This window comes from Odontesthes bonariensis, chromosome 17 (genome assembly GCF_027942865.1).
Source record: "Odontesthes bonariensis isolate fOdoBon6 chromosome 17, fOdoBon6.hap1, whole genome shotgun sequence".
NCBI lineage: Eukaryota > Metazoa > Chordata > Actinopteri > Atheriniformes > Atherinopsidae > Odontesthes > Odontesthes bonariensis.
The window spans coordinates 31,060,070-31,132,158 of NC_134522.1; the positions used below are offsets into that span (position 1 = coordinate 31,060,070).

General features: G+C 42.7%; 4 non-coding genes and 1 pseudogene across 4 annotated transcripts; all 5 read left to right on the forward strand.

The window, feature by feature from the left end:
- Positions 1-23,465: 23,465 nt before the first annotated feature.
- On the forward strand, positions 23,466-23,672 carry LOC142366991 (small nucleolar RNA U3). Its single transcript, XR_012766967.1, has one exon. It is a non-coding gene; the product is annotated as a small nucleolar RNA U3 (small nucleolar RNA).
- Positions 23,673-25,053: 1,381 nt separating this feature from the next.
- Positions 25,054-25,260, forward strand: LOC142366992 (small nucleolar RNA U3). Its single transcript, XR_012766968.1, has one exon. It is a non-coding gene; the product is annotated as a small nucleolar RNA U3 (small nucleolar RNA).
- Positions 25,261-29,078: 3,818 nt separating this feature from the next.
- Positions 29,079-29,285, forward strand: LOC142366983 (small nucleolar RNA U3). Its single transcript, XR_012766961.1, has one exon. It is a non-coding gene; the product is annotated as a small nucleolar RNA U3 (small nucleolar RNA).
- A 7,544-nt stretch (positions 29,286-36,829) lies between these two features.
- Positions 36,830-36,941, forward strand: trnal-caa (transfer RNA leucine (anticodon CAA)). The gene is made up of 2 exons: positions 36,830-36,867; positions 36,895-36,941. It is a non-coding gene; the product is annotated as a tRNA-Leu (tRNA).
- Positions 36,942-70,812: 33,871 nt separating this feature from the next.
- On the forward strand, positions 70,813-70,964 carry LOC142366976 (U2 spliceosomal RNA; annotated as a pseudogene).
- Positions 70,965-72,089: the final 1,125 nt, after the last annotated feature.

A 72,089-nucleotide genomic window follows, 5' to 3' on the forward strand; every position in this document is an offset into this window, starting at 1 on the left:
AAGAGACACAAAAAAAAAAGAAAGGGACACAAAACAACATCAAAGAGACACAAAACAACATCAAAGGGACACAATACAACATCAAATGGACAAAAAACAACATCAAAGAGACACAAAAAAAAAAGAAAGGGACACAAAACAACATCAAAGAGACAAAAAACAAAATAAAAGAGACAAAACAAAATCAAAGGGACACAGAACAACTTTAAAAAGGCGCAAAGCAACATCAAAGAGACGCAAAGAGACACAACACAACATCAAAGGTACACAAAACAAAATCAAAGGGACACAAAAAAAACATCAAAGGTACACAAAACAAAATCAAAGGGACACAAAAAAAACATCAAAGAGACACAAAACAACATCAAAGGGACACAAAACAACATGAAAGGGACACAAAACAACATCAACGAGACGCAAAAGAACACAAAACAACATCAAACAGATGCAAAACAACATCAAAGGGACCCAAAACAACATCAAAGAGACGCAAAGCAACATCAAAGAGATGCAAAGCAACATCAAAGAGATGCAGAGAGACACAAAACAACATCAAAGAGACACAAAAAAACATTAAAGAGACGCAAAGCAACATCAAATAGATGCAGAGAGACACAAAACAACATCAAAGAGACACAAAACAACATCAAGGGGACACCTAACAACATCAAAGTGACGCAAAGAGACACAAAAAACATCAAAGGGACACAAAACAACTTCAAAGAGACTCAAACAACATCAAAGGGACACAAAACAACATCAAAGAGACGAAAAGAGACACAAAACAACATCAAAGAGACACAAAACAACATCAAAGAGACGCAAAACAACATCAAAAAAATGCATAGGGACACAAAAAAACATCAAAGAGACACAAAACAACATCAAAGGGACACAAAAATCATCAAAGAGACGCAAAGCAACATCAGAGACGCTAAGAGACACAAAACAACATCAAAGAGAGACAAAACAACATCAAAGGGACACAAAACAACATCAAAGGGACACAAAACAATTTCAAAGAGACACTAAAAACATGAAAGGGACACAAAACAACATCAAAGAGACGCAAAGAGACTTAAAACAACATCAAAGAGACACAAAACAACATCAAAGAGACAAAAAACAACATCAAAGGGACACAAAAAAACATCAAAGAGACAAAAAACAACATTAAAGAGACGCAAAGTAACATCAAGTAGATGCAGAGACACACAAAACAACATCAAAGAGACGCAAAGAGACACAAAACAACATCAAAGAGACACAAAACAACATCAAAGGGACACAGAACAACTTCAAAGAGACAAAAAACAACATCAAAGAGACGCAAAGCAACATCAAAGGGACACAAAACAACTTCAAAGAGACAAAAAACAAAATCAAAGAGACGCAAAGAGACACAAAACAACATCAAAGAGACACAAAACAACATCAAAGGGACACAAAAAAACATCAAAGAGACTCAAAGCAACATCAAAGAGACGCAAAGAGACACAAAACAACATCAAAGGGACACAAAACAATTTCAAAGAGACACTAAAAACATGAAAGGGACACAAAACAACATCAAAGAGACGCAAAGAGACTTAAAACAACATCAAAGAGACACAAAACAACATCAAAGAGAAACAAAACAACATTAAAGGGACACAAAAAAACATCAAAGAGACACAAAAAAACATTAAAGAGACGCAAAGCAATATCAAGTAGATGCAGAGAGACACAAAACAACATCAAAGAGACACAAAACAACATCAATGGGACACCTAACAACATCAAAGGGATGCAAAGAGACAAAAAAAACATCAAAGGGACACAAAACAACTTAAAAGAGACACAAAACAACATCAAAGAGACACAAAACAACATCAAAGGGACACAATACAACATCAAATGGACAAAAAACAACATCAAAGAGACACACAAAAAAAAGAAAGGGACACAAAACAACATCAAAGAGACGAAAAACAAAATAAAAGAGACAAAACAAAATCAAAGGGACACAGAACAACTTTAAAAAGGCGCAACGCAACATCAAAGAGACGCAAAGAGACACAACACAACATCAAAGGTACACAAAACAAAATCAAAGGGACACAAAAAAAACATCAAAGGTACACAAAACAAAATCAAAGGGACACAAAAAAAACATCAAAGAGACACAAAACAACATCAAAGGGACACAAAACAACATGAAAGGGACACAAAACAACATCAACGAGACGCAAAAGAACACAAAACAACATCAAACAGATGCAAAACAACATCAAAGGGACCCAAAACAACATCAAAGAGACGCAAATCAACATCAAAGAGATGCAAAGCAACATCAAAGAGATGCAGAGAGACACAAAACAACATCAAAGAGACACAAAAAAACATTAAAGAGACGCAAAGCAACATCAAATAGATGCAGAGAGACACAAAACAACATCAAAGAGACACAAAACAACATCAAGAGGACACCTAACAACATCAAAGTGACGCAAAGAGACACAAAAAACATCAAAGGGACACAAAACAACTTCAAAGAGACACAAACAACATCAAAGGGACACAAAACAACATCAAAGAGACGAAAAGAGAAACAAAACAACATCAAAGAGACACAAAACAACATCAAAGAGACGCAAAACAACATCAAAGAAATGCATAGGGACACAAAAAAACATCAAAGAGACACAAAACAACATCAAAGGGACACAAAAAAACATCAAAGAGAAGCAAAGCAACATCAGAGACGCTAAGAGACACAAAACAACATCAAAGAGAGACAAAACAACATCAAAGGGACACAAAACAACATCAAAGGGACAAAAAACAATTTCAAAGAGACACTAAAAACATGAAAGGGACAAAAAACAACATCAAAGAGACGCAAAGAGACGCAAAACAACATCAAAGAGACACAAAACAACATCAAAGGGACACAAAAAAACATCAAAGAGACACAAAACAACATTAAAGAGACGCAAAGTAACATCAAGTAGATGCAGAGAGACACAAAACAACATCAAAGAGACACAAAACAACATCAAAGGGACACAGAACAACTTCAAAGAGACAAAAAACAACATCAAAGAGACGCAAAGCAACATCAAACAGATGCAAAACAACATCAAAGGGACCCAAAACAACATCAAAGAGACGCAAAGCAACATCAAAGAGATGCAGAGAGACACAAAACAACATCAAAGAGACACAAAAAAACATTAAAGAGACGCAAAGCAACATCAAATAGATGCAGAGAGACACAAAACAACATCAAAGAGACACAAAACAACATCAAGAGGACACCTAACAACATCAAAGTGACGCAAAGAGACACAAAAAACATCAAAGGGACACAAAACAACTTCAAAGAGACACAAACAACATCAAAGGGACACAAAACCACATCAAAGAGACGAAAAGAGACACAAAAAAACATCAAAGAGACACAAAACAACATCAAAGAGACGCAAAACAACATCAAAGAAATGCATAGGGACACAAAAAAACATCAAAGAGACACAAAACAACATCAAAGGGACACAAAAAACATCAAAGAGACGCAAAGCAACATCAGAGACGCTAAGAGACACAAAACAACATCAAAGAGAGACAAAACAACATCAAAGGGACACAAAACAACATCAAAGGGACACAAAACAATTTCAAAGAGACACTAAAAACATGAAAGGGACACAAAACAACATCAAAGAGACGCAAAGAGACGCAAAACAACATCAATGAGACACAAAACAACATCAAAGAGACACAAAACAACATCAAAGGGACACAAAAAAACATCAAAGAGACACAAAACAACATTAAAGAGACGCAAAGTAACATCAAGTAGATGCAGAGAGACACAAAACAACATCAAAGAGACACAAAACAACATCAAAGAGACACAAAACAACATCAAAGGGACACAGAACAACTTCAAAGAGACAAAAAACAACATCAAAGAGACGCAAAGCAACATCAAAGGGACACAAAACAACTTCAAAGAGACAAAAAACAAAATCAAAGAGACGCAAAGAGACACAAAACAACATCAAAGAGACACAAAACAACATCAAAGGGACGCAAAGAGACACAAAACAACATCAAAGAGACGCAAAGCAAGATCAAAGAGACGCAAAGAGACACACAACAACATCAAAGGAACAAAAAACAACATCAAAGAGACGCAAAGCAACATCAAAGAGATGCAGAGAGACACAAAACAACATCAGAGACACAAAACAACATTAAAGAGACGCAAAGCAACATCAAATAGATGCAGAGAGACACAAAACAACATCAAAGAGACACAAAACAACATCAAGGGGACACCTAACAACATCAAAGGGACTCAAAGAGACACAAAAAAACATCAAAGGGACACAAAACAACATCAAAGAGATTCAAAGAGACACAAAACAACATCAAAGGGACACAAAACAACATCAAAGAGACGCAAAGAGACACAAAACAACATGAAAGGGACACAAAACAACATCAAAGAGACGCAAAGAGAAGCAAAACAACATCAAAGGGACACAAGACAACATCAAAGACACACAAAACAACATCAAAGGGACACAAAACAACTTCGAAGAGACACAAAACAACATCAAAGGGACACAAAACAACTTCAAAGAGACACAAAACAACATCAAAGGGACGCAAAGAGACACAAAAAAACATCAAAGGGACACAAAAAAACATCAAAGAGACGCAAAGAGACACAAAACAACATCAAAGAGACACAAAACAACATCAAAGAGACACAAAACAACATCAAAGGGACACAAAAAAACATCAAAGAGACGCAAAGCAACATCAAAGAGACGCAAAGAGGCACAAAAAACTGCTGATGGTTTACAAATCCCTGAACGGTTTAGTCCCAAAATACATCTGTGATATGTTCAGAGAATATAAACCCAGCAGAGCTCTTAGATCCAAGGACTCAGGTCAGCTGGTCCAGTCCAGAGTCCAGACTAAACATGGAGAAGCAGCATTTAGCTGTTATGATGCCATCAAGTGGAACAAACTGCCAGTGGAGATTAAACTTTCACCAAATGTAGACATTTTTAAATCCAGGTTAAAGACATTTCTTTTCTCATTTGTCTATGCATGAAATATCTTTTAACTTATCTAGACTGTTGCCTGTTTTTAAATTCATTAAAATTATTTTATTTGTATCTGTTTATATTCTTTTATGTATTTTTAATGCTTCTTGCACTCCCTGCTGCAATGCTTTTATTTTATGTAAAGCACTTTGAACTATTTGTACATGAAATGTGCTATATAAATACATTTTATTTTATTTGATTTGATTTGATTTACAACCAACTGCTCGATGCTATAAATTGTTTCTTTGGGTATTAAAATTCTTTTGGGTCGGCATTGATGACAGATAAGCCACAGAAATGTATCACTGCAGTAACTGTCAGGCCCGGTTAAAGTACATTACAATAATTTGTCTGAAATAACTAAATTCATGACATTTACCATTTATCATTATCTAAAATGTTCTATTGTCTTTCTGTTTCCAGCTGTTAGTCTGGGTCTTGAGGTCCGTCAGTCTCCCTCTGATCTCATCAGAAATCCTGGGGATGTTGTGGAGATAAGGAGTCGAATCCGCATTGGTCAGCCTTTCATTGGGGAAGTTTATTTGAACAAGCCGTAACAGCAAATGTTCATACAGAATTGTCCGAAAATCTACACCGACCTCATTTTGTGACAACCCTTTATACTGCTCCTGGATCATAACAAGCGTACGTGGCCCGAGCCCCAATCTTCCTCAGGCGCCTGGCTTTTGCCATTATCATAAACAAGCTCATTCTAACTATCAACAATATTCATATGAACCAGTCAACAAAGCACACGATGTAATTAGGCCATGTCATGACATTTCTCTCCCACATAATCCCCCCTGAAATCACTTATCAGTGATTTAATAAAGAAATAGTCTAAAAGGAAAGAAAATCATCCCACATAATTAATTAACAAATTAATTAATAATTAATTAACATAATCAACACTAAATTATTGTAATAATTCTACATTCTAAGTCAAAGGGAATATATTGAATAAATGAAAAGGAATATATATGTACCTGAATCACATTAAATGATACTGAATTCAACAATAATACAACTTTTTAACATTGCCATCACACTTGTCCACTGTTCGCAGTGCATAGGAGCGAAAAACCCACTGGCTGCTACTTTCATAACTCATGTTCTTATTTTTGGGGAAAACTCTCCTACGGCCCCACCCCACTTGGCGACCGACCACTTTACCAAAGGTCGCACTCCAAACAGTTGACTGACACAACTGGCAATGGACATATTAGTGATTAGTTCTGATTGATAATAAACATAGAGTGAATACACTACCATCATCAAATTAATTAATCACAGTTTTGTACCAAGTACAATACATAAAATTATGGATTATCACACAACAATAGTAATAAAATGCAATGTAAAGCAGCTCTTCCAGTCCCGTCCCATCTCCCGTACTCTGGCGTCGTCTGCTTCTGGCCGAACATCCGTCCGGCTGGGTCTGGAACTGCTACGTTAACTCTGGGAGGAGAGGTCGCCAGTACGTCACTCCCAATCAAAGAGATCTTCATCATCTCTTCTCCCTGTCAGGCTATACTTGGTTCCACACCCGAGGAAAGAATCTTGTGAACCGTCCGTTGATAACCTTCATTCGTTGACCCGTTCTTCCATGCGTTGGTCCTCAGACCCGGTCTCGCATGGTCAGCTGCCTCCTGGCTTCTTCCACTCTTTGTTTGAACATCACTCGCAGCAACCACCTTCTCAGAATGGGTATAATGCAACACACCAATAGGGAGACCATTATCAATATCAACAATATAGCTATTCCCACTTTAACTGTCATCGCTCCCCCTTCTCCTAAAATCCCAAACAGACCAGTCCACCACCATTCACTCCCACCAGCATTACTCTTCATCTCCTCTTTTCGTTCTCTGATCTTCTTCATGGCCGTTGTAAACGTCCCATCAGCTTCAAACCACACAGGTGTCCTGATAAATATTGGTTTCATATTTGCGTGTGGAAACCAAGATAAAACCCATGTGACATTGCATTTAACAGTAGTATTACCTACGTGAGTTCCACTAACATTATTAAATCCATCACTTGTAAAGTATTCAAACTCACTATCATAGTCTACTCTATAATCAGTGGGAGGCCCATCCTGTGTTGTACTTAGATTAAATTCAGCACCAGAAGACTCCAATTTGTGGCCCTTCCCTATTTTGAACACAATTATATAATTTATTTGGCCCAAACATCAACCTGCACTCAATACCACAAATAGGAAGCTTAAACAATAACCATTTATCCTCTTCCGATGTGAACCTACCTTCTCTGCATTCCCGCTGCTGGACCACTGCACAGTCCCTAAAGGTGTGTGGTTCTGGAACAACAACAGACAATGCTTCTGGAGCGTCTGCGCATATGAGACACTCCGTCGCTGTCAGTTCTCTAGTAGTGTACCATGCCCATCTATACCACATATCCTGTACTGCCTTAAACCCTTTTCCACAGTTCGCTGTTTTCCTGTCTCTACCTGTGCATGTACACTCCGTCTGTTCTTGGATTAACATGATTATTCCGTCCTGTAGTTCTAATGGTATCAAGTCCCCCTGGACTTTCACGAGAAATCTTTCTATTCTTACAACCATTGTGAACAACTTCTTTCTGACCCGAGGACCATGGCCGTAGCGACATTAGAGGACAGCGAGGTCTGGACCTCCCTTATTTCATCCAAGGTTTTTTGTTTTTTTTGTTTGTTTTTTTGGAGGAGTCCTTGGGGAAGACCCAGGACACGTTGGAGAGACTATGTTTCTCGGCTGGCCTGGGAACGCCTCGGGGTCCCCCCAGAAGAGCTGGAGGAAGTGGCCGGGGACAGGGACATCTGGGTCTCTCTGCTCAAGCTGCTGCCCCCGCGACCCGATCCCCGTACCAGCGGAGATAATGGATGGATGGATGGATGTTTGTTTTTTTTGGACCGCCAAAAATGCCCAACTGAATCAAACATAAAAAAACTCAAAACCTCTGTGAAACGTGCTTTGCAGATTGTGGTTAAAATCCATGGGCTTTGTTTTCGTTTTTTGCCTGTGTGAGTGAAAAAGACTGTGCGAGTGGAGTGGTGCGACTCGTGGAAGAGAACGCAATTCAGCAGACATCGCAAGTGATTAAGCCTGCGCAGTGCAGCACTTAGGCGCAACAAAGCCAACAGTTTTAAAACAGTAGCCTATGCATAATGAGTTATGAGTAGGCTATGATGTCTTCTTTGACAACTTTGTGAAGCAATTTGATAAGTCACTGTTTTTAAGAAGCCGTCATTTGGTTAGTGGAGAAAAAAAAAGACCGACTGACACCATCAGCTGCATAAAATATGAACATTAAAAACATAGGCTCATGTGAAAGCATAGACTTATCAGCTTGCATTTGATGAAAAAGTTGATTGTTGAGATTTTAGGTGATGCCATTTGTACTTTTAGGGGCTGTAATATGCAATGATTTATTTCTACTTGAATATTATTTTTATTTTGGAATATCACTACCATTCATCATTCAGTTCAACAAGTTCAAAGTTACCCCATATATTCTTTAAAAACATGGTGGTGTACTATAAAACATTTTTAAATTTAGTACAGTACATTTAAAAAAATAAATGCTGGTTTATACAATTAAAAGACATTTAAACAATACAACTCTTGTGTGACCTGTAATTTAATAAATACATTAAAAAATATAAATATATATTGTACATATACATAAATGTAGGCTATATATTAAAAACTATATAATTTAAAAAAAAAAATATATATATATATATATATATATATATATATATATATATATTGTAAAAATTTCGGCGCGCGCTGCACAGGCGCATATCATGGACCTCGCCTATTCCAAAATCCTGGCTACGGCCCTGCCGAGGACAACATGATCTTACCAGATTGCCCCTTTGTCGTGGCGTCCAGAGGCGGTGATTTGGTCGTCTCCTCCACCGGACCCATGATCCACACTTCTTCACCATCCTTTATTCCCACATACTTAAATTCACGCTTAACCGATACCTCTTCAGGACTAGCTCTAGTGTGTGTATTGCTGGCAAAGTTTGGGGCGTGGCATGGTCTGAGTGGGTGTGTATTGTTGCATCATACTCATCTGACCCAGGCTGGCTACTTCCCCTGCGGGGTGGGTTCTTCACGGGACCCTTCCAGCCTCTCCTGCTTGCAGGATCCCGTCCAACATCTCCAGGCTTCGTTCTCCTGAGCCCATGTTGTCGGCCAACACCCACACCTGGATGCTCATTAGTGTCAGAAATCTTAACATCTTCCTTTTGTTCATCCTTTCCCTCGGACTTAACCTAAGTCTCTGGTCTCCTCCTGTAGATAGATTGTTCTGTGGATTGCAGTTAGTTGCTTCATGTAAGCTCTCCACTCTGTTTGCAACTGCTCAAGTGGGGGCCCTTTAAAGGGACCTCTCAACTGAGGTGCCGGCATGGGTCGACCCGTTAGTGCGTGACTCTATGAGTCTGCATACGATAGCTCATTAGTGCAATCGGCAAAGCATCCAGTTTAGTTTAGTTGAAGCACAGATTCAATTCAATTTCACTTTCCAGGTTCCATTGATCCTCTCAACCATCCCTTGACCTTGTGGATGATAAACGGCCCCACAGCACTGCTTGATTCGCAGCTGCTGCAGAATGCCCTTTTGCAACTTTCTAAACAAACACTGAACCATTATTTGAGCTAATCTCTGATGGAATGACAAACCGAGGAATCCCTTCTCTTACCAAAAATTTTACGACTGTCTATCCAATATGTATGACCAATATCCTTGTGGTGGCGTGACATCTGGCTCCAGTGACACCATTGGTGCCAAAACAGCAAGCTGGCCTATTGATGCTACTTTCGCTGCTTCATCAGCCGCGTTATTACCTTTACTGACCATTTCATTACCTTTACGATTATATGACACTTTATCACTGCCAGCTTCGTGAGGAGCATCATGGCTGCAATCAGTTCCTTCATTTGGACCTCATGTCGCACTGGACTCCCGTTTGCCCTTCTGAACCCTCTCTGCTTCCAAACTGCTTCAAACAAATATCAAATATCATGAGCATATGCAGAATCTGTGTACACATTTGTAACCTTACCTTTCGCCAGTAGACATGCTTCCGTTAATGCTTTCAGTTCAGCCAACTGTGCCGAACATGGCTGTTTACACTTCTCAGCTTTCACCGTCACAAAGTTTTCCACCTTCCTGTTTCACAACTGCCAAACCTGCATGATTACCCAAATGATCCCAAACATGATCCATACACAACATAAGTGACGTCAGCCTGCACAAGTGGAGTTGCTTCTAAGTCAGGTCTCAGTTTAATGTATCTCACCGCTTCTGCTACACGCTCATGTGGTTCTCCTTCAAACTCACGTGGAATGACAACTGCAGGATCCGATGTAGTACACTTCTGTATTCTCACATCTGGATGTGTCAAAAGATGCATAACTTGCAAACATCCTGTCCGAGTCACAACATACCTTCTCTGATTTATTATTTCTAAAATCTTATGGTGTCTATTGGAGACATATAAGAAAAAATGGCTTCTCCTCGTCTAGTGTAGCCCGTTTTGGATGACTTTTGCAAATTTTGTTTAAAACTTTCAACTTTTGGATTTTTCATGATTCCTTTCAGAGGAAGCAAATTTTATTGCATAATCCTCCCCAAAAAGATCATAATTGTTTTATTTTTAATTTGATTTATTTATACATTTATTTATTTATTCATTTATTTATTTTGGACATGGCGCTTTACTTACTCCCTCCAAGTGGGATGGAGAGATATCAGTAGTTCCCTATGGGATGAATAGATACTCTAATTTAGGCTAACCATGCTAAAATTTAAATTAGAAACTTTGTTTTGTTTAAATTTTAGAAATTTTGTAATAGTGACACATTTAATTTTACATTTAGAAGCTTTGTTTTGTTTTGTAATAGTAATAGTGACACATTTAAATTTAAATTTAGAAACTTTGTTTTGTTATGTAATAGTAATAGTGACATATTTAAATTTAGAAACTTTGTTTTGTTTCGTAATAATAATAGTGACATATTTAAATTTAAATTTTGAAACTTTGTTTTGTTATGTAATAGTAATAGTGACATATTTGAATTTAAATTTAGAAACTTCGTTTTGTTTTGTAATAGTAATAGTGACACACCTGAGGGCGGTTTTTAAACCCTTGAGTACGTCTGGTGTAAGTGTACTTCTTACCTCTATATGTCAATGCAAACAAATACTGGGATTCCTCTGCCAGAGGAACGCCATGGACCTGCCGGGCCACTTGCTCCGCCCCGCAGGGACTGGCCACGGTCCTGCTGAACATTCGGGTTTCCTGGTGCTCTCGGACAGATGTAAACAAAGTGTCCCCTCTCGCCACCGGCCCAACATGCTCCCGAGGACCTTCGTCCTCCAGGTGCACCTCTTCTTAACCTTCGACAGGGTCGACGATGGACTTGCCCCTGTGAACGTTGTGCGTGTGATGGCTGTTCAGCGGCCCCCGCTGTCATGGCCTCATTTTGTACTTCTCGCTTCACTTGCAGTTCTTCTAACTGCAACCGTGCATGTTCCCTTTGAATATCCTTCTCCTGCTCCTTCCGTTTCAGTTCTTTTCTGTATTTGTTTACTGCATGCACCACGTGGTCTCAGAATTGCCCATGTGACATTGAATTCAACCCCACCACATCCTCCAGCCTCCCCTGAACTGGGGCAGGCAGAGCTTCTTTGATGGAAACTCTGAACAATGTCACCCAAGCTGGGCTCTTTTCAATTTCTTCCTCAGTCTCTTGTCTCCAATTCTTCAATTGTTGTGCAATATACACAGCCAGACTCTCTGTTTCTGACAGTGGCTCCCCCTTTAATGCTTCGAGGTCCACTCCTACAGGAAACTCAGCTCGTAATGCTCTCCAGAGTGCAGCTCGATATGCATTAAAATCAGTTCCATCAGCTCGGTGGCTTAACATCCAGTCTTTCTCACTGTGTCTCAAAATGCCCTCCATGGTAGAAGTTCCAAAACACAGTGCCCACACTGCCTTAATGTGTCCCACAGTCAACAGTTTATCCACAGTTTCTTGTTCAAAAGCTCTTATCCATTTGCTTGCACCTATGTGAACATCCGGCAATCGAGCAACCAGCCCCGCTTGGTCGAGCATCTGACACGGCACATACTGTCCCTGCGTCATTTCTATCAAACTCGGTGCTGACGCTGTTGGACTCTTATGTTCTTCAGAAGATGCCTTTTGAACTGGTGGTGCCAGTTCTGGTGATTTTTGATATTGTGGGAGCTGTCCCCTTGCCTGATCTGAATTACAGACGGCGTCTCGCTCAGGAGCTCCATGACTGCTTGATGTAGCTATTTGTGGTTCTGGACGTTCATGAGATATTTTGTGATTTTTCATTTCAGAATCTCCTTGTATGTTTACTGCTCCTGGCAGTGTTGGATATAGCTCTGCATTTTCAAAGAAATGTAAAACTTTTAATTCAAGCTCTCTCTTTTCCTGTCTCTTTTTGCTTTTGTCCTTTGGTTTGTAACCTTTAATCCTTTGTTCCATAATCTTACAGGCAGGTCCATTGAAAGTGTCACCTTTTGGCCAGGGTGAGAAATAATTTTTTGTTCGTTTTTCCCATTTTTGAGATATCTTTTTAATATCTTTGGAATGTTCAGGATGCTTGGCGCTGATGGTTATTGTTGGTGTTACATCCATTGTTTCACCTAGTTAGTTCCCTTCTTTTGACTTTTTTATTTACTTATTTATTTTTCCTAATTTTATTTTATTATTATTATTATTATTTTTCCCTTTTTTATTTAACAACTCTTGAACGTCAATTTAAATTAAACTAACTCTAAATAATGCTAATTTAATGCTCGGCTAAATTTAGCTCAGATGCTGCTAATTATGCTAATTGTTGGCTTGGATATTGTCAATGCTAATGTTAATGTTAGCCTATGTTAGCTTTGAAAGCTTATGCTCTCGGCTGGTTTCAAAATTAAACCAATGTTAATTCAATGTTAGGCTAATTTAGCTTGTTGCTATTTTGATTTCTAGTTTGGAGTTAGGGTACTGTTAGCTTATTGCTAATGCTAATGTTTGCTAACCAATGCCAATTGATGTTAGCTTCCTAGCTGTTGCTAATAAATGCTAACTTATTGCTAATTAAGAATTAACCCAATATTTGCCTTATTGCCAGGCCTGGAATTTCGTCATTTTAGGGGCAAGGCCACTTGGCCTTTTGAGTTGTCAATTTTTTAAGGGCACAAAGGCCAAAAGCCAGGGCACCAAGGCCATAAATTAAAACAATGATTTAACATATGATATGAAGTGACTACGATTGTATATGCATTTACAATACTTTTATATATACTTATTAAGCATTTAATGGACACCAAATTGCAATTAAACAATTTTTTCATTAAAACTACACTGGATTCTTATAGCACAGACATGTTTGGCTCACTGTGAGACTGTAGTAGTGGGCCTACATTGAAAGGACGTCACTTACAATGTAAGTGAATGGCAGTTGCTATGCTAAGCTAACTAAGCTAGTTCTGGCCAGTGGGTGTAATGTATTTTTTTTGTGGACAGTTTAGGCATGCCACAAGACATGTGAATGGGTATTTTGATTGCGTTTTGAAAATGGGGCGATATCATTTATATCCACTAGCCACAGACAGATGAGACCCACTGAATTCATTTGATCAATTTATTAACTAAAGCTTTAAATTCATTTTACAGTGAAATTGGGAATGTACATCCAATTAAAATAATTACAATAATTAAACTTATGTACATACAAAACTTATTCTAACATTTCATTACTCCTCAACCCTCACAGACTATTCAGGGTCACATTTTTTGTACATAAAAAAAATAACTTTAAAACTGACCTATATTCATGTGAACCCTGAATCTACAAAAATGGAAATATTTAACAACTTTCTAACCATGTTTTAGTGCAGATAATGCACACAATTAAACACAAAACTATGTGCAGAGACTAATTATGGAATTATGGATACTGTGAAATGCTTAAACATCGTCCGAGCTCTCTGAACTGTCTTAGGATCAATCTAAATCAGTTCCATTTTTCCCTTTTCTCACAAAGTGTGGCCGGCGTGTGCGCAAACTGTCACCATGCCAGATTCAATATATTCAAAATATCATCCTCCTCCCCTCCTTTGGCAGGCATATCTTTTCTCTTCACGGCCGGCTGTCCCAACCATCGCCACATTTTGTTAGTGTTTGCGTCTGTATTTGTACCAATGACGCAATGCATTCATTTACAATGATGGAGCAGAGTCACCTAAATAAAGACAGAAGTGTCCCAAATACAAAAATCAATTGGTGAATGACACCCCATTTGTGCATGATAAGCTAACTGCAAGTTAGCTAACTGCAACTGATAAGTGTTTTATTACTTTGCATGTCTTCCAAAAGAGAAAATAATCAGACGCAGGGTAGCAAAACATTATGGGCGTGAAAACGAAACTTAGAAAATCGGCTTGGCGCATGCACAAAGTAGTAATTCTCGACAAGTAGGAGAAATCGGCTGAACACCGGAGTCTATCGTATTTCCAAACCAAGAGTGACCCACTCCCCTAGTACGGCAGCCTCGGCAGATGCGTTCCCATAGACACTGCGCTCGCGCGTCCCGCGAAATAGATGGTAAAGTTCCTCATTTATCATCGGCCAAGCTGGCTAGTGAGTTTTTTTTTAATACACGCCAAAAATAACTTTCACCCGCATTTGGCGGGTTGGCGGGTGTTAATTTAGAGTTTATATCATATAAACGAGCAGCAAACAAACCTAGTCTGCACAGAGGTCTTTGACAGCTAACAACACAGCGCTAACTGCCTAGTTGTTAGCTAACTGCCTAGCACTAGATAAAAATAAAAGAACACAACTGCAATGTAACTTATCCAAGTAGTAACAAAAGCACTTCAAAATATTGTAATTATGTATTACCATACGAGCAAGAAATAGTAATGTTATCCATAAAATTACACTTAAAGCTGGACAAATGAAAAACTCAAGGCAAACAGGATCATCACAAAACCTTACCTCACCTCAGCCTTTTCTTGAGCGGAGAATCAGCTGGCTACGCACACGGACGCGTGAGGGGGTGGGCGGAGATACACTGATGTCAACTGTCATCATAGACCGTCCGAGCGGTGTAAACTTAGTCAGAGAGGGCATCAAGGCCACTGTGGCCTTATGGCAGATATAATTTTCAAGGGCACAAGGCCAAAGTGGGAGGGCACGAGGGCCATGGCATGAAATTCCTGCCTTGCTTATTGCTATTGCTAATCAATGCTAATTGTATTTCTGATCAATGCTAATTATTACTAACTATGCTAACCAATGCTAACTATTGCTAATCAATGCTACTTATTGCTAATCGATACTAGCTTCCTTGTTAACCAATGCTAATTTATGCTAGCTATTGCTAATCAATGCTAGTTATTGCTAATCAATACTAGCTGTATTACTAATGCTAAACAATGTTAATTTATTGCTCATCAAAACCTCTGTTAATGATTACTCTGTTTGAAGTGACTCAGGCTAAAGGCGTTGCCCCAACTTTTGCTCTACCCAGATGCTTCCGATCAGATCCATACACAATGGCCCTCATTTATCAAACTTGCGTAAGACGAAAAACTTGCATAGGTCGTGTGTACGTTCTTTTCTGCGCAAAGGTTGGCATTTATCAAATCCATCGTGAACACAGGAAAGATGAAATCGCCACGACAGGTCTGAGGCCGGTGTACGCACTTTTCCATTTTGACTTGCGGTGACTGCAATACAGCAGCGTCACTAGTGCGTGCTCAGGAGTCGCAACAAATCCCTATAGGTTAAAATTACAGACTTATCACTTTAAAGAAGGCCCATGTTTTATTTGACTTCAACATAAATATAAACATAAACGCAAATTAAATAAATTAAACAAGTACAACTCCGTAATTGGAAGAGTGATGGCTCATTATTCAACCGCGCACCCTCACACCGAACAGGAGAGGCGCTTTAACACTGCGCATACGCGCACGCGTGCCACTGTGGAGAGGTGTATAGGGCTCCTAAAGCTGGATCTGTCTCTCGGCTGCGGGGGGAACCCTATACGCCCGAAAAGGTATGCAATATTATTATTGCATGCGGGGATCTCCATAACATTGCCCAAAAAAATGGAGTGCCATTTCCAGATGTACATCCAGAGGACCCCGCACCCAGAGATCCCTACCACCAGCCTGCACAGCCAAGAGCGCTCAAGAGGAGAGAGGAACGTATTCAGCTATTCTGACTTTTGGTAAGCATTCTGTTATTCAAGGAAAAAAGAAAGGAGAACAAGGATTTCTTTCAGCATTTATTCTGTGACTTCAGTGTTTCATTTATGTCTTTCAATGTACTGTCGATAGATTGCATTGTGTGTGTTAAAGCCATCATCCACTTCACGATCTCTGTTTGTCTTTCTAGGACCTCTGTGGTTAACACGGCTGGCCGGTGTGATGCTGCAGACCGGGGGGCAGAGGCAGAGGCAGAGGCAGAGGCAGAGGCAGAGGCAGAGGCAGAGGCAGAGGCAGAGGCAGAGGCAGAGGCAGAGGCAGAGGCAGAGGCAGAGGCAGAGGCAGAGGCAGAGGCTTCGGATGTTGACGGGGCCGCGTATTCGTCGCGCGGGTCAGGTTGCCCGGATGCCACTTCGGATTCATCTGTGAATGAAAAATATTAGTTTGATTAGGAACCTCATTTGTGTTGAATATTAAAGCAACTGTTTTATTTAAACGTCTTGGGTGTGCAGTCATTCTTACCATTCTCGAGCTCTAGCATGGGCGCATCAGTGTCAAGTCCCCCTGGCACGCCCGATGAGGACGTAGCTCCGATCACGCCAGCCACCCTCTCCTCCAAGGCACTCAAATCCAAACCTGGATCGGACCCCCCGTTTGTGACATGCTGCGTCGGAGAGCTGCGACCTTCTTTTTTTGGCCAATTTCATATCGGACCACTTCTTCCTGATCTTATTGGAGAAAAAGTAAAACATCGTTCAATTTTAGATTTCATTTAATCTGGAGTTTATCACATTTTATTGACCATCACAGTAGGGGAAAATACATAATTCGTCCGGTCTGCGATTTACATCACCAACGCTGTTGACAGCGTTTCTTTGCCGCCTTTCGTCTATCCATGTCGCAAATTCTAGAGGTGCGGCCTTTCAACCCCCTTTTGTAGAAGGCGTGGTTAGGATCATTACGATGGATTTCGGCCACCGGATTTATCAACAGTTTACGATGGGATTGGTGTGGTACGCATGTTCTGTAAATCTCACTTGAGCCTCTGCGTACGACGAGTTCTCCGCTCATATATACGATGCTTTCTACGACGGCTTGATAAATGAGGGCCAGTGTCTCTCCACCAATCCAGATGATACAATGCCCGTCACAGCTACGTAAATTCTGACCAATGACATATGAAAATTTTGATCAATGAAATCTGAACACACCTCTAAACCTACCTCCAATGAAACACGTGTGAAGTTGGCACCCCATATGTTGAAACTATGAATAAAAGCATTTTGGTTCGTTTGTGCATCGTTTGTGCACAAACCGTCTTGAAGATATTTAACTTTTAAGAGGTTGGTGACCTTAGGTCATTCAGCACCCCATCAACCTCCAAATGACTCGAAAATGGTTGGAATCGTTTGTGCACGTTTGTACAGGCAAAATTAATGTTTGTGCACAAATAGTTTTTTTATAATTTAACTTTTAATTTTTTGAAAGTAGGTCACTTAGCACCCCATCAACATGTCTTGGCAGTCATTATTTACCAGAGGTGTAAAAATGTTGAATATTGTAGCACACTGTTGTGATTATATACCCCTATTTTGCACTATTGTGGCCATCAACATAAGTTAGCATTGGTCAACAGATCAAACATTAGTATTTATGCAATCACAAGGGTTGTCTTCATATTTGCAGAGTGGTAAAGCATGATTAAGTTTAATTTTGGTAAATAGTACCACTCCCTATTTTAAATGTCTAGCTGTATATCACCATGCATATACACCAATGTTCATTCTCCTTGTCTGCAAAGTAATAGCGTAAACTACAACACAAATAAAATGCAACATGCATGCACTTCATACTTACATGGCACAATGAAAGAAAAATGCAACATGCATGCACTTCATACTTTACTGGCACAATGAAAGAAGTGCTTCCTGTGTACTGTGCAAAAAATGATGGCCTGGGAAAATGGTGAAATGTATCAATTTGCTACAGGGTGGGAGGGCCTTGGGCAATAAGACTCAGTTTACCTTAAATACAAAAAACATTTCTGCAGCACCAGCCACGCATACAGTCATCTGGCCAAGGTAACTAATTTATATCTATACACTGTTAGATACTGCTATGTTAAATGCCTTATATCTCTACATATTGATGATTGATTTAAAGACAACTACAAATCCAATTCCTAAAAGTTCGGGACACTTAGGCCTAAGATGTAAATATAATTTTGTGCAAAGATTTGTGTGAAAGACACATATCAGTGTTAAAACCAAAATTACAGTTTTGAGGGAAATACAGGGATGACAAGGAGTTTTATTTTAGTATTGCCAAGGAAAATCACAGAAAGTCATCATTGGCTCTCTGAAAAGTCCCTAGATGATGTCATGACGGTCAAGGCAGTATGGGAATTCGCAGGCTACATGTTTTCTGTGTCCATTTCAAACCTCTGCATTATGTGCATATAGTATTAACCATAGTTTGGTCATACATGAACCAAGTGTTCATTGTTGTCACAGTACCACAGTATTATAAACATTTCTCTATGGACATGCTGCCATTTCATAAACCCATACAAAGATTTTCATCACAGAAAGAGGTCTTATATACCTGTGACATTATAAAGTCAATATTATTATGTAATAATTAAGTAATACACAATATTGCCAAAAGTATTCACTAACCTGCATAGACTCACATGTGAACTTACGTGCTATCCCATTCCTAAACCCAGGTGTCAAGTAACGAAGTACAAATACAAGTACAAATACTTTGTTACTGTACTTAAGTAGAAAGTCGTTACTTTGTACTTAAATGGAGTAATTATTTTTCGTCATACTTTTTACTTCTTACTTTTTACATGGCCAATCATAATTTGAAAGGGTGGGATGTCCAGCACTGACAGGGATGCATGCATGTGTTTTGTGTCTTAGCTTAAGCTTTTACTTACAAGCTATTGTATGCAAACTGCCAAAGGAATTGGACCAACAATCTATTTCAGCTCTTTCAGCAGTTTGATTTATGCTCAACTCCGTCAGAAGTTATAGTGTTCTTTCAGGAGTATTCATGTAAGCCTTTCTCACTCACACGGAAGGCTCACTGGTCTCAAGTCATAAACACACATTAAAAAATTGATGGCACATGTTATCAATACAGTACTACTGTACAATGTTAAATTGTAAAAAAACTATTTGTGGACAAACATTAATTTTGCCTGCACAAACAATGCACAAATGATTCCAACCATTTTCGAGTCATTTGGATGTTAATGGGGTGCTGAGTGACCTAAGGTCACCAACCTCTTAAAAGTTAAATATCTTCAAGACGGTTTGTGCACAAACGCTGATTTTGCCTGCACAATCGTGCACAAACGATGCACAAACGAACCAAAATGCTTTTATTCATATTTTCAACATATGGGGTGCCAACTTCACACAGGTGTCGGGGACACGTAAATTCTAACCAATAAAATATGAACACACCTCTAAACCTGCCTCCCAGGCTCTTATTAACTCCTCCCAATCTGTAATCTTATGAACAAGACATAACAATTGAAACACACCCTAACTCAAAATGGTGTTTGTCACACTTTTGTAACAACTTAAGAAAGAGAAAGAAATTCAATTTGTCCATTTGGACAGGGAGAAATACAAACCAAACAATACAGAAATAACAATTACACTATTCTTCAACCCAAAATGGCGTTTGTCACACTTCTGTATTTAATAAAGAAAGATAAAGAAATACAATTTAACATGCTGTGGACAGGGAGAAATACAGACCAATAGATACAGAAACGATGCATAAGCGAAAAACTTTCTTTATCAGGAATGTCAAAAATCACGTCGAAAGGCGTGACAAACAATGGCTTAGAGACAGCACCTCTCCTCTAAGTTTGCGAAACCCTCATTTACTCGACTGATAACAACTCTGCAATTAGCACATTACCTAAAGAAAACTAATAATTATTACAGTTCAACCATAAAGTGCCCTGGAAAACAAAAAGGAAAGAAAATGTGATTACACACGAACATTTGTGAGTGTGGAAACAGCCCAAGAATGTCAAGGACACCCGCGTGCACGCACAGTACCTCGCTCTCCCCCCTGAAACCCAAACACCTTCAACAAGCCTGTTGAAAACAGAATTTAAAAACCTAAAACAAATCACAGCGGTATTCAATAATTCAATAATAATAGGATGCACTCAATATAACTTCACAATATTAAAGAAATCACCACACAGCGTTTAAAAATCACAGCTCATCCCTGTAACAACACCTTATTTCAACAAACTGTCAATGCGGCAATTATAACATTGAAGCAAATCTGAGTGTCTCTGCACTCACTTAATCTTTTATTTAGCCTAAGATTATATATATAAGACGTTGTGTTAACTCTATGTGCGAATGTGTATGGAACTTCGATTATATTCACCAAAACTACGTGTGTGTTCTTAATCCTAAATACTCAAAATGACTCAAAATACTCAAAAGTCAAGGGATGAGATGAGTTGGAACCTTGATTTCTCACACAAAATAACTTTTTTCTTTTCTTCTTTTTTTTAGATTCACATAAAACAGCAGGATTTCACACACAGTGACAGAGACAAAGACCGGTCACACACACACCCCAAGTCAGTCGGTCAGAGTTTTGTGTCAGTCACCGTTCAAATTTTTACAGTTTTAAATGATCAATTTCTTTCATTTAGACTTTTAATTTTTCAGGAGATATTGGTGTAGGCAATATATGAAATACAAAATGTGTTTTCTCTATAAGCCTTGTGATATGGTCTCTAAGGACCAAAGCAACAGACGCTGATGTGTACTTTATCAGCCTCCCTGTGACCTCTTTATAATAACTCCTGTGGCCAATTCATGAACGAATTTGAATTTTCTTCTCAAAATGTCTTTATACTGAGGTCTCGGATAACTCCAAAGAGTTCTAAGCAGATATAAAAGGATATAAACATATATTTGAAATGTGCCCTTATAGAACTGGAATTTACTTTTCGGAGTTTTCTTGAAAGTCTTATTGATTCCACCTTCAAACTTTTTCTGTTCGCAAGTCAATCAATTATCAGCATTCGTCTACTCCTTGACTAGTGAAAATGATTTTCACATATATTAATGACTAATATGCGCCTTAGTCCAACGGTAGCCCGAACCCCCATGCATTAAAGGTCGGCCGTTGGCTCTATGACGTCACTATGAACGGGTGATTTGACACTCTGCCCGCTCTAAAAGCGTATCCACCATTCCAGTTTAAACTCATCGATTTATTTCCTGCCAGGGCTCAGCGACTAGTCCTTCTTAACCACAACAAAAATATAATCCAACACAATAGCCCGACCAGCTTCTTCACAGCCGTCTGCTTCAAAAACACATCTCACATAAGCTGCTGTTCGCCCAATTTTTATCTCGATTCAAACATTCAGCTCCTCTTGGCTCACAATCACTTATACAATCTCAGCAGCCCCCCTGCGCAGAGGTAAACAATGAAATGCTCACCGACGTAGAATCCGCCCTGTCTCCTGTGTTCTTTTAATTTGTGGAAACGCCGGAGAACCGTTAGCTGTACACCACCAACAGAAATCCGCTGTTTAATGGTTAGGAAAAAATCCCACCTGCCGGCCGGCTTTTCACAGCTGATGTCGGTTGTCGGGGCACAGAGGACACGCTCCGCCGGGCTCCAGATGCAAAATCTCACGAATTCGGGGTCACCATTATGTTGTGGAGGAAAGGAGTCGAATCCGCGTCGGTCAGCCTTTCAATGTGGAAGTTTATTTGAACCAGCCGTCACAGCAAATGTGCATACAGGATGTTCAAAAATCTTCAACGACCTCATTTTGCGATCTGACTTTATACTGTCTTAAATCATAACAAGCGTGCGTAACCAGGCCCCAATCTTCCTTGGCGGCGCCTAGCTTTCGCCGTAATCATAAACAAGCTCATTCTAACTATCAACAATATTCATATGAACCAGTCAACAAGGCACATGTAATTAGGCCATGTCATGACATTTCTCTCCCACAATTTTAGCCAAGATGAAGTTGCTCAATTGTCCCTGAGCTGCACAAATAACTCCTAAAGTACAGCTGTTGGCTTTGTAAATCAGCTAAAATAAATGTGCAAATCCAAGTCAATGAAACCGCAGATTTAATGTAGCTTGATAACAAAACTATGGAAACATCCATCCATTTTCTATACCCGCTTAATGCAATTTAGGGCCCCGGGGGGCCAGGAGCCTATCCCTGCCATCATTGGACGAGAGGCTGGGTACACCCTGGACAGGTCACCAGTCCATCACAGGGCCACACAGAGACAAACAAGACACACAACCATGCACACTCACACTCACACTCACTCCTAGGGACAATTTAGAGTCACCAATTAACCTGACATGCATGTTTGTGGAGGGTGGGTGGAAGCCAGAGTACCCAGAGAGAACCCACGCATACACAGGGAGAACATGAGAACTCCACACAGAAAGGCCCCAGCTGGGAGTCGAACCTGCAACCCTCCTGCTGTGAGGCGACAGTGCTGACCAACTATGGAAACAGTGGACGCTTAAAGAAAGTGACTGTGTTGCAAGAGCCTACTTTTTCCTGATTGTGTTGGAAAAGTAGGTGTACCCAAATTCCACCTTCATGTTTTTCATATAATTATCAACTTTTAGAGCTCTTTTCTGAAAGTTTAACTAACATGATGTGGTTGCCACGAATGTCAAAGGGATTTAATGGAACTAAATTGAACATTTAGGTCTTTATCAAGGTTGATTTCTTTTCAAATTTCCATGTATGATTGGATTTTAAAACCATAAACATACTATCTGTCAAATGTTTAATTCTCCCTTCAAATGACCTTCATAAAGCAGAGGTGTAAAGAGCTGCATTGATAATTTTTGTGCTAATTTGGTTGAAGTTTATGCTACATTTTGATTAAAACCTGCCTTGTTGGCTTTGCTCCACCTCAAAACAGAACAGCTGTCTGTGGCTGAGCCTCTAATCACGTTAGAGGAGGAGTCTTTCTGAAAGCCAGGAGCTCACCAGGAGCAAAAACCCATGACTGTAGAAACAAGATGCCAAACAACAGCCAAAGCAAACTAAGACTATACTTTCAGGGATCATTTCTTTAGTTTCTGACGTGAGGAATGTGTTTCTAAAGAGTGTGGTCTCGCTGCCCACGATGATGAGTGAAGATGTTTCCTTCAGAGCAGGATGCTGGTGAGAAGATCCAGTGTCTTCTTCACTGCTGGTGACTGTTCAGTGTTGCTGCTTGTTCCACTGATGGAGGAGACATTGTCTGAGTGGACAGAAAAAAAAAAAAGTTATATTTTTTATTATCTAGTATTGATTTTGTTTTTCAAAATAAAAAACCTTTGCAGTGTGACAAGAAATCAATGAAAAGCTTTTATCTGATAGAAGAGCTTCTGTTTTGTGTTTTCCTGTAAATGGACAGCTGACAATTTATTTTCTGTCTTTTCAGAGCCTGTTTTATTATGTTGACCTCCACAGCACATGTATGTATGTCTAGTATTGAGCATTTGACCATTATCAACTCCAGTGAATATCTTTAAAGTTGAATTTAACATCTTAGACTTGTGGTTACTGTTTTAGTTTGTTGTAAAGAATAAAAACAACACTGCTTGTTGTGATGTGATATTCAGCTTTCATAAAATCATGTTTTTATCTTTAAATGTGTCCATTTTAAAATGAGACCTTTTCAGACAGTCTGATTAGAACAGGTTTGTCTTTTGGTTTACAGCAGTTCACTGTGATCTTTAAGAACTGTTGGGGACTGTTCAGTGCATCTTACACTGAAGGAGGAAGCATGGAGAGAGTGGATGATCAACATTAAGAAACAAATGAAAAATGAAAGAGACTGTTAATCAAGTCTGTTCATTCTGTCTTTGTAGCACACATGAAGTCATCCAGAGTTTGGATTTCTGCCTCTTCTCTGTTGAATACACACTCTGACTGCTAGAGTCTGCACTATCAGCAGCCCTGAAAACACTATTCTCTCCCAGAGTTTTAAAAAAAAGTTGTTTTTGTTGCTAAGATAACTCATACTGTTGAAGTATCCACTCTCAGAAATAAAGAAACTATCCTATAAGGGAAAGAGTAAATGTTGCATCTTTCTCCATCTTTCAAAAGCTTTATCTTCACTCTGATTCAGTCAGGTCAAGATGGAAATATCAAAGAAATAACCTCACATTTGTGGTCAGATTTGCTTTGGCATTTCTTCATCGATGACTTACCTTATTTATACTCAAACTTTAGTTGAAAGCTGAAGCTCTAATAAACTCCACTCGAAACATCTCACTGTTTTATCAGACAACTCTTACATTAAGTCGATTCATCACTTGTTTTTTATTCCTACTTTTTATTTCTCCTCTACTTTTCTCTTCCATTTCTATTATTTGTGTTTTTGTGCCAAGCGGTCAGTCACTTGGGTCCTGCTGGTTATGGTAAAGAGCTGCATTGATCATTTTTGTGCTAATTAGGTTGAAGTTTATGCTACATTTTGATTAAAACCTGCCTTGTGTTTTTGCTCCACTTCAAAACAGAACAGCTGTCTGTGGCTGAGCCTCTAATCACGTTAGAGGAGGAGTCTTTCTGAAAGCCAGGAGCTCACCAGGAGCAAAAACCCATGACTGTAGAAACAAGATGCCAAACAACAGCCAAAGCAAACTAAGACTATACTTTCAGGGATAATTTCTTTTGTTTCTGACGTGAGGAATGTGTTTCTAAAGAGTGTGGTCTCGCTGCCCACGATGATGAGTGAAGATGTTTCCTTCAGAGCAGGAAGCTGGTGAGAAGATCCAGTGTCTTCTTCACTGTTGGTGACTGTTCAGTGTTGCTGCTTGTTCCACTGATGGAGGAAACATTGTCTGAGTGGTGTTTAATTTAGTTTACAGTTCTATACATTAGAATAGTGTGGGTTTTACTGATATCACATGTTTAATGAACAAATACCTGTGGAAGCAGGTGTTGAAACTCTAAAAAAAGACTGTTTTAATCTCACTTTTTTTTTTTATGTAAAGCCTGATCTGCTCAGGACACAGCATGATTAGAAGAGATGTGTTTTTCTGATCTGCAGCAGCTAACAAGGAAGAGTGCTCCACTTCAAACAAAAGACTCTGACAAGCAATTCAAACAAATTTAAAGTGTGTTTTTTGTCCATTTCTTTTTCCATAAAGTTCTGCTGTAGAGTAAGTTTTACTGCTCAGCTTATTGTGCACCGTAACTGATGCTGTTTCTCCCTTTCTGCATCTTCTGAGTGATTGGTTTCCTTATGTCAAAAAGATTTTATTCGATCTAAAATACTGATAAAACAATTACATTGTAGCCAAGATGAAGTTGCTCAATTGTCCCTGAGCTGCACAAATAACTCCTAAAGTACAGCTGTTGGCTTTGTAAATCAGCTAAAATAAATGTGCAAATCCAAGTCAATGAAACCGCAGATTTAATGTAGCTTGATAACAAAACTATGGAAACATCCATCCATTTTCTATACCCGCTTATAGGCCGTAAGGTGAACCCCGTTTTCATTTAGGCTTGCTCCGTGCTCTCCGAACTACAAGCCTGTTAGCTGATAAAAATGACAAAGTTATTTTGCACATATAAAAAAAGTTTCGCGTCACAGAATCCTGTACTTTTTTTTAAACCGAGACGTTTTCTGAAGAAATATTTTCCGCAGGGCTGAATGACGATTTTGACGTCACAAGACACCACGTGACCGCGCTGGACCAATCACGTTGCCGATTTACGACAACAAACTGGAAAAATGACAACCTGCCTGGTGCTGTCAAATCTTACCTACAGAAAGGAATCTCGCAAAATATCGTTTTAAAGTGAACATAAAATAATAATTATCAACGATAATGCTCTTTCATGTATTTCTGAATTGAGCCAAATAAATTCTCAATAGTGCTTTATTTACAGCACGAAGCACAATTATGCAAGTGACCTTTCATGTTGTCATTTTGATCAATTAATGGAATTCCAATAATTATTGATAACCACCCACGTGTTTGTAACGTGGGCTAAATTAATTCCAAACAGTGGTTTATTTATAGTACAAACAGCTATTGTGCAAGTGGATGATAAGGTTACCTTTTCATGTTGTCATTTTTTATTAATGAATGGAAATAATTCTAATTATCAATGATAAGGACCATTCAGGTATACATTTACTGATTTATTCACTAATAACTATACAACACATAACAAAATCAAAACAAGTAGGGCATACACATCAACTGGCATTTACATCAACCGGCATAAACTTATATACATAACCATAATAAAAGGAATGATACAAATGGAATAGAATAGAGGTAAAAAAAAAAAAACCGCACGCACACACACACTATTCCTCACTGTCAGTGTCAGGGCAGCTGTCATCTTCTTTATCCTCTGTTTCCTTTGAGGTGTTTGAACAGCTGGAACACCTGCACAAGTCTGTACAACAGAGTCCTGCAGAGACACAGAAGCATCTCTTTGTCTCACAGGCACTCCCTCTGCAACCACAGTGTATGACATGTAAAACAGGGGCTGGATTTCTTGTCATCCATGTCACTTGAAGATTTCCATCTTCCAGATGCCATCCATGTCCAGTGGGAGATGGAGCGCCAATTTTTTGCTTTACACATGACCTCATTATTTTAGCCTGATAATTTGCCCTTTTGCAGTGCTGGTGGAGGGCATCACTTGTTGGGGGGATAGATAATTCTGGCAAGGCTGATGATGCCATACAGAAAGCTTTTTACCTAGCCTCATTGATGTTTTCTGCGGTTGGCTGATCGTACAAATGGCATACATATTTGCAAAGTAATGCAAATGTAGATTGGTCCAAGTTAAATTCAGTCCCCAGATTTCTGAAAGCCTTCAGGTAGACATCTTTCTCGCATGCCACAGCAAATGTCTTCTTTTTGCCTTGTGGTGTCACACCCAGTGAATGTATGGATCCCAATCAAGGCTGAACACACACTGGCTCCGAGAGCTGATGACACCTTGGTAATGTCCATTATGCGTGTTCTGTTGCCCGTCCCTGAGAAAAAGTACAAGCTGCATGGCAATTCTTTCTGCAGACTCACAGCAATGACTGCTACATCAGTGTCAGGGCTCTTAATAATGACAATCTTATGTTCCTGTGCAGCATGTTGTGCATGCAAAAACACCAGTGTCACATTCTTCGTGGTCACACTGCAGGTCTTCCACAGCATGAACAGACTGCACACCTTCCAGTACAGTCACACAGTGACATTGGTGTTGATGTGCTATGTACAAGCTGAGGTTTCTTCCCACTGCTGTAAGATCAGCATGTGGCCACGCATCGTATAAGAACTCAGCAAGTGCTTCTTTATTTGTTCCTTCTGATTCCTTCCATTCCACCTTGTGCAGGTGAAATTCTGTGTTTCCTCATGCTTAACAGAAGATATGTGCATGTAACAAATCTTTCGGTCAAAATTTCTTCTTCTTCAGTACTGCTGGATATCGCGCTGCTACTGCGGTGCAGTTTCTATTTACCAGCTCAGCTGACATACCAGCTATCCGATTCGTGCATCCTGATGACGTCTCAACCGTGGCACCTCTCGCGAGCCAAACTGTTATTACGCCTGCCGAATATGTACATACGCCTTGCCAGGCACTAGTTATTCCTTTAAACGTTGCGAACTAAAAAAGTACTGTGTTCTGAGCGGCGAAACTTTTTTTTAAACCTCAACATAACTCAACCTTTTTATGAGCTGAAGCGTGTTTGGTTCGGAGAGCGTGGAACAAGCCTGGTGTTCTGACGGAGTTTTCGAGGTTCACCTTACGGCCTATTAATGTAATTTAGGGCCGCGGGGGGGCAGGAGCCTATCCCTGTCGTCATTGGACGAGAGGCTGGCTACACCCTGGACAGGTCACCAGTCCATCACAGGGACACACAGAGACAAACAAGACACACAACCATGCACACTCACACTCACTCCTAGGGACAATTTAGAGTCACCAATTAACCTGACATGCATGTTTGTGGAGGGTGGGTGGAAGCCAGAGTACCCAGAGAGACCCCACGCATACACAGGGAGAACATGCAAACTCCACACAGAAAAGGCCCAAGCTGGGATTCGAACCTGCAACCCTTCTGCTGTGAGGCGACAGTGCTGACCAACTATGGAAACAGTGGACGCTTAAAGAAAGTGACTGTGTTGCAAGAGCCTACTTTTTCCTGAATGTGTTGGAAAAGTAGGTGTACCCAAATTCCACCTTCATGTTTTTCATATAATTATCAACTTTTAGAGCTCTTATCTGAAAGTTTAACTAACATGATGTGGTTGCCACGAATGTCAAAGGGATTTAATGGAACTAAATTGAACATTTAGGTTTTTATTAAGGTTGAATTTTTTTTTCAAATTTCCATGTATGATTGGATTTTAAAATCATAAACATACTATCTGTCAGATGTTTTATTCTCCCTTCAAATGAGCTTCATAAAGCAGAGGTGTAAAGAGCTGCAATGATCATTTTTGTGCTAATTTGGTTGAAGTTTATGCTACATTTTGATTAAAACCTGCCTTGTTGGCTTTGCTCCACCTCAAAACAGAACAGCTGTCTGTGGCTGAGCCTCTAATCACGTTAGAGGAGGAGTCTTTCTGAAAGCCAGGAGCTCACCAGGAGCAAAAACCCATGACTGTAGAAACAAGATGCCAAACAACAGCCAAAGCAAACTAAGACTATACTTTCAGGGATCATTTCTTTAGTTTCTGACGTGAGGAATGTGTTTCTAAAGAGTGTGGTCTCGCTGCCCACGATGATGAGTGAAGATGTTTCCTTCAGAGCAGGAAGCTGGTGAGAAGATCCAGTGTCTTCTTCACTGTTGGTGACTGTTCAGTGTTGCTGCTTGTTGCACTGATGGAGGAAACATTGTCTGAGTGGTGTTTCATCTTGTTCAAAGTTATATATATTGGAATAGCATGGGTTTTTACTGATATCACATGTTTAATGAACAAATATCTGTGGAAGCAGGTGTTGAAACTCTGAAAAAAAGACTGTTTTAATCTCACTTTTTTTTATTTAAAGCCTGATCTGCTCGGGACACATCATGATTAGAAGAAATGTTTTTTTGTGTTCTGCAGCAGCCAACAAGGAAGAGTGCTCCACTTCAAACAAAAGACTCTGACAAGCAATCCAAACAAATTTAAAGTGTGTTTTTTGTCCATTTCTTTTTCCATAAAGTTCTGCTGTAGAGTAAGTTTTACTGCTCAGCTTATTGTGCACCGTAACTGATGCTGTTTCTCACTTTCTGCATGTTCTGAGTGATTGGTTTCCTTATGTCAAAAAGATTTTGTTCTATCTAAAATACTGATAAAAACATTACATTTTAGCCGAGATAAAGTTGCTCAATTGTCCCTGAGCTGCACATACAACTCCTAAAGTACAGCTGTTGACTTTGTAAATCAGCTAAAATACATGTGCAAATCCAAGTCAATAAAACCGCAGATTTAATGTAGCTTGATAACAAACTATGGAAACATCCATCCATTTTCTATACCCGCTTAATCCAATTTAGGGCCGCGTGGGGGCTGGAGCCTATCCCTGCCATCATTGGACGAGAGGCTGGGTACACCCTGGACAGGTCACCAGTCCATCAAAGGGACACACAGAGACAAACAAGACACACAACCATGCACGCTCACACTCACTCCTAGGGACAATTTAGAGTCACCAATTAACCTGACATGCATGTTTGTGGAGGGTGGGTGGAAGCCGGAGTACCCAGAGAGAACCCACGCATACACAGGGAGAACATGAGAACTCCACACAGAAAGGCCTCAGCTGGGAATCAAACCTGCAACCCTCCTGCTGTGAGGCGACAGTGCTGACCAACTATGGAAACAGTGGACGCTTAAAGAAAGTGACTGTGTTGCAAGAGCCTACTTTTTCCTGAATGTGTTGGAAAAGTAGGTGTACCCAAATTCCACCTTCATGTTTTTCATATAATTATCAACTTTTAGAGCTCTTATCTGAAAGTTTAATTAACATGATGTGGTTGCCACGAATGTCAAAGTGATTTAATGGAACTAAATTGAACATTTAGGTGTTTATCAAGGTTGAATTTTCTTTTCAACTGCCAACATAGACGCAGTGTACAGGAGGGGCCAGAGCCGTCTCTTTTTCCTGAGACGGCTCGGGTCCTTCAATGTCTGCAGTGATATGATGTTCATGTTTTATCACACTATCATTGAGAGTGCACTGTTCTATGCTGCTGTCTGCTGGGGGAGTTGCACTACAGACAGAAACTGTAGGCGCCTGGACAAACTGGTGAAAAAGGCTGGTTCTGTTGTAGGCAGAAGGCTGGACCCTCTCGGTGCTGTGGTGGAGCAACGGATGAGGAGGAAGTTAGATTCTGTGATGGAGAACAATAAACATCCTCTCCACAGCATCCTGACAGGACAGAAGAGCAGCTGCAGTGAGAGGCTCATCTCTCTGCGCTGCAGGACTGAGAGGTTCAGAAGGCCCTTTGTTCCCACAGCCATGACGCTTTTTAACAGTGACTGCTGAGTTCTTCTCAATTTGATTGATTGATTTTTATTTATTTGTTTATTTTGCCATTTCGTCATTTATTATTATTTAGTTAGTAGGGTTATTGTTGTTATTGTTGTTTTATTGTTGTTAATTCAATCATTGTAAATATTTAAAAAAAAATGTTGAGCTACTTGACAAATTTGAATTTCCCCCATAGGGGGATAAATAAAGTATTTTTTTATTCTATTCTATTGTCAAAAAAATTTATTAAAACAAAAAAGCAGATCACTAAAAATAACTAAATAACTAAAAATGTTTAGATAGAAACTAAAAATGAAAAATGACAAATAATCATATAAACGATGAGAAAAAATGAGAGCTACACAGACTTGCTGCCGATAAGGTCGGCGCATTGTAACTGTAAATCCCCTCCTTTGTTACAATATGCCCTAGAAACTTCACTGAAGGCCTCATGAAGTGACACTTTTTGGGAGCCAGCTTCAGGTTGTGCGCCTTTAGCCTCTCGAACACCATCTCCAATCTCTGCAATGCCAGCTGTTCATTGGGGGCAAACACAAGGATGTCGTCAAGGTAACACAAGAGGCTCAGGAAGTTTTGATCACCAAAGATAGCCATCATCATCCTCATGAACGTGGCTGGGCTGTTGCAAAGACCTTGCGGGAGCCTATTGTACTCATAAAGCCCAAATGGGGAGGTGAATGCGGTGAACCTTCTGTCCTCCTCATGGACCTCCACGTTATAGTATCCAGAGGTCAGATCCATGGTCAAGAAGAACGCATTCCCCCCCAGGGCGGCCAGGGCGTCCGCATGGTAAGGCAAGGGGTGTGCGTCACGGAAAGTGCGCGCGTTCAGCCACCAAAAATCAGTGCACAGCCGCAGGTCGCCATTCTTCTTCCAGACAAGAACAAGAGGTGATGCATATTCACTCGTAGACTTCCTCATGATGTCCCTCTCCTCCATCTCATCTAAAGCCACCCTTAGCTTCTCGTAGTGAGATGGGGACAGTCTGCGATAGAAAAGCCTGAAGGGGTTGCTGTCACTTAGTCGGATGCGGTGGACAAAGACTTTGGCTTTACCACAGTCCAGCCTGTGGCGAGAGAAGATGGACTCATATTTAGCCAGCAAGTCAACCAGCTTCGCCTTCCAGAAGGGGGACAGGTGAGTCGCGTCAACGTCAATGTCCTGCAGTCCCAGGTCGGTAAGAGTGGGACTAAGAGTTGGTCGAGCAATACAGTCCGATTCAACAGTCAAGCTCTTTTCACTGGCTGTGTCAGATTTGTCAGTTGTCTTTGTCACAGAACATTGCACTTCAACAGGTGGGTCAGTTACATAATAGTAGTCAGTGTCAAAGTCTTCCATTGCCACACATGGTGACACTTGACATGGTGTCATGGTCATCACCCCCACAAATGGAACATGGACCCCGAGACCTGCCGTACCACTTGGCCGTAATCTTTTACCTTATTATAGAGACATAACTCTGCTGCTCTTCTATAATAAGGTTAAAGATTACGGCCAAGTGTTTAAAAAAGACAAAAATGACAACGTACCTTTTGACTTTCTTCTCTTTCATTAATATGGTAGATCTCCCATAGTCGATCCCCTATCCCACAGGTCGAGACCGCCTAGTGGCCTGGCAAACTTCCATTGTGTTTTGAAGTTTGCAGCGCTTTTCTCTCTTGCATGTGTTTTGATGTTTGCATGCTAAAAATGTACCACCTGATGCCAGGTGGTATTACCTCATGGAAAACCCTAACAGCTGAGTGGGATCCAGTCGAGTGGAGTAGGTAGAGGTTGAAAAGGGAGGAATGTGTTCTGATGTCATTCTAAATCTCTGAAAGTTGACTTAGGCTTGTTTTATCTCTTCTTTTTTATCGGAAGGAATGTTTTATAACATGTGAATAGCCCGGCTAGCGGTGCCGGGAGAACGTTAGACTGTTGATTCACATCCAATCATGTTTCGCCATTTCCATTTTTTCATTTCTGCTCACAGCCAATGAAGAAAGCCGAATTCCATTTCTGCTCACAGCCCCATTTCTGCTCACAGCCATTGAAGAAAGCCGAATCCCATTTCTGCTCACAGCCAATGAAGAAAGCTGAATCCCATTTCTGCTCACAGCCAATGAAGAAAGCCGAATCCCATTTGTATCTACCTGACAGAGCATCGCCAGAGAGAGACCGGAGTTTAATTTGAATTAAAAAAGTTGAAATTTCAAAGTACTTCACGATATTTTTTAAGATAAGAAACCGACAATGTTGTTCTGTTTAGTTGTGGTAAAGTATTACCTGTACCAACCGTATAGCGAAGAACGTCTTGTTTATGTATGGGTCGAGGGATAGCGGTCAGTTTCATTCATTCTAATGTACGTTGTAAATATAGTTGTTATCGTACATAGGCAGAGTTACAGTCATCATGATGTATATTAATACATTGTTATGCTTAGCCTACAGGTGAAGTCGTACCACCGTTAAATGTCTGAATTAACGTTAATTAGTAGATTTATTAGGGTGTTTACCTGAGCTGGGACATGAGACATGTTCATGTTTTGATGTCTGCACGGAGAGAAGTGTAAATGTAGGCAAATTGTAACCCTATGTAATCAAATTAGTGTGTAATAATCTGATTTTTATGGTGTTTTGACATCATACCCACACAAACCACATTATTCCTTCCTCTATCCCTGTCCAAAAACACTGAGATGGCATATGTGCTATGTGAAATAAATGTATGGAACAGATTAACTATTCAGTTCTTATTTTCTATGGGAAGATGGCTTCCAAGCAAAAGAAGCACAGGGTGTGATGAATGGATGGCCTGCCTGCGCAGATTTGCTACACAGGGGGTCTGGCCTTCTGAAGCGGGAAACAGACCGGCACCACGACAGAAGAAATGGCATGCCCTGTACCAGAAGGTAAACTTTGACATGTATATAAACACAGGAAAGCCATGTCATATTTAGAGGGACCACTGATGATTCACTGTCATATGTTACAGATTGAGAAGTGTCCCCTGCAACAAAGGGGGCAAACGTCTCTGTTTGGGGGGACACAGACATGCCATTGTGGTTTCCATATGAAAAAGGTATAAAAAGTGTTGATGGTTATTGGTTGGTTGATGGTTATGTTAATGTATGATGGTATATTGTGTATTTTTTATTTAATTTCCCTTTCTGTGAAACTGTAGCCTTCTAGTTTGGTGCAGTGGGTGCAAAGCGGCCTTTATTTCCACCAGCAAGGCCATCTTAGACCAGCTGGACCTAGCCCACAGACTGGAATTTAGGGTGATTGTAACTCGCAAGTGAGAATACTGAGATTATTTAGCTTGTGTAACAAATGTTTGTCATGTAATGCACAATTGAGATTAGCTGGTTTTAATGTTTATGTCTCTCTGTCTGTCTCTCTGTCTGTCTCTCTTTTCCTTTGTTTTATTCAGATATGCCTGTGACATGCGGGTCATACGGTTCCTGAGGGAGAGGGCCCTGGGAAACAGCCCTTATCGCCTGGTGAGGCAGCTGCGGGAGAACCACAGCGAGGAGTGGCTGAAGCGTGTTTGCCGGTATCTCGGTGCCTGCTCCGACTTCACCTCCCAGCCAAGCTTGCTCCCTGTGAGGTTTCAGGAGCCACCTGAGCCTGAAACAATCCCCTCCCACAGGTGGATGTTGGGTGTTTATGGCAGGGATATCTTGGGCAGGCTGGACCACATTAAAGCCAGCATAACGTCCACATATGGCGGCATCTTGAAGATGGACTCCACCAAAAAGGTAACTGTTTTTACATTTTTAATATTAAAAGAATTGAAAATAAACCATTAGTAGTAGTATAGACCTGAAATATGAAAGTAATGTTTCATATATAGATAATCAAGCATCACTCACTGTCTTTTCTGTGTGATTACAGATCACAATAAAGCTGTCAGGGTTTGCAAAGGGGACAGCTTTGTGGCTGACATCTGTTGGCAATGAGGTGGGCCAATTCCTCATCAGTGTTCTGACAGCTCAAGAGGGTCCTGCCCTGGACCGAATGGCAGCTGGCCTCATCCAGAGGTACGCTGATGCAGGTGTGGCTCCACCCCAAGTCCTTTATGTGGACTGTGACTGCTGTCGGGAGGGCACTGGGCAGACCGAGCTCAAGCAGCGATTTGTGTGTGCGTGCTTGTTTGTAAAAGTTTGCAAACTGTTAGTGTGTGTGTGTGTGTGTGTGTGTGTGTGTGTGTGTGTGTATGCTTGTCAGTGTGTTTGTAAATAAAAATAACTTTATTTCTACAGCAGTATCCTTTGTTTTTTCCTAGCACACCTATGGAAAACCTTTGTAAACTCACACAAATATGAAATTTACAAGAAAGGGAAATAATGGTATTGCTGATAGAACTGAAACAGGCTGTGAGAACTGAATCTCAGAAACATTTCTTTGATTTAAATGTTAATTATTATTATAAGCAGTAGTAGTAATAGTAGTATAACATTCTTATTTTTATCAATATTCTTGAAATAAAACATAAAAATTACAATTCAATTCATACAATTAAAGCTCCGACTTTTTTTTAGTCATATTAGCTTGAACTGTCATGGGATTCTGGAAGTAGAATATTAAATAGGCTGTTTAGGAAAAATAACGAAATCTGTAGCTCCCTCTTAAGCCTGTAATCATGCTTGCAAAAACCAAGCGCTCCCGGCTGTTTTTCACCAATCAAGTTAGGGTGGAGGAATCCTACCTGTCAATCACAGTTTATGCACAAGCTGCTGAGCGTGAGTCTGCCCCAGCTTGTGTGCGCTCACACTGGTGTGAACTCACGTGCACAACCGCGTCCACAGAGGGGGAGGGGTTTGGGGGGCGATTCAAGCTTGTTAGAGGTTGGGGGAGGGACCTGAAAGTTGTATCAGTTCGAATTTTCCAACTTTAGACTCGCAATTTTGAAAACCTGCCGACTGCAGCTTTAATATTCTTAATTTTATCAATCTTATACAGCATTAAAACTACAAGAAAGGGACAGACTTATATTTCAGACAGTGTGTGAGAAGTGATTAACAGAAACATTTTTTATCATATAAACAATATAAACAGTATTAGGTGTGTGGTGGTTTAATATTCTTCTCTGTATTGTTCTTATTGCAACAAATTGCATTATTATTCTTACCGATTGTATTTGTATCAGGTTTAAAGCTATATTTGTTAGATTTACAGCACTTTGTTAGAGTTTGCATGAATTGATGGATGTTCCAATCAGGATTCGAACCTGCGATTTTCTCATTTTTCTTTTCTTTTTTTCTCTTCTCCTTCCCCCTTCTTCCCCTTCTTTCCTTCTTCTTCCCCCCCTTATACAGACTATTGTTCCCCAGCTTTAGCGGAGTCGGTAGTGCATCAGACTTTTAATCTCAGGGTCGTGGGTTCGAGCCCAACGTCGTTCGTGGCAGTTTTGATAATCAACAGATGTTTGATCCAGCACTTAAAGTCAAAGTTCAGCTCTGTTACCACCATCACAGCGTCCTCACTGGTGCCTCTTTGAATGATCACAAACCTCCTGAAATGCACAATATGAATCAAAAACATTCAAACTTGCGCAAGAGCATTATGTTTACCTTTCTTTGGGCTCATGTCATTTCTGTATTCCCTTTTTGCTCAAGTATGATCATTCACTTTAAAACAAAATAAGGAAAATCTGAATAACGATCCATGGCCTCTGGCCCTCTCTTGCCTTCATTACTCATCCAGTGACATCACTCCCTGGCCAATCAGTGGCCTGCAGTCTGTAGACGTCACATTTTCGGGTCGACTCAACTCGAATCCCTGTCGTGTAGGTACTAAAAATGTACCTGCTACCAGTTGCTACTACCCCATGGAAAACCCTAGAACCTTAGTCGAATATAGTCAAGTGGAGTAGCGTCTTGCATTTTTGTTCATGTTTGTCGTATTTTACACAGTCAGGGAAGTAATGGTGTCAGGATGGCCGAGCGGTCTAAGGCGCCAGACTCAAGGCTTCATTCCTTCCTTAGCACAGGGACTTCTGGTCTCCCAAAGGAGACGTGGGTTCAAAATCCCACTCCTGACATTAATTTCATGCTTAAATCTTACTTGTATATTAGAAGACCATGAAGAAAGCCATGTCAGGCCATGGTGAAAAAGGGCATTTATCTCTGAAGACGGGCCTTCAGTTCCTCCCATTAACATACACAATTCTGATGTGCGATGAGGCAGTTCTCCTGCAACATTAAGCTCTTTTCCACTAGTACTTACTCACAACAACCTCAATGTGGGTGGGGTCGTTATAGCAAGGAGGTCCAAAAGTCCTGTGATGTCAGTCTTATGTGACACAAACATGACACAACAATTTAGGACATCGAGGCAAAGGTATACCTGCTGCTTGGTCTATGTCTTTGCGTCTAGCAATCCACCTTGTTGACGATCACAGAATACATAAAATCCAACTGTTGCTGTTGCCGGTTTTTGTCAAGGAGTGGCTTTCATGACTCATCCAGTGACATCACTCCCTGGCCAATCAGTGGCCTGCAGTCTGTAGTTGTCACATTTTCGGCTCGACTCAACTCGACCCCGACCGAGTAGGTGCTAAAAATGTACCACCTGGTGCCAGGTGGTATTACCTCATGGAAAACCCTAACAGCTGAGTGGGATCCAGTCGAGTGGAGTAGGTAGAGGTTGAAAAGGGAGGATTGTGTTCCGATGTCATTCTAAATCTCAGAAAGTTTACTTAGGCTTGTTTTATCTCTTCTTTTTTTTTCGGAAGGCATGTTTTATAACATGTGAATAGCCCGGCTAGCTCAGTCGGTAGAGCATGAGACTCTTAATCTTAATCTTAAAAGCCAAAGGTTCCTCTCTCAGTGACAGAGTCAGCCAGACTCCACCTGATCTGTACAAAGAAGAGAAGCAAACAGTCGAAATGAGCTGCTCACACCAAGTTGATAGTTATAACGTAATCCTCTGGTACAAGCAATCCAACACACACCTGCAGCTCCTTGGATACTTGCTCACAGGAACTGGAAATGTAGAGAAAGGAGTGAATGTGCAGATTGAAGGAGGTGCAAATAAAGGAGAAACCTGCACATTAACAATTGAAGGACTCAGCCTGAACAGCAGTGCAGTTTACTTCTGTGCTGCTAGTTACCACAGTGTAACATATCACTGCTGCTCAATACAAAAACCTCCTGATCCCACATTTCTCTTTTCTCATCTCTCTTATAGCTCTCAGCTCCTTGCACCTGCATTCTAACCAGTGTTGGTCTCCTCTGATTATACTCAGATATTAAAATGGGAGGTTCTTACTGTAGTAGTTCCCAAACTGGGGGGCGCAGAGCAATTGCGCTGGTGGAATGCATGAATGAATCAATCAATAAATGACACTGCTAGCATAACATGGACAAGTTGTTGATGGGGCTCCCACGTAATCGCAAAGCAGAGGATGAAGCATTGCCAAATGTGCTTCCAAAGCAATTTCCTTCCATGCCAAAGAAAAGAAGATGTGACGACACGTATCTTGCTTTTAGCTTCAGCTGTACAACGGTGGATGATGAGGAGACACCGCAGTGTGTTGTCTGTCTTAAAAACCGGCAGCCGTGGCTCAGTGGTTAGAGTCGGTCGTCCAATAACCGGAAGGTTGGTGGTTCGATTCCCACTCTCGCCACTCGGAAAAAAGATTGGTGGAACTGATAGCTGGAGGGGTGTCAGTCCACCTCCTTGTCACGGCTGAGGTGCCCTTGAGCAAGGCACTGTACCCCCATGCTCCCCGGGCGCCTTCTGGCTGCTTCATGGCTGCCCACCGCTCCAGGTTGGCATCTGTCTCCAATTGTGTGACCCTGTGCATGTGTGTCAAACAGGTGCCAACCTGGATGGGTTAAAAGCAGAGGACAAATTTTGTGTGTATATATGTACGCATGACAATAAATCTGATAAAAAAAAAACATAAAGCAGTTTTTGTGTTGTCCTGTGGTTTGAGGTCATCTGTATCCACAGTTGTGTTGTATGTGATTGCTGCTGCTGGTGCTTTTTTTTTTGTTTCTTTTGTTTGTTTGTGTGTGTGTTTGTTCTCTGCTTGTCTGCTTCCAGGTGCTCCTGGTGGCTCTAAGGCTGGATTCCCCACAAAGGCCGTGGATTGTCTTCAGTTTTGTTTTTACAGGTGTAGCAGCTGGTTGTCTGGTTTTGCATTGTTTTCTCTGATTGTTTCTTCCTATTTCTGTTCCGTTTCTTTTTCTTTGCTCTCCCTCTGTCCCTGTTCCCCGGGCCGGTTCGGCACTATCACATGTTAAGTATTGTAACAAAAATAAATGAATAAGCAGTTGATGGGTATCAAGGGGAGCTTTACATTCATAAAGCTTCCCTTGGCATAGCAAATGTGTTTGGCATTAACGGTATTCAGATTACAATTCTGCTGCCATAATGCTGGACGGGACAAGGGAAAAAAAAAAGAAGACAAACCAGTTGAGTTTTCAGATAAAAACGTGCTCAGCAGTCATTTTTTACTCAAGCTGCATCCAGGAGATGCTCAACTCGCCTCATATAAAGTTGCCTACCGAGTGGCCCAGTGAAAAAGGAATTAATATTTCCCTGTGCTGTGGACATGCTTTCAACCTGAGCCTTATAATAAGACCACTCTGGTTTCAACTCTGCAGCCAACACTTTAAATAATTACACTGTAAAACGACATTTTACAATGCCAATTCCAGAAGGTGGGTGTGTTGGTACGGTGTGTGAAATGGGAATAAAAACCAGGGTCAAGGGTCCAAGAACGGCTCTCATCAGTTCCCAGGTGTTTACAGACTGAGGTTAAAAGAAGAGGGGATGCTACACGGTGCGACACGTGGCCCTTCCCCAAACGTTTTTCAGCCGTCAAACTCAAGAGGAGCTAACATTTAAGAGATCAGTATTTAACAACTTTGTTGCACAAAGGCTGGGTGGGCTCTCGCGGCCCAGTTTCCCTTTTTAAATAAACATTCCAGTCATACGTATTGAATGTTGACCCCGTGGTTGAACATCAAACATTTAGATGAAAACCTTGAAGACGTAGAACGTTTCAAACTGGATGTTTCGGGTGTCGTCTCAAAGCAAGTTCATCAACAGTTTCAAGTTCTCTGCCCAACTGATGTACGTAGAAGGTTTTGGATCAACATCAAATGAATCCCTGGAGTCAAAAGAACCACCACTTTTATTATGGGTTGTCCAACAGATAATGGTGAGAATATAGAGGGGGATGGACACCATATGACGCTGTTTTCACGTAGTTGTTAGCTGCTCACTGGTGTGAACTATGAACCTGAACGAGTGTGTACAAGTATAGCAGATTTTCAGCTTCCCACATGAGAAGCCTGGACAGAAATGTTTGTTTTGATTTAAAAACCTCTTTACTCCATGACCCTTTCTCTTAGTGCAGAATTAGAACCCCAGAATGTTCTAATTTATTCGCTGAGCCCCCTGTGACATCACACAGAACCCCCCTTAATGTACAGAATACGGAACCCGTGGCAGTCGGATCCTTACCAGACCGGTGCAGAGTAACACCTGTTTCAGTAGTTTGTGAAAGCCTTTAACTAACTTCAACACTGTTGATATACAGCTTGCAGACATCCATTGCATCTCTCAGTTTTGAATGAAGATGATGCCCTTCAGTGATGATGACATGATGTGAGCACAACCAACTGCTCGATGCTGTAAATTGTCTCTTTGGGTCTTAAAATTCTTTTGGGTGGGCATTGATGACAAATAAGCCACAGAAATGTATCACTGCAGTAATGGACAACTGTCGGCCCGGTTAAAGTACATTACAATAATTTGTCTGAAATCACTAAATTCATGACATTTACCATTTATCATTATGTAAAATGTTCTATTGTCTTTCTGTTTCCAGCTGTTAGTCTGGGTCTTGAGGTCCGTCAGTCTCCCTCTGATCTCATCAGAAATCCTGGTGACAAAATGCAGATTTTCTGCAGCCACAATAAACATGACTACAGAGTGATGCTCTGGTACCAGCAGTCACCTGGAAACACAGCTATGAAACTCATCGGACATTTGTATTTAAAAGATAAAACAATGGAAGATCCATATAAAGAGGACTTCAACATCTCTGGAGATTTGAGCAGGGATACAGTGAAGAATAGTTCTCTTACAAACAAAGCAGCCCAACAAAAGCACAGTGCAGTTTACTACTGTGCTGCACCAGATGCACAATGACACAAATCCCCTCTGAACTCTACAAAAACTGCACACGACTTATCAACTTCAGTGGTTTTGAATTTTAAAAAATGAAAAAAACTGCTCTGGGACACCTGCTGAAGTGGTTTTATTATAATGGGGTGTGAGGGTATAAATGCTAGATCCTTTAGACAAACAGAATTTCTAATGTAATGAAGTTTGCCAAGAAAAAAAAAGGGAATTAAATCTTAGGTTTCATGTCATTTCCTTCATGGAAATAGTGATTAAACAGACGTCTCCTTGTTGGTACCCTATGGCATCCAGAATCTGCAGATGAGCTGCCCCTCACCTCTGGAACGCTCCCACCAGACACACATCACATGTCTCGCACTGTTGATTGTTGAAGTTGATTTACTGTTTGTTGGCTGCTCCGTTTGGAAATGTGATGTCACGTGTTTTTGACACGTTGCCATAAATCAAATGACTTCTTTCTTCTTGTCTTTCTTCTTCCTCTCTTCCTCTTCCAGTTTGGAAGATCTCAAGGCAGCACTTTGGATTTTAAAAAACTGTAATGAGCCTTTTTCATGTTTTCTGAAAAAGCAAAAGTTTAAGAATGCAGGTAAATGATGGATAACTGCAGCAACAATGGGAGCCATCAGTCTGGTTTACAGCCACAGGAAGCCACTCCTCTCTTGACATCACATCGGTTGGCTCATAAAATCACTCTCAGTTCAGTTAAAAGGAGAAACCCTGTCATGATTTCACTCCTGTGTTTCATTGCTGACATCAGAGTGACTGCACTCATGTCAGACTTCTACAGGATCATCATATTTATCATTTCCTCACAGGTAGCGATTGCTTCATTGTGAATTAAGATGTCTTCTACACCAACGGTGAGTCATTCACAAACTTAACTTCCCGGTGAAGAAAACTGGTGAATGTGCAGACAGTGAAACAAACAAAATAGACAAAAAGCTCAGAAGTTCTGTGACAAACCCCAAATAGTACATCTATATCTGTAGTATATCAAATAGTATATCTGCCTCTGTCTTTAAAGCACCATCAGCTCCGTCAACATGTCCAAAGACACTGACGAACTCCTGTACCGACCACACACAAACCCGCCTCCGTTTAACTTGTTTGAATATTTGTTAAGGACAGAAAAATGTTCATTCCAATATTTCAAAGTGTTACAAGTGTGCACGTCAATATCAGAACGGATCACAGCTGTTACTTCCAGATGTACTGGTACCAACAGCTGCCAGGGGAGGGAATGAGGCAGATAGTTTTCACCACTCCATCTCCTCCACATGGATATGAAAGCGGCTTCAGTGAGGACAAATTTCCAGCAGAGAAGAAGGATGCTCAGACTGGATCTCTGACAGTAAAGAAGCTGCAGCCTCAGGACAGCGGAGTGTATTTCTGTGCTGTGAGCCAACACAGTGATGCAGGTGACTCAAAGAACTGCACAAAAACCCAGCTGTTGGTGTCACATGGCAAACTGAGGAAATCACTGTCTTTATCTATCTGTAGGGGGAGCTCTAGACCTCTTTGTGCTCAAGGCAGGAGTCAAAATCAGACAATCTGTGAGTTAGATTACAAAAGCAAGCGATTGGGGAAACATTGAGTCTAGGAACACTGTAGGAAGCATTAATAACTTGAATGTGATGTGGGCTGCCATGGATAGCCAGTGGAATTCAGTGAGCAGTGGAGTGGCATTTGCTATTTTGATGTTGACCAGGTTCTGTACCATGTGTAGGTGTTTCCCTGTGCATGCTGAGACACCTGCTGGAGTAGAACTGCAACAGTCCAGGTGAGAGATGACCATGGGCTGTAAGCTGAGTGAAGCTGACACCCCACCCACGTGAAAAATTCAAGGATACAGATTGATCGGTTAGTGCTCCGTTTGTGCTGCTTTGGTTTCTGAGATATCAAAGATTATTTTTTAGGTCATCCAAAGGTCACCATCCCCCCATCTTGCTCCAAAACAAACCAGAGTGGTCTACTTTTTTAGTGCTCCGTTTGTGCTGCTTTCGTCTCCGAGTTACGTTTTACTTTCAGTTGATCACATGATTTCACCATATTGATCAGGGGGCAATGAATTTCATCTGCTGCAGGTTGTAGTCATTCTGTTTGGTTCCAGTAAGTTCTTTTCTCCAATTTAGTCAGATATGTTGCTAACGCAGGAGCACAAACGCCAGTTTTAACCGCACAAACCTGCTTTACTTTACCTGAAACCAGGATGAGATGCAAGGACATGAAGCAGACAATGAGGACCATCATTCTGTGTTCACCTCAGTTTGTTCCTACTTCTGTATCAATGAGTGCTTCTGCAGAAAACCAAGGTGGGTGGTGTTACTGCGCCCCCTAAAACAAGGCTCCTGATTGTTGGTGAGACCGTTGTTCTGTGTGATGTGTGGCAGCACCACACACCTCTGAGTCAGTGTCAGAGCTCAAAGACATGTCAGCTCATCAGAAGGAGCAGTGACGTGCAATATTAATGTTAACACATAAAGAAACTCTTCTTTATGTGTTACCATTAATATTGCAAGATTTAATCTGACAGGATCAAACATGAAACAGCAAATCTCTATAAACTTGAGCTCACTGGTGTAACAAAGAGGGTAAATTCCCACCTGGTTAAACATGAAGTGTTTCTTCTGCATGTGTATCCTCAGTAATACAGAGGTTTGCTGTGAGCTTGGTTTTTGTGGAGCTGTACACCTGTGCTCTGTGAGAAACTTTCTTGTAATGTGACATTAAATTCATGACTAATGCCAGCAGCATAAAGCTGTCTGTCCCTCCGCGGTGAGCTTTCTGTTGAGTCCTGCAGACTTTTATTCACATATGCACTAAGGTCTTAACGTGTGTCACAAAGTTTGACACGCAGGTATCCAGAACCCATATTTCTACTGAATAAATAATCAGATATTTAATCAATTTTCTGAGAGAATGACAGAATGAACGCTGTCCACAGACTGTCTCAGCTTTGGAATAACAAGAGATGACAGACTGCGGCCATCACCGGTCACATTATAGGAGGTTTTGAATGAATCTTCAACAGATAGAGAAGAATAGCGAGCATAACCAATCAGAGCCATATCAGTTTCCCCAGGAGACTGTTTGTACCACTGCATCATATTAAAATTGGTGTTTGAATGGCTGCAGTTTATCTGGATCTCTTCTCCATGTCCTCTGATCACAGCAGTGGGAGTCTGTTGAACGCTGTTTGGTGAGAGTTCTACAGGATGAAAAAGAGAGCAAACAGATTTAGAGCAGAGAATAAGTTTTACCGAGGATGATTTGATTTAATGTTACCTGTTAAACAGAACGGCAGAGCTGCTAAATGTACGAGGAGCCTGATCATGATCCCAGAGCAGAGAAAAACAAAAGGATAATGAGAAGTTCAAACTGAACAGAGCTCCCTGGATGGAAAGGAGGAGGAGGGATCAACACATGGGCGTCACATGTGATCAGTGGATCTGTGCAGCATCCTGCTGTGTGGGTTAACACAGGAAGAGGAGGCTTTAATGAGGAGATCTTTATTTATTTGCTGCCATTAACTGTGCTCAGATGCAGGTGTCCTCTTCTTCTCTGTGTTTATGTGGTGAATTCAATTTACTGGATGATTTCTTTCACATTAAAACATTTAGAATGCTCTTTTCAGGAAATGTGTTTGACATAAAGAACATGTTGATTTGACTTGGGAAAGGAGGTCACTTGCGCTCTAGCCGTTTTGGTGCTCACAGTCTAGGACTGTAGTCAGTAGAGAGCAGGCTGGTCCACTTCAGAGAGACTGGGCCAAAGATGACTGGAGCACACAGGATACGTTTTACTGTTATTTTATTGTGCAAGCATGACTAACGTTTCGACGCCGTGCGTCTTCATCAGAGTCAAACCATACTGGTATCAAAGCATAGAATATAAAGACATTATTCCCTCCTTCTTTTCACGCATTGGTTAGTAGTGAGGGGTGGGTCTCAAGCAATTGTCCAGTAAGGGCACTCATGAATAGGTAACTTCATCAATTGCAATTTCCATTGTGAATAAAAACCAAAACACCATGAACCAAAGTGAAAAAACATAATAAAATAAAATAAAAATATATACATGACAGACTCAGAGAAAACTGGATAGGCATAGTTCCTCATTTAGGCCATGTGGCTCAACAGTATTGAGGGTATAGATCCAAAATGCTTCCCTTTTTAATAGCATCTTGATTAGGTCCCCTCCTCTTTGGGGAGGTATGATTTTTTCGATTCCCCAGAATTTCAAAGATGCGCATGAGCCGTGATTTGCCTGGATGTAGTGGCGCGCTATCGCATAATCCAAGTTTTTGTTGCGTATAGCAGCTTTGTGTTCAGCGATTCTCAACTTGAGAGGGCGTTTGGTTTGGCCCACATATAGTAGTCCACACGGGCATTTCAGAATGTAGACAACGTGTGTGGTGTTGCAATTAATGAAGTTGTTGATATTAAAGCGTTTGCCCGTGTGTGGATGAGAGAAGTGTTTTGTGTCGGAGGAGTTGGAGCAATGTGTACAGCGACCACATCTGTAGAACCCTAAAGGTGGAGTTGACAACCACGTCAGCTGTTTGGGGGTGGTGGTTGATGTCGTGTGTACTAGTCTGTCTCTTAAGGAACGAGAGCGCCTGAATGAGACTAGGGGGGGTTCAGCGCAGATGTCTTTTAAAGCAGGGTCAGACTGTAGGACATGCCAGTGTTTGTGCACGATGCTTTTTTCTTCCACACCCAAATTGGAGAATTCGGTGGAAAAGCAGAGCCTTTGTGCAGAGGCGCGCTTCGTTTTTGACAGGAGGCTTGATCTGTCAGTTGTTCTAGCCCTCTGATAGGCTGAGGCAATGTCATTCTCCGCATATCCGCGCTCACGGAAGCGGTGCGTCATTTTCCCTGCTTTCCTGTCAAACTCAGTTTCAGTAGTACAGTTTCTTTTTAGCCGTAGGAATTGTCCAATCGGGATATTTTTAAGCAGTCTTTGGGGGTGATGGCTATCAGCTCTAAGGAGCGTATTCCTGCTAAGAGGTTTTCTGTAGATGGTACTTTCGAGGTCTCCGTTGGCGGTTTTGAGAATCGTTAAGTCCAGGAAGTGAATCTTGTCGGCTGAATGTTCGCTGGTGAACCTAAGAAAGGGGGTAGTGCTATTGATGTAGTCCATGAAGTTGTTGAGTTGGATTTCATTACCTGTCCACAAGAACAGACAATCATCTATGTACCTTTTGAACAGAGGGATGTAAGGCAGAAATATGTTGTTTTCAGAGTTAAAAATAAATCTCTCTTCCCACGGTCCCATTACCAAACAAGCATACGATGGTGCGAAGCAACTCCCCATACTCACTCCCTGTTCCTGTAAATAATACGCTCCAGCATATTGGAAGTAATTTTTTGTCAAAATGATTTCAACCAGTGTCAAAAGGAATGAATTGGGGGGTACCGTATTTGGGGATAGGGTGTTGAAGTAGTGTGAAAGAGCATCGATGCCAGCTGTGTGGGGAATGCAAGTGTATAGGCTCTGCACGTCAATGGTTACCAGTCTGTATTCATCCTGGCATTTAAACGAATCCAGAATTCGCAAGACATCGGTCGTGTCACCCAGGTAAGAAGGAAGTTCAGTTACATACTTTTTTGTACATAGATGATTGTCTGTTCTTGTGGACAGGTAATGAAATCCAACTCAACAACTTCATGGACTACATCAATAGCACTACCCCCTTTCTTAGGTTCACCAGCGAACATTCAGCCGACAAGATTCACTTCCTGGACTTAACGATTCTCAAAACCGCCAACGAAGACCTCGAAAGTACCATCTACAGAAAACCTCTTAGCAGGAATACGCTCCTTAGAGCTGATAGCCATCACCCCCAAAGACTGCTTAAAAACATCCCGATTGGACAATTCCTACGGCTAAAAAGAAACTGTACTACTGAAACTGAGTTTGACAGGAAAGCAGGGGAAATGACGCACCGCTTCCGTGAGCGCGGATATGCGGAGAATGACATTGCCTCAGCCTATCAGAGGGCTAGAACAACTGACAGATCAAGCCTCCTGTCAAAAACGAAGCGCGCCTCTGCACAAAGGCTCTGCTTTTCCACCGAATTCTCCAATTTGGGTGGGGAAGTAAAAAGCATCGTGCACAAACACTGGCATGTCCTACAGTCTGACCCTGCTTTAAAAGACATCTGCGCTGAACCCCCCCTAGTCTCATTCAGGCGCTCTCGTTCCTTAAGAGACAGACTAGTACACACGACATCAACCACCACCCCCAAACAGCTGACGTGGTTGTCAACTCCACCTTTAGGGTTCTACAGATGTGGTCGCTGAACACATTGCTCCAACTCCTCCGACACAAAACACTTCTCTCATCCACACACGGGCAAACGCTTTAATATCAACAACTTCATTAATTGCAACACCACACACGTTGTCTACATTCTGAAATGCCCGTGTGGACTACTATATGTGGGCCAAACCAAACGCCCTCTCAAGTTGAGAATCGCTGAACACAAAGCTGCTATACGCAACAAAAACTTGGATTATGCGATAGCGCGCCACTACATCCAGGCAAATCACGGCTCATGCGCATCTTTGAAATTCTGGGGAATCGAAAAAATCATACCTCCCCAAAGAGGAGGGGACCTAATCAAGATGCTATTAAAAAGGGAAGCATTTTGGATCTATACCCTCAATACTGTTGAGCCACATGGCCTAAATGAGGAACTATGCCTATCCAGTTTTCTCTGAGTCTGTCATGTATATATTTTTATTTTATTTTATTATGTTTTTTCACTTTGGTTCATGGTGCTTTGGTTTTTATTCACAATGGAAATTGAAATTGATGAAGTTACCTATTCATGAGTGCCCTTACTGGACAATTGCTTGAGACCCACCCCTCACTACTAACCAATGCGTGAAAAGAAGGAGGGAATAATGTCTTTATATTCTATGCTTTGATACCAGTATGGTTTGACTCTGATGAAGACGCACGGCGTCGAAACGTTAGTCATGCTTGCACAATAAAATAACAGTAAAACGTATCCTGTGTGCTCCAGTCATCTTTGGCCCAGTCTCTCTGAAGTGGACCAGCCTGCTCTCTACTGACTACAGTCCTAGACTGTGAGCACCAAAACGGCTAGAGCGCAAGTGACCTCCTTTCCCAAGTTGAACTCCGGAGACTACCGAGGACAAGCTCCTTCACGCTGCTGCTCGCGAAAATGGATACCTTTGCAACAATCAATGCAACTACAGAAAACAGATCTGAGACTCTGACATACACAGAAGAACAAGGTGCGGAGATAATACTACCGCACTCAATGTTCCAAGACATCATCAGAACGCCAGAGCCGAATACGCTGTCTCTCACCAGAGAGTTAGAAGAACTCAAGAAAAGAGACATTAGGCTACTTTGGCATTCAATTACGCTCTCTGAATACTGGAGAGTGAAACGAATCCCTCGAGGGCTTCGAATGAAGAAAACGCCATCTTTTGGCCTAGACGACTCGGAATTTATGCAAAAGTGGGAAAAGATTCTGAACAAATGCTCCCTAGACCTGATGCTGTTGCTGATCGAGAAGACAAAAACAGAAAGGGAAAAGACATCTACTTCAATCCACCAAACGGAAATGCAGATGAAAGCACAAACGGACGCGGACACCTTCACCACCATTTCCAACAAGATTAACGCATCCCTAAAAACATTCCAAGCGGAATTGCAAAACTACAAAATCAAGAAATACGAAAGGGACACCAAGGACTACACTGATGGCCATGTTCATGACTGTAAAAAAGAAGGAAAGAAGACGTTCCGAAGACCGCGCGCCACGCGCCAACCAAACAAAGACCAACTCTCCACTTCCGCGAGCGAATGGGAGTCCCCGCACACGAGTGACGCAGAGACAAACCAGGACAGGAGATCTTTTTTGGCCAACGCCAAGCCCCCCCGTCAAAGAGGAAGAGGACGAGGAGGGGCTCGCGGGGCGGCAATAAGAGGGCCCCCACCAGAGCCATCCCGTCGCTCCCCACGCACCATGTACCAGTCTCAACATTACAGACCGTAATCAACATCTCAGGACTAGAGATCAACGAAGCTGAGATTGAAGTATTGAGTAAGGGCTTATCATTTTGTCCCACCAACACTATAAATCCCTTTAAACTCAAAGTGGACACATTTAAGTTTATTCGTTCACTGCACCTTAAGCACTTTTTCTCTAGTAAACCAAACGCACTAACAAACCCCATTACAGTAATGCGCAATTCTGAGTCTGCGCCAGCAGCCATCACTAGAGAAGTTACACCATTCAGAGCAAAATCCACTTTTACACCTCACTCCAACCAGAACCCCTCCATTATTGCCTATAGAAACCTAATTGAAAAGGACTTTTCCAAAATCTGCAACAAGACACAACGACAAAGAGGGAACTTGTCTGCTATGGAAATAAAATGCCTTAATCAGTTGGAAAAGAGGGACGACATAATCATCAGGCCAGCCGACAAAGGAGGCTCCATAGTAGTAATGGCCAAAGAACAGTACAACAAAGGGATAATGTCACAGCTGAATGAAGCGACACATTACACACGACTTTCTGCGAATCCACTGGACCAGCACAAAAGCGCGATTGACCAACTAGTGGCAACAGCACACTCTAGGGGTTGGATTACGGAAAATGAAAAAGACTTTCTGACAGTGAAACACCCTATATGCCCGGTCTTCTATGGGCTACCCAAGATCCACAAGTCTCTGGAAAACCCCCCCTTAAGACCAATTGTTTCCAGCATTGGCTGTCTCACTGAACCACTCTCCCAATACTTGGACTTCTTCCTAAAAAAGTATGTAACTGAACTTCCTTCTTACCTGGGTGACACGACCGATGTTTTGCGAATTCTGGATTCGTTTAAATGCCAGGATGAATACAGACTGGTAACCATTGACGTGCAGAGCCTATACACTTGCATTCCCCACACAGCTGGCATCGATGCTCTTTCACACTACTTCAACACCCGATCCCCAAATACGGTACCCCCCAATTCATTCCTTTTGACACTGGTTGAAATCATTTTGACAAAAAATTACTTCCAATATGCTGGAGCGTATTATTTACAGGAACAGGGAGTGAGTATGGGGAGTTGCTTCGCACCATCGTATGCTTGTTTGGTAATGGGACTGTGGGAAGAGAGATTTATTTTTAACTCTGAAAACAACATATTTCTGCCTTACATCCCTCTGTTCAAAAGGTACATAGATGATTGTCTGTTCTTGTGGACAGGTAATGAAATCCAACTCAACAACTTCATGGACTACATCAATAGCACTACCCCCTTTCTTAGGTTCACCAGCGAACATTCAGCCGACAAGATTCACTTCCTGGACTTAACGATTCTCAAAACCGCCAACGGAGACCTCGAAAGTACCATCTACAGAAAACCTCTTAGCAGGAATACGCTCCTTAGAGCTGATAGCCATCACCCCCAAAGACTGCTTAAAAACATCCCGATTGGACAATTCCTACGGCTAAAAAGAAACTGTACTACTGAAACTGAGTTTGACAGGAAAGCAGGGGAAATGACGCACCGCTTCCGTGAGCGCGGATATGCGGAAAATGACATTGCCTCAGCCTATCAGAGGGCTAGAACAACTGACAGATCAAGCCTCCTGTCAAAAACGAAGCGCGCCTCTGCACAAAGGCTCTGCTTTTCCACCGAATTCTCCAATTTGGGTGGGGAAGTAAAAAGCATTGTGCACAAACACTGGCATGTCCTACAGTCTGACCCTGCTTTAAAAGACATCTGCGCTGAACCCCCCCTAGTCTCATTCAGGCGCTCTCGTTCCTTAAGAGACAGACTAGTACACACGACATCAACCACCACCCCCAAACAGCTGACGTGGTTGTTAACTCCACCTTTAGGGTTCTACAGATGTGGTCGCTGTACACATTGCTCCAACTCCTCCGACACAAAACACTTCTCTCATCCACACACGGGCAAACGCTTTAATATCAACAACTTCATTAATTGCAACACCACACACGTTGTCTACATTCTGAAATGCCCGTGTGGACTACTATATGTGGGCCAAACCAAACGCCCTCTCAAGTTGAGAATCGCTGAACACAAAGCTGCTATACGCAACAAAAACTTGGATTATGTGATAGCGCGCCACTACATCCAGGCAAATCACGGCTCATGCGCATCTTTGAAATTCTGGGGAATCGAAAAAATCATACCTCCCCAAAGAGGAGGGGACCTAATCAAGATGCTATTAAAAAGGGAAGCATTTTGGATCTATACCCTCAATACTGTTGAGCCACATGGCCTAAATGAGGAACTATGCCTATCCAGTTTTCTCTGAGTCTGTCATGTATATATTTTTATTTTATTTTATTATGTTTTTTCACTTTGGTTCATGGTGCTTTGGTTTTTATTCACAATGGAAATTGAAATTGATGAAGTTACCTATTCATGAGTGCCCTTACTGGACAATTGCTTGAGACCCACCCCTCACTACTAACCAATGCGTGAAAAGAAGGAGGGAATAATGTCTTTATATTCTATGCTTTGATACCAGTATGGTTTGACTCTGATGAAGACGCACGGCGTCGAAACGTTAGTCATGCTTGCACAATAAAATAACAGTAAAACGTATCCTGTGTGCTCCAGTCATCTTTGGCCCAGTCTCTCTGAAGTGGACCAGCCTGCTCTCTAATGTTTATTTGACTCTTTAAACGTGATGTTGTGCATGCTTTCTGCCCTCCTATTCATTCATTGATAAGAACAGAAAACTAAACATTTTGGAAGAGAATTTTCTCCATTTCATCATTGGGGTGTTTAAAATAAAGATGAATGCAGGAACTCAGCGAGTACCTGGTCACTGTTGATACCGGCTCCTCTGAAAGTTACTGCCACTAATATCATGTATTTGCAGACCACCTGAACAGACTGACCCCTCCAGCAGCAACCAGGAGGTCCGATGGGACCCATTTTGTTCAGTGTTCACATGTGTTTGGATCACTGTGTTGACTCACAGCACAGAAATACCAGCCTTTATCTTCTGGCTGCAGATTCTTTACTGTGAATGTTCCTCTCTCAGCTTCAGTCTTGGTGGCTGAGAATTCGTCTTTGCTGAATTCTCCAAAGTCGTGATCTGTTTTACCTGTAGTTGTGAACACGATAAGTTTCATAGTTTCTCCAGGCAGCTGTCTGTACCAGTACATCTGGTAATAGCCTCCACCCTTTGTGTGGTTACAGTGTATTGTTGCATTTTCACCCTGCTGCTCCCACAGTATGGGAGTCTGGTAGACATCACTTCCATCAACATGACCTGTGAGTACAACAGAGAAAGTTACCACAAATGAGCATTTTACCAGTTAACGGTTTCACCGGTGCAGACACCATCTAACTGCTGAAATGAATCTGCTAATAACATACTACTTTACCTTTGATCCAGTGAGCAAGCACCAATAAGCTGAGGAGCCGATGTCTGATAGAGGTCATGCTGTAAAACTCAGGGTCTCAGTTACAGTATCTCACTGTGTAGTCACAGATATGAAGAGATGCAGGGAGGTGTGTCACTGCAAGGTGTGACCTTCTCTGATCCTGTGAACCAACAGGAGGCCACGTTTGTTATGTGGGATAAGCTTAACTGAAGTGAACACAGCTGTGAAACCAGGAAGATTAGACTGTGTGAAGTATGAATCAGCTGATGGAGAAGTTCCACCATGTGATCCGTTCTGATATTGACGTGCACACTTGTAACACTTTGAAATATTGGAATGAACATTTTTCTGTCCTTAACAAATATTCAAACAAGTTAAACGGAGGCGGGTTTGTGTGTGGTCGGTACAGGAGTTCGTCAGTGTCTTTGGACATGTTGACGGAGCTGATGGTGCTTTAAAGACAGAGGCAGATATACTATTTGATATACTACAGATATAGATGTACTATTTGGGGTTTGTCACAGAACTTCTGAGCTTTTTGTCTATTTTGTTTGTTTCACTGTCTGCACATTCACCAGTTTTCTTCACCGTGAAGTTAAGTTTGTGAATGACTCACCGTTGGTGTAGAAGACATCTTAATTCACAATGAAACAATCGCTACCTGTGAGGAAATGATAAATAAGAAATATGATGATCCTGTAGAAGTCTGACATGAGTGCAGTCACTCTGACGTCAGCAATGAAACACAGGAGTGAAATCATGACAGGGTTTCTCCTTTTAACTGAACTGAGAGTGATTTTATGAGCCAACCGATGTGATGTCAAGAGAGGAGTGGCTTCCTGTGGCTGTAAACCAGACTGATGGCTCCCATTGTTGCTGCAGTTATCCATCATTTACCTGCATTCTTAAACTTTTGCTTTTTCAGAAAACATGAAAAAGGCTCATTACAGTTTTTTAAAACCCAAAGTGCTGCCTTGTGTAGTGAGATCTTCCAAATTGGAAGATGAGGAGAGGAAGAAGAAAGAAGTCATTTGATTTATGGCAACGTGTCAAAAACACGTGACATCACATTTCCAAACGGAGCGGCCAACAAACAGTAAATCAACATCAACAATCAACAGTGCGAGACATGTGATGTGTGTCTGGTGGGAGCGTTCCAGAGGTGAGGGGCAGCTCATCTGCAGATTCTGGATGCCTTAGGGTACCAACAAGGAGACTTCTGTTTAATCACTATTTCCATGAAGGAAATGACATGAAACCTAAGATTCAATTCCCTTTTTTTTTTCTTGGCAAACTTCATTACATTAGAAATTCTGTTTGTCTAAAGGATCTAGCATTTATACCCTCACACCCCATTATAATAAAACCACTTCAGCAGGTGTCCCAGAGCAGTTTTTTTTCATTTTTTAAAATTCAAAACCACTGAAGTTGATAAGTCGTGTGCAGTTTTCGTAGAGTTCAAAGGGGATTTGTGTCATTGTGCATCTGGTGCAGCACAGTAGTAAACTGCACTGTGCTTTTGTTGGGCTGCTTTGTTTGTAAGAGAACTATTCTTCACTGTATCCCCGCTCAAATCTCCATAGATGTTGAAGTCCTCTTTATATGGATCTTCCATTGTTTTATCTTTTAAATACAAATGTCCGATGAGTTTCATAGCTGTGTTTCCAGGTGACTGCTGGTACCAGAGCATTATCCAGTAGTCACTTTTATTGTGGCTGCAGAAAATCTGCACTGTATCACCAGGATTTGCGATAACATCAGAAGAAGACTGACGGACCTCAAGACCCAGACTAACAGCTGGAGCAAGAGCAAAAGAGAACTTTAGATCAGGATAATGCATCAGAAAAACATCCACATGATAAAGAAGGAATACTTTTTCAAATGATTACCTGGCATGCAGGAAAAAATGAGAAGGCAGAACATTTTCTCCTTTAACAGCACAGATGATTTGTTTAAAAGCCTTGAAAAAAAAACAACTCATAAAACTATGTTTCACAGAGTTTTGCAGATGTTGATACAGTCAGAAAAGTCTCAGCATCTATACTTGTGTTAAGGCTCAAATCATGGCTCAAATGAGATGAGTGAGGTTTAAAGAGGAATGAAGAGGATGAAGAAACACCATCACTGTAACTGATGAAGTGGAAGGAGGGAGTGGCTTCACATATTCTTGCTGCTGTAGATTGCCTTCCTGGATGTATAAATCGTTTTAAAGTGAGACACCAAGTTAAAGTGTACAGAAACAGTGTTACTGAAGTGTGCCGCGACTGCATCAAACTGAAAGGCAACCACATAGCAGCTGCTTTGGGAGCCCCTCTAAAAAAACACCTGCAGAAAAAAACTGGTGTGCAGTTTTTGTAGAGTTCAGAGGGGATTTCTGTCATTGTGCTTCTGGTGCTGCACAGTAGTAAACTGCACTGTAATTCACTCCTGCATCTGGGATGTGCAAAGATCCATTCTTTGCTGCGTCTCCACCCAAATCTCCAGCGAGACTGAAACCAACTTTATATTTGTCTTCCATTGTGACAGCTTTGTAGTTCAAATATCCAATGAGTTTCATAGCTGTGTCTCCAGGTGACTGCTGGTACCAGAGCATCACTCTGTAGTCAGTTTTAATGTGGCTGCAGAAAATCTGCATTTTGTCACCAGGATTTCTGATGAGATCAGAGGGAGACTGACGGACCTCAAGACCCAGACTAACAGCTGGAAACAGAAAGACAATAGAACATTTTAGATAACGATAAATGGTAAATGTCATGAATTTAGTGATTTCAGACTAATTATTACCAGACAAGCAGCAGAGAACGAGCAAACGGATCATGTTGACTGTCCCAACATAAAGGTTACTCAAAAGTCAAAAAGGTAAATCAAACAATATGTCAGAGTTTAATCTGATCAACACAGTGAGTGACCCAAATCCAACTGATGCTTAACTGATCTGACTAAAAACAAGGGAAGTCAACTCAGTGGCAGCTGCTGACATCACATCAAGAGCTGGGAGGAGCTTGTTCAAGTTCTAATTTAAACCCACTGATTCAGAAAACAAGTTAACTGTGAGTTTTTGTATGAGGGAGTGTTGGTGTGCAGGTGATGTGCATAGCTAGCTGCACAGTAGTACCCTGCAGTGTGTTCAGCCTTCAGGTCCACAATGAACAGAGAGCCGTTCTTTGCCGTCTCCCCACTCAGATCTCCAGTTATATTAAAATCTTTTTCAAAAGATCTTTGTGTACATTTGTGTATCGTCAGTCTTTTCATGGCTGCAGACGAGCTGGATTTTGTCTCCAGGATTTCTTAAAACAGCTGGAGGTGTTTGGGCGACTTCAACTCCCAGACAAACACCTAGAAATAGAAAAAACAAGTTACTGTAAATCTGCACACTTCTTATAAACACCCTCTTTTTAAACCTGACAGATAAAACTGAAGAAGTATTCCTGGAGCTCCAGCACCATCTGCTGGAAAGACATAAAAGTGAAACAGATTCTGAAATGCATCCTGATGAATTGGCTTCTGGTATTTGTTCAGCTGCTCACACTCCTCTCATCACTGTGTTTGCTGATGGCACAGAGTACACACCGCTGTTGTGAGGCTGAAGGTTTTTCACAGTGAAAGTTCCGGTCTCAGTGCTGTCTTTGATGGCTGAATATTTGTCGTCAGGTCCCCCACCGTAGTCATGCTTCCCTCACAGGGTGAACAAGGAAAGGGAGAAAGCAAAGAAAAGAAACACGAGACACAGACACAAAGGAATAATATTAGAAAACAATAGTATAAGAAAAACAAGATAAAACTTCAACCTGCTACTACATCTGTAGAGAGAAATAACAGAAGACATCCAGTCTCTGTAGGGAAACCAGGCAGAGAACCATTAGGAGCCCATGCAAAAAGATAAACTGAGAAAAACACAAACAGCAACAACACCAGCAGCAAGTATACGAAAACATAACTTTAATCATCAACATGCTGATGATTAAAATCACAAGATGACACAGCAACTGTATAATAAGCATGTCAAAGGGTGAATGGGCAAGCAAAATACATGGCATAGGTCTTACATTAATATTGCTCAATAATGGGTGAAGAGGGCCCCAACCACACCCCCAGGGATGATCAGAAGCAGTCAGAGGGGCCCCAAGACCCGGGCAACCAGCTACCCCCATGGAGCACAAAACCTAGGCAGCCCACCCAAGGGTGCTTCATTCAAAGATTTTGATTGTGTATTATGGCTTCTTTACCACAGTCCTGTGTTGAGAAGAAGAGTCAGCACTCGGCCTGGACTGCAGTTGTGTACCAGGCCAGTGCCACGTTGACCTGCTGCTGCACAAAGGTATTTGCACATGCTTGTGCAATCCTCAGTAGTAAAACAGGGCCTGTTCTCTCCACTTCATTGTCCATGTCCTGCAGGTTAGCATAGAGGGATGCAAAGGTGTCTATGGCTGCAGAGGCCACACACGAGTGCAGGTTTTTAACCTACACAGTAAGAGAGAAGACGGGTGCTCAGTAGTTGAACCTCTAACACAGATTTGTTGGAGTGTAAAATTTGGGAGACAAATGTTGACAGCAAAGTGCAGCGTGATAAGAAACAAAGAGGAAAATATCTTCAATACCTCTTCCATCACAACCAGACAAACTTCATGTAATTGACCATCAGAACGTCTGGGTGGTGCTGGACCAGGGCGCGGATGCAACACAGCGCTTCCACCTTCTTCTTCCTGTGTTGACATGATACTCTTAGAAAACGGTGCTCGTCTTTGAAACATCAACAGACACTAGCTCAGATGTTTACAGATCATTTCCAACTTAGTGTTTTCTCTGGCCCAAAGGAAAGGGAACGGGGCAGACTGAGTACGTAGCTTACAGGTGCTTTAAGGAAGAAATGCATTAACCGTGTAAAGTCTTACCAGTCGTCTGAGGCGAGAAGCATGAAGCACTGATACAGACTCGCTGCTGGATCAATCAGCGGCTGCAGCTTCTCCTGATCTTTCACTTCTGCGATCTTGAGCGTTAAGACCCTTTTCATCTTGGTGGTCCTTATTGTCGTCTTTCTTGGCTGCACGGTTGTGTCCTGAGTTGCTCTCTTTGTAGGTGGGCTGGGTTTTAAAGGTGGAGCTCGACTGATTGCTGCCACCGCAGGGTTCTTTTTAGGGGTCTCAGGCGACTGAACTGCGCTTAATGCATTTCAGTCTCTCCTCGACCGCCTCCATTTCAGCTTTCAGAGCTTTCAGGGAAGTAACATGGTCATTGTTATATGGACTTTCACTTAAGCTCTATGCAAATCTGTAGTTTTAAACAGAATTACATTCATGTATGTTTTTAATAAGGTATTTTACAAGCCTTTATTTCAGCTTGTACTGAAGTGAAAGACTTTATCTCCGACACGCGGAGTAGGTCGATTGACGCTCAGCAGTGAACATTGACTTTAGTCAGTTTTACCGTTTTGGACTCATGAGTTTGTCTACAGAAAAACTTGCCTTCTCCAGTTGGTTTTGCAATCAACACAGGGATTCGGGATGCTCCTCTTTTGGGCGGCGGTGATGGAACGAAGGGTGAGGGAATGAGTGGCATCTTATCAGGGCTACAGATAAGTGGGATCCTGTGTCAAAGTTGATGCAACTGAGAGTGGTTTGAGCCTCCGTCTGCGGGCAGCTGATCCGAGCCTTTGCTTATGGAAGGCCGGGGGATGAGGACTTTGGATGGGTTCTTGCTGGGTGGAGAGTCCCAGTCTGTTTAAAACAGCTTCTCCCGATGAGCACAGCGAGTCTGTTTGACGAATGATGGCTTCCATGCGAGCCCTCTGTTTGTCCAGAGCCATGAACTGACTGCTGAGACTGTATGTTCCGTAAAAAAGAAGCAAATAATTCAGCATTTCATAAAACTTCTGTTTGTTAGACTCACTTACAGTTCCACCAACACTCTCATCAAACTACCACACAGTTCACATACTTATCAGAGGACATAACTCGTCATTAATTCAGAGCTAGTTAAGTGGGAGCATGAAGTTTCAAAGCATTTCTTCATACTCACCTTTGGATAGTTCTCTAAATGAACATTATATTTTGAGATGCAACAGTTACAGCTTACTCAGGACAAATGTAATGTACTATAACTGGGCTGACAGTTGTCCATTACTGCAGTGATACATTTCTGTGGCTTATCTGTCATCAATGCCCACCCAAAAGAATTTTAAGACCCAAAGAGACAATTTACAGCATCGAGCAGTTGGTTGTACTCACATCATGTCATCATCACTGAAGGGCATCATCTTCATTCTAAACTGAGAGATGCAATGGATGTCTGCAAGCTGTATATCAACAGTGTTGAAGTTAGTTAAAGGCTTTCACAAACTACTGAAACAGGTGTTACTCTGCACCGGTCTGGTAAGGATCCGACTGCCACAGGTTCCGTATTCTGTACATTAAGGGGGGTTCTGTGTGATGTCACAGGGGGCTCAGCGAATAAATTAGAACATTCTGGGGTTCTAATTCTGCACTAAGAGAAAGGGTCATGGAGTAAAGAGGTTTGTAACAATTCCGTTGCTACCGTGGGTTCACCCAACACATGAGCAGAGACGTGGTTGACTTATACTCGTTTATTTGGTATTGATCGAGGTGAATAGCCAGAACGGCAGAAGATGAACTCCAGCTTCTCCGTGTGCTCGTTCGTTCATGCGTCCTTCCGTCTCTGGCTCTGGGTCTCGATTCCGTCATCTCCCTCCCAGCCTGGACCAGCACGCTACTGATAAAGGGGAGAATGATTAGCCGACGATGTACAGGTGTGCCAATCATCTCCCCTCCCACTGTCCTCTGAGCTCTTCCCACCTCTCCACCTCTCCTCTGCACCTGATGCACCACGCCCCCCTCCACATACCTCCACCGCCCGACTTAGGCCGGGAAGCTGTCCGGCCTAACCTACTCCCCCGTGCTGTACCTGGCCTCCCTCTCGGACAGCTTCCTGCTGATGTACAGCACTGGGCGGTCGACACCCCGCACCTGCTGGGACAGAACGGCCCCCAGCCCTCTGTTCGATGCATCAGTCTGCAGAGTAAACGGGAGAGAGAAATTAGGAGTGTGAAGAAGAGGCTCCCCACAGAGGGTCTGTTTTACCCTCTCAAGCGACACCTGGCACAGCTCCGTCCACTGGACCGGATCTGAGGCACCCTTTCGGGTGAGGTCGGTCAAGGGGCTGGTCAGCTCGGCGAAGTTGGGAATAAACCGCCGGTAGTAGCCAGCCAGCCCCAAAAACCGCCTCACCTCCTTTTTTGTCTTGGGCCGCGGGCAGGCTGCAATCGCTGCTGTCTTGTCGACCTGTGGACGCACCTGCCCGCCGCCCAAGTGGTACCCCAGATACTGTACCTCCCTCCGTCCAACTGCACACTTCTTCGGGTTGGCCGTGAGCCCCGCCTGCCTCAGTGACTCGAGCACCGCGGCCACCTGCCGCACATGCTCCGCCCAGCTGTTGCTGTGGATGATCACGTCATCCAGATAGGCGGCAGCATATGCAGCATGCGGCCGCAGCACCCGGTCCATGAGGCGTTGGAACGTGGCTGGGGCCCCGAACAACCCGAACGGAAGTGTAACAAATTGGTACAACCCGTACGGAGTGGAGAAGGCCGATTTTTCCTTAGACTCTGGAGATAGGGGAATCTGCCAGTACCCCTTGGTTAAATCCAGCGTCGTAAAAAATCGAGCTGTGCCAAGGCGATCCAGGAGCTCGTCGACCCGGGGCATAGGATAGGCATCAAACCGTGAAATGTCATTCACCTTGCGATAGTCCACACAGAACCGGATCGACCCATCCTTCTTGACTACAAGAACGATGGGACTACACCAGGCACTGTTGGACTCTTCTATCACACCCATTTCCAACATGGCCTTCAATTCTGCCTGTACCACTTTTCTTTTGTGTTCAGGCAACCGATAGGGTCGTGAACGCACTGTCACGCCCGGGTGAGTCTCCACGTAGTGTTGAATAAGGCTTGTGCGTCCTGGCAGGGGGGGAAACACATCCGCGTAACGTTGCTGCAACTTGGCTACATCTGCTTTCTGTGACGGAGAGAGGTGGTTCTCACAAAGGAGCGAGGCGGGATTGGTCGATTTTGGCACCTCGGGCCCCAACTCATCTCTCTCTGCAATTGTCGTCACCAGTGAAACAGACTCTGCCTCCCTCCATGCTTTAAGGAGGTTGAGGTGGTAAATCTGTGTCGCACCTCCCCTGTCAGATCGCACAAGCTCATAGTCAACGTCACCCACTTGCCGTGTGACCACAAAGGGCCCTTGCCACTTGGCGAGTAATTTAGAGTTATGAGATGGGAGTAATACAAGCACTTTATCTCCCGGTGTAAATTGTCTCAGCCTAGATCCTCTGTTGTACAGCTGCTGCTGACGTTCCTGGGCCCGGAGCAAATTCTCACGTGATAACTGACCCAGTGTGTGGAGTTTTGCTCTCAGGTCCAGGACGTACTGAACTTCATTTTTACTGGGGCTCGGACCTTCCTCCCAGCTTTCTTTTACCAGGTCCAAAACCCCGCGTGGTTTCCTGCCAAATAGCAGTTCAAAGGGAGAAAATCCTGTGGAGGCCTGGGGAACCTCACGCACTGCAAACAGCAGAGGATCTAGCCACTTATCCCAATTTGGCTTATCATCGTGCACAAACTTACGGATCATGGACTTCAAAGTCTTATTCAGGCGCTCGACGAGGCCGTCAGTTTGCGGGTGGTAAACACTGGTTTGAATAGACTTGATGCCCAATAATCCGTAAAGTTCCCTCAGTGTTCGTGACATAAACTGGGTGCCTTGGTCAGTCAGGATCTCTTTCGGGATCCCGACTCGGGAGATAACCTGAAACAGTGCTTGCGCCACACTCTTTGCGAAGATGGTGCGCAGCGGCACTGCCTCTGGATATCGGGTTGCATAATCCACGAGGACTAACACAAATCGGTATCCACGTGTGCTCCGGTGAAATGGCCCCATGAGGTCCATCCCGATCCGTTCAAACGGGACCTCCATTAGTGGTAGCGGGCGCAACGGCGCTCTCGGGATGGCCGGTTGGTTGACCAACTGGCATTCAGCGCAGGACGCACACCAGCGGCGAACGTCCGCTCTACTGCCAGGCCAATAGAAACGGGCCATTACCCGGTTCAGTGTTTTTTCGTACCCCATATGCCCAGCCATTGGGTTGTAGTGAGCCGCCTGGAAAACCATTTCCCGGCGGCTTTTCGGTACCAGCAACTGGGTAATTATCTCCTCAGTCTGAGTGTCACGACTCACTCGGTACAACCTGTCCCTCTTTAATGAAAAGTGTGGATATGTTAACGCTGCGTCAGGGCGCACCATATGACCATCAATTCGTATCACTTGGTCAAAGGCAAAGCGTAGAGTATCATCACGAGACTGTTCAAGTGGAAAATCTTCCATGGAGTCAAACACGGGAGCCTGCGGCGCCTCCTGAGGAGGCGCTGCCGGTTCCCCCTCCCCGTCATCAGTGTCGGACAACCTCGCGTCACCGCTGAGCACAGCGCACATATCCCATGACCCTGTTGGTCGTGAGCGCACCCCCACACACTGCCCCACTAGTTTATCAAACCCCGGCCAATCAGTACCCAGAATAAGAGGGTGCGCCAGGCGGGAGCTAACCGCAGCCTTCACACTATGCTTTTTCCCCTTATAACGAATTTCCACTGACGCAATAGGGTATCTGTGGATATCCCCATGCACACATTTAATCTCCACCCAGCTCGCTTCTATCAAAGCCCCGGGTCGAATCAGATTCTGGTGAACCATGGACTGCATGCAGCCCGAGTCCACCATCGCCTGATGTGTACCCCCCTGAATCCTTACTGGAACGCTGTACGTCCCTCCCGGACCGGCGGAGGGTGCTGCAGGGCCGACGACCCGGATCACCTGACCGACCTCCATGAGCGGGCACTCCCGGCGAAAGTGCCCGGGCCGTCCGCACCTCCAGCACTCCTGCACTGCCGCTTGAGGGACCGTCTGTGGGCTGAGGACAGTGTCCGCAGCGCGCTGGCCCTGTGGCGGGAGAGAAAGAGGCAGTTGGTTAAACCGGGGAAGCGGGGTGGGTCGGGTGGCTGTGCTGATCGGAGGACCGGTTGACTGTGGAGGCCTCCTGCGGGGTGCCGGTGTGGGACGGGCAAACGGCGTCGGCCGAACCTCCGGCGCTTGGTCACGGGCGTGGACAGCCAGGTGGTCCTCCGCCAGCGTGATGGCCGTCGCCAGGTCCGCTGGGCGATGGCACCGCACCCAGGCTGAGGTGCCGCTTGGAGCCCCTCGGTGAACTGCTCCATCACCACCGTCTCCAGCATCCGCTCCTCCCCCGCCGACCCCCCAGGCTGCAGCCACCTGGTTGCAGCGTCTTTCAGCTGCTGAGCGTATACGAACGGGCGGTCGTTGGGTCCCAGCTTCGTCTCCCGGAACCTCCGCCGGTGGTCCTTCGTGGAGAAGCCGAGGCGATCCAGGACAGCCCGCCTCACGTCCCGGTACCGCCCTCGGCTGGAGGCCGGTAGGCAGAGCGCCGCCGTCTGCGCCTCACCTGTCAGCAGTGGCAGCAGCCGTACCGCCCACTCCGCCGCGGGCCAGCCACATGCCGTCGCTGTCGCCTCAAACATTTCCAGGAATGACTGCGGATCGTCCTCAGTTGTCATTTTGTGGACAGTCATTCCTGGAAACGAGGGACCCGGTGTGCTTGTCCCCGCCTGGGACAGCATCGCCTCGAGCAGCCGCGTCTGCTTCTCTGCCTGCGTGTGCAGCGCTGCCAGGTGCTGCCTGTTCGCGGCGGCTTGGTCCTGGCTCATCTTAGCGATCTCGTTCAGCATTCCTGCCAACACGTTCGCTGGTTGTTGCGGCTCTGTCATTCTGCCGTGTTGGGATCAGTTGGGCGCCAGTGTAACAATTCCGTTGCTACCGTGGGTTCACCCAACACATGAGCAGAGACGTGGTTGACTTATACTCGTTTATTTGGTATTGATCGAGGTGAATAGCCAGAACGGCAGAAGATGAACTCCAGCTTCTCTGTGTGCTCGTTCGTTCATGCGTCCTTCCGTCTCTGGCTCTGGGTCTCGATTCCGTCATCTCCCTCCCAGCCTGGACCAGCACGCTACTGATAAAGGGGAGAATGATTAGCCGACGACACTGCATGAAAAGAGGGATTTGTGGATGTATGTGGCCCCTTACATGTCCGCATACGTTAAGCCCCTGCATTTGCGGTGGTAAAAGTGAAAACTTGGCCCAAGTTGTCGCAAATTGACCTGGCAACTGCTCCCCCATGCCCCCCTCCCCTCCCCTACTTAGGAGAGCCTTTAATATGTAAATGCCAGTGATCAGGTCAGGAGCTGCCACAGTCATTTTCAAGTGGGGTGGGGTGAGGTGAGGTGGGGGGTGGGCAGGCCTGTTTCTACACGTTCATCACTATCACCTCCAACTCCAGCCAAGTTTGTTGCTGTGTTGTCTTGAAAAAGAAGAGGTGCACGCTGTCTGCTGGTGACAGGTGATGCATATCTGTTTTTTTTTCTCCCAAACACCTCTTTTGTAATACCGCTTTTTGTGGGCAAAATTCAAGGATTCAAGGATTCAAAGGTTTATTGTCATATGTGCAGTTAGAAACGTGTTTCCCTGAACAATGAAATTCTTTTCTTTGTTGCCCGCACTGGATGTCCAAATGTATAATAATAAAGATAAGATAAAGATAAAATAAGCATGCAACAGCAATATTCTAAAAGGTTTCTTAAATAAAATAGAAATATAGAAATAAAAATATAGAAATCTGGCCTGTATACATAATGTGCAGTAGTGCGCTCAGTGTTTTATTGTGTATGGCTTAATTCGGTGTCACAATGGTCACAATATCGCCGAGGTCTTTTCTTTGTCCTTGCAGAGTCCATTTTTGTGTCAAAACAGTGCAAATTGCCAGCTGTGGTCAGACAACATTAAATAGCAAAAGGACGGGAGGTTGTCTCGCGAGTATTCCGTGTAATGACGTATACGCATATGATTGGTGGAGCTTAACGGCTCGCATAAGCTCTCGTTCAATCACGTATGAGAAACATTGTGTCGTGCAGTGTAAACAAAAAGTTTAAGGAGCAGATCTGGCGGCAGAAAGGCAGACAGAAATCGCTGAGGTCCCGTGCTGTGAAAACTGCCCTGGTTTGCGGAATACAATGGCTGGAAGACGACTTGCTTTCAACTCCCCAGCAACTCTCTGCGGGTCTACAGGTTTGTGTGTTTTTTTCTACTTGCACATGACCATTTGATTGTTTAATTTTAGTCTTGTTGACACTGTACAGCACTTGGGACAGTTCTCGCTGGTTTTAAATGTGCTGCATATTAAACTTACTTACTCACTTGCTTACAGGCAGATCAAATGAAAGTCCTGTTGAATGCTATGACCGGGATGTCTCGTATGGTGGCCAGCACTGTGGATACGGTCGTGGAGAGGGATCTGGAGGGAATCGACCAGAGATTCGCTAGGTTGGAGGCAAGATGGCCGTCGAGAACGGACTGGAGTTACATTCCAGAGAAGTTGAAGAGCGCACCCCCAAGAGAAGGCGGATACAGAATCCGAAAATCGCGGTAAGAGTAGGTTATTGACTGTGGCTTTAGGCTAAACTCAACTTAATTGTGTCCATCACGTGAAAACCAGTGTGAGTTGCTTTATTTAAAAAAATTAATTTCGTGTTTTCAATTTATAGGAAGCAGTTCGCCTCCTGCATAACTCAACGTGGCATTATAATCCAGGTCAAGGGTAAGAATAAGTGAATGTTCTCCCAATATCTAGTTGAGTTGGACCCAATGTTACGTTACGTCAATGCAGTTTTTTTTATTAACCATAGGCCTATTGTTTTTACAGGCTACTGTCACCTCACAATATGGATGTAACGAGTCGCTTGAAGGAGGCGGTGGCAAACAGTCCGAACTTCAGAGAGGTAGACGGGGACACTATCGAGGGTGAGCGGCGCTGACTTTTACCACGGCTGGCACTGATACTTTTAAGCACTGGTCATTTTATTCATTCCTCTTGTTTGTTTTTTCAGCTGCGTGACGGACCTGTGTGCTGTGCTACAGGTCTTGAAGCCAACCCGAAATACTCACAGTCTCACCACAGAAGAGTGAAAGAGAGTAAGAACATACGCTGTCAATATGACTTTCGTTACTTTATAGACAAGTTGTCAATATGCTGTGCATGGATAGACTATGTTTTGATTATTTATTGGTTATTCCAACAGCTCCCAGAAGCCAGCTTCTGATCCAGGATGAGGACGTCTGACAACTCCCGCAGACCCTGCAGGGACCGGAGTAATGCGGATTCCAAACGGCGGCGTTTAGGCTTATTTTGTATATTGTAGGCTACAGCAGTGTGTGTGTATATAGTTTTCAATTCTTTATTATCAATATGGTTCTTATTACAATGTAAGCTATGTACATTGTGTGGTGTGGCAATAAAAGCGCTTTAAAAAAAAAAAGTTTCCTTTTTCATTTCCTCAATAGATTCACGTCATTCATGCCTGCATTCATAGCCTAGTCATAGTGCAGCTTATAAGAATGACGTGAATATATGAAGTACACAAACATCCCAGGAATATTAGTAATCATAATCACAATTATTAATCATAATTGCTGAGTGATATGCCCATATAAAGTATGCATATATTAACCTTATTGGCCAATGGGCGGACAGCTTTACAGGAGCTTTTTTATGTAATCACGTGCCTTTTTCGTCCAATACCAGCGAGGCCAGTGAGAGGTCCAGGCACTCTCACAGCGGGGTGCTAATCGCTGAGCCATTAGCACCCCGCTGTGAGAGCCCGCCGCGAGTCGGGTTCGTTTCCGACGATTTTCTCGCTCAACAAACTTAAAGTTTGTCTGCCTGCAAGCGCCCAGGTGCGTCCGAAAATTAGGCAAATTCGCGGATGTTCACTGCCGTCCACAGTGACACAAATCCCTCTTTTCGTGCAGTGCGATGTACAGGTGTGCCAATCATCTCCCCTCCCACTGTCCTCTGAGCTCTTCCCACCTCTCCACCTCTCCTCTGCACCTGATGCACCACGCCCCCCTCCACAAGGTTTTTAAATCAAAATAAACATTTCTGTCCAGGCTTCTCATGTGGGAAGCTGAAAATCTGCTATACTTGTACACACTCGTTCAGGTTCATAGTTCACACCAGTGAGCAGCTAACAACTACGTGAAAACAGCGTTATATAGTGTCCATCCCCCTCTATATTCTCACCATTTTCTGTTGGACAACCCATATTAAAAGTGGGCGTACGCACGCAAGCAACGGAGAGCGTCTCCGTCGACGGAGAGGGCTCTCCATGGCTCTCCGTAGCCTTTCCCGGACGACCATAAATCAGGCTTAATGCTGCAGGGTCCCAGCCATCTCTTCAGGGCTCGCATGTTCAGCCATCCGAATTGATCTCAGAGAAACGCTGCATTTCTTCTTCACGTACAAAATGGCAGCAGTTTAACAAAACATCAGGGGCCTCATGTACAAATGTCAACGATCAGATGTATCAAGAACAAAAAGACCGTGGAAATGTGCGGTGCCTCACGGCAGCTTCAGGGCTGGCGTACGCACGTTTCTGCAGCTGTTGATTCTTTGGCGACACCTAAGGTGATGTTGGAAAACTGTTATAATAAATAAATGTGAAAACAATTAGTCCTCAGACAGTGATGTGCACATTTGAGATACATGAACAATTAATACTGATATACAATTAACACACTCATGTGTCTGCAATTACACGAGTGGATATAAAAGCAGCGCAAAGTGCTGCAATGCACACCATTAAAAACAATGGCTGCTTTAGCAGTATTAGAAGACTTTGCCTTTGGAATGCTCTCTCCGGGTCGGGAATGAGATCCTTCCCCAAGTGGAGGAGTTCAAGTATCTCGGGGTCTTGTTCACGAGTGAGGGACGAATGGAGCAGGAGATTGACAGACGGATCGGTGCGGCGTCTGCAGTGATGCGGGCTCTGCACCGGCCCGTCGTGGTGAAGAAGGAGCTGAGCCAGAAGGCGAAGCTCTCGATTTACCGGTCAATCTATGTTCCTATCCTCACCTATGGTCACGAGCTGTGGGTAGTGACCGAAAGAACGAGATCGCGAATACAAGCGGCCGAAATGAGTTTCCTCCGCAGGGTGTCTGGGCTCTCCCTTAGAGATAGGGTGAGAAGCTCGGTCATCCGGGAGGGGCTCGGAGTAGAACCGCTGCTCCTCCGCATCGAGAGGAGTCAGATGAGGTGGCTCGGGCATCTAGTGAGAATGCCTCCTGGACGCCTCCCCGGTGAGGTGTTCCGGGCCCGTCCCACTGGGAGGAGGCCCCGGGGAAGACCCAGGACACGTTGGAGAGACTATGTTTCTCGGCTGGCCTGGGAACGCCTCGGGGTCCCCCCGGAAGAGCTGGAGGAAGTGGCCGGGGACAGGGACGTCTGGGTCTCTTTGCTCAAGCTGCTGCCCCCGCGACCCGATCCCCAGACCAGCGGAAGATGATGGATGGATGGATGGAAGACTTTGCAAATGGTGCAATTCGAAGAGAGCGTGTGTTCACTAAACAGAGAGGATTTACTGGCACAAGATGGCGACTGACTCATTAGCCGTTTTGAGGGAAATCCTCCTGGAACTGTGCGAGCTGCGGCCGGCGTTGGAGCTTAACACAGCGAGCCATGCGCAGTGTTGCCAATTTAGCGACTTTGTCGCTAGATTTAGCGACTTTTGGCCATCTCTGGCGACAAAAAAAATAATCTAGCGACTTAGCGACTTTCGGGCTCAATCTGGCTGAATCTAGCGACAATTTAACTTGTTTTGTGAGTGACAAATCAGTTGCCCCGCGACACCATACAAGCCGAGACAGAAGCACTGCAGGACGGCGGCAACCCGGCATACCGTCATTTCCTGTCAAAACGGCAGTTTCAAGCTAGCTACAACGAGGGTAGGTTCACTTCCTGTTTTCAAAACAAAAGCATCTTTTTATCGTAATGGCTTTCCCTATGATAAAAGGCAACGGGTATTTTATTTTGTCAAAATAACCGGAAGTGCGTTGCTCACTGCGGCTAGCTTTAGTAGCGCCGAATTCGTCGGAACAAAATTGTAAATAGCCGGTATTTTGTCAGGTTTTTAACACGTTGGGGATCTAAACGACTACTTTCTGGCCTGAAAAGTTTCAAATGTTTCTAAAGTTTACAGAGTTTAGAGCTGAAATCAGCTTCAGGCCGGCTGATTTCGGCTCGGGTAGGAGCGAAAATATATAATATGGGCGTGGTTACGTCACTTATGACGTCATGACGCAATCTAGCGACTTCTAGCGACTTTTCAGAGAGCCAATAGCGACTTCTTGTGATTTTTTTTTTTGCAACACTGGCCATGCGCTGCCTGTGCTCACAGGTGTTGTGCACACTGGGGTTCCCATAGCAACCGGGGCATTCCAGAGGGAGCCGGCCGACCGATTGGGACTGTGCCAGTCTACCCTGAGCCGAGCCATGCCAGCCGCGTGGGACAGAATTATCCGCATCTCAGCCACGTATATCAAATTCCTACAATGCAGTTGAACAGGCCAACATTAAAGCTCAATTTGAAGTGAGAGCCGGTTTTGTAATCGGAGCTATCGACAGCACACACATTGCTATAAAAGCGCCATCACATGATGAATTTGTATGTTAACAGGAAACCTTTTTATTCGATCGATGTATAGATCATATGTGATGCGTAAATGCAATTAACCAACAATTTGGTGAGGTGGCCTGGTTCAACACAGGAGTCATACATTCTGAGTAACAGCATGTTGGGAACATACTTACAAGGTGGCACTGTGCGTGATGGTTGGCTTCTTGGTGAGTAACTTTATTCGTGTAATTGTGGGCAGCCAGTCTCCGCTTCACATCCACCTTAATGTGGGACCACTCTTCTTCACCTCTGCTTGTGAGGCTTCTCAGACCCCCCAGCATTGACAGCCTCAGGCTCTCCCACCCACTCCTCTTGCGTTTGCTGCTTATGCCGGAGGACAGCGTGCCAAAAAACACATTTTTACGCGCCTCCACTTCAGAAAGTAGCACTGACATCTCGCTTTCCGTGAAGTTCTTCTTTTTTCCCGTCTTATTCAGTCTTTTTTCTTTATTTTCTGACCGTACACAGAGGGGAATCGCAGGTGCAGGGCTCATTTAAATATGATTTGCGTATTTAAGTAGGGGCGTGGACAGGGAGGAGTCGGATGCGCCGACATGTGCGCTCAATTCCACGTTGATTGGGATGTACAAACGAAATGTGCTTGGATTGATGCGTGCGCACAGATTCATACATCCGACGTTGGAGGTCATTTGGGTTTGAGCGTACGCCATGTTTCAGTAGGAAATCCACGCAAGTCTTTGTACATGAAGCCCCAGATGTTTGGTTCTGTTGAAGAATTTAGTTTATTTCCCTTAATGCATCAGCAGTTATACTGATTATTTCCAGCTTCTTTCTGAGTCAACCCTCCAACAGCATCACCAAACATACATGAAATCATCAGATGGGTGATGTCACAGTTGTTCCTCCTCTCAGTTTGTAGATTAGCATGAAGGTCTGATGCTGTCACCTAATGGATGGAAATTGTACTGATGTTTGGGCCTCTCAGATGTAATTCACACATGGAAAATGCTCATGACATTTTGTATTGAGTGATATCAGTAACAGTGATATGTTCCACTGTGGCAACGAGCAGCACAGAAGTAAACTGCACTGCTGTCTTTCAATAGTTAATGTAAACTGCATTTTTCCATAATCTTCCTGATCATCTACAACCCTTAAAGGGACATTATATAATTTCTTCCCCCATCTAGTGGTGCAATTTTATTTTGCAAAGTCGAATGAATTTGCTCTCTAGCGCCTCGCATTTTCAAATGTGCGTTGCAACTTCTTGAACTACGGCAGGCGGTATGTGTCAAGATTCAAGAAGCTATAGCTTCAGACTCAAGGTCCATACAAACAAAAAGACATCAAGACACACAGTACAAAGGATTACATAACACACATACAACAACACTATAAATACAGATGACAGATAACATGTCAGATAACATAAGTTGACATAGCCTTTGGTGTGCAAATCATATTCCGGGAGTTACCGGAAGTGACGTTGACGCAGCGGTAGTGTTAGCAGCAGTGTGTAGTTGCTATCTGGAAAGTGTTCTTTTAAATAAACTCCCGGTAAACTTACAAACTTTCTAATGCCTCGTTTTGTGAGTTAAGAGCCTATGTGTACTACGGCAGAAGTTTGGTAACAATTAATGCATTCTTAGTGGGATAATTTACGAGATAAAATCTATTTACCATTAGCGCCGGTAGCGGACGTGACGTCAAAATGATGTCATTTCCGCTTCCAGGCCTGGCGTTGGGGATACGTCCCCTACCCGGGAACCATATATTAAATTGATTTTTGGAACAGGGAGATGGAATAGGGGCTTGCTCCGTCCACTCCACGCATCGACCTACTATTGCAGTATCTCCAGGAACGTGCACTAAAAAAAAAAAAAAAAAGGCCTGGTGTTGGGGAAAACGCGATTCGAAGTGCTTTATGTCTCTCTCGGCACTTCGTCGTTTTTCATAGACCGGAAGGACATGGCAGCCTCCATAGAGCTTGCCCGGTCTGTCGCTACAGACAAGTTATTCTTCACTCAGGAGGATAAGTGAGATTTTTTACAGAGATAATTTTACACCAATGAGGACTAATTTATGAATGAATATGTTGATTTGAGCTAATAAATTACTTCGTTTATTACATAGTGTCCCTTTAAGCAACTGAATGATTTAAGTCTTCAGATATTTGCATTACTTCGGGTACATGGTCGTAAAAGCAGATAACTGATAAATAACAGCTTTACTTTAACTTTTCAAAATTCATTCATGCTGACCAGACTGAACTACTATAATTTCATGTTTTTATGCCTACAGACAAACACAATTCAGTTGTATTAACTAATTCAAAACAATGGTGCACAGGTGCTGATTTTTTTTTTTTTGTTAACAATATGTTTATTGATATTTGAAATTTTACCCCCCCCACATACAATCGGTATAAACAATACTGCAACTTAACAGCATTCACATCCATAATAGTCACAACAAGAAAAATACATAAGCTAAATTATAAACAAATACAATTTAAGGTTTAAAAAGGAAAATGGAAAAAAAACAAACAAAAAAAACAATAAAAAAATTTATTAAAAGAAAAAAAAGAAAAGGTACACAACATAGATATACTTGCAGGATAAGTTATGCAGTAGCCTGTACATAATGAAATACTTTAAGTGGCTAGGTCTAAACATGGCCATCACAATTAAGAGAAGTGTTATTTTGCAAAAAGGTCACAAAGCTTCCCCAGCATTTATCAAAAAGCAGAGTTTTTTTCCTGAGATTAAACATAATCTTTTCTGAGGGTAAGTATGATGAGAGCTCTTTAAGCCACAAGGAAACACCAGGGGGCTCCCCACTTTTCCAGCGAATGGCTATACATTTATTAGCTGCAATTAGAGCCAGTCTGATAAAGCGAACTTTGTCCCTCACATTGATTGGCAAAACTGAGACATCCCCCAGTAGCGTCAGTCTCGGGTTGGTTGGGATGTCTACCCCCACAATTCCTTTAATATTGT